At 31.2% G+C, this 72,089-nt stretch overlaps 5 protein-coding genes across 5 annotated transcripts; 1 reads left to right on the top strand and 4 right to left on the bottom strand.

Annotated features, from left to right (window-relative positions):
* Positions 1 to 15,091: 15,091 nt before the first annotated feature.
* On the bottom strand, positions 15,092 to 16,424 carry LOC121119918 (uncharacterized). Its single transcript, XM_040714747.2, has 3 exons — positions 15,992 to 16,424; positions 15,444 to 15,940; positions 15,092 to 15,378 (listed from the first exon to the last, which is right to left on the bottom strand). Exons 1-3 carry the CDS (start codon positions 16,160 to 16,162, stop codon positions 15,234 to 15,236), a joined length of 813 nt encoding a protein of 270 aa, XP_040570681.1. The 5' UTR covers positions 16,163 to 16,424; the 3' UTR covers positions 15,092 to 15,233.
* A 1,780-nt stretch (positions 16,425 to 18,204) lies between these two features.
* On the bottom strand, positions 18,205 to 19,584 carry LOC121120370 (uncharacterized). The gene is made up of 3 exons (XM_040715216.2): positions 19,167 to 19,584; positions 18,603 to 19,099; positions 18,205 to 18,534 (listed from the first exon to the last, which is right to left on the bottom strand). Exons 1-3 carry the CDS (start codon positions 19,527 to 19,529, stop codon positions 18,390 to 18,392), a joined length of 1,005 nt encoding a protein of 334 aa, XP_040571150.1. The 5' UTR covers positions 19,530 to 19,584; the 3' UTR covers positions 18,205 to 18,389.
* A 12,933-nt stretch (positions 19,585 to 32,517) lies between these two features.
* LOC121120371 (uncharacterized) lies at positions 32,518 to 33,819 on the bottom strand. Its single transcript, XM_040715217.2, has 3 exons — positions 33,391 to 33,819; positions 32,828 to 33,324; positions 32,518 to 32,759 (listed from the first exon to the last, which is right to left on the bottom strand). Exons 1-3 carry the CDS (start codon positions 33,526 to 33,528, stop codon positions 32,618 to 32,620), a joined length of 777 nt encoding a protein of 258 aa, XP_040571151.1. The 5' UTR covers positions 33,529 to 33,819; the 3' UTR covers positions 32,518 to 32,617.
* Positions 33,820 to 40,241: 6,422 nt separating this feature from the next.
* On the bottom strand, positions 40,242 to 41,543 carry LOC121120667 (uncharacterized). The gene is made up of 3 exons (XM_040715533.2): positions 41,124 to 41,543; positions 40,558 to 41,054; positions 40,242 to 40,505 (listed from the first exon to the last, which is right to left on the bottom strand). Exons 1-3 carry the CDS (start codon positions 41,247 to 41,249, stop codon positions 40,364 to 40,366), a joined length of 765 nt encoding a protein of 254 aa, XP_040571467.2. The 5' UTR covers positions 41,250 to 41,543; the 3' UTR covers positions 40,242 to 40,363.
* An 8,211-nt stretch (positions 41,544 to 49,754) lies between these two features.
* Positions 49,755 to 51,105, top strand: LOC121120752 (uncharacterized). The gene is made up of 3 exons (XM_040715606.2): positions 49,755 to 50,179; positions 50,246 to 50,742; positions 50,811 to 51,105. Exons 1-3 carry the CDS (start codon positions 49,817 to 49,819, stop codon positions 50,950 to 50,952), a joined length of 1,002 nt encoding a protein of 333 aa, XP_040571540.1. The 5' UTR covers positions 49,755 to 49,816; the 3' UTR covers positions 50,953 to 51,105.
* The last annotated feature ends 20,984 nt before the right edge of the window (positions 51,106 to 72,089 follow it).

Genomic DNA, 72,089 nt, shown 5'->3' with positions numbered 1-72,089 from the left:
ACTTATACAATTTACCCATAAACTACATTGAGCTAAGCTCAAAGTTTAAGTATCATACCAAGATTTTTTATTTAAGAAAAAGTATATGACCTCTATCCAGTATTATGAAATAAGATGAACATTTATTAGAAGTTTATATTAAAGCCATCCTGAAAAAGTTGGGCAAACCCTCCTTTAGATGGTCCAATATAAGCATAGAAACTAATAACAATTACATGTTTGTTATTTATATATTTTTAAAACAAAGATCTTTAGTTTAAACATTCCTTATATTTCACTCCGAATAAGGAGACTTCTATATGTATCTACCAATATATCTTCCAAGATATGTGATTCCATTAAGAGTTGAAATTGGATGAGTCATCACTGATCAGTCATCTTATATTTTTGATTCTTAAAATTGATTTTCATAGAATAAATAAAAGCTATTTAAAGATCTAAAAATATTTTATTTCATATATTATGAACATTAACATTCAGATACATTAACAAAAACAATAGTTCATAGTATCATCATTCCTCAGTCAAAAAAGTTTTAAATCATAGCACCGTTATTGTAAGATATTTTTACGAAACTTTCTTGGGGTTTTCTTTGTGTAGACACATACATATTTTTTTAACCTTGATACAGTTTTTCTTGGGAACAAAACCCAAATAAATTCATAGGGAAAAACATCAAAAAGTAAGATATACTATCCAAGATAAGTAAAATACCGTGGAAATATGGAAACCTTTATTCTACAATTCTTAATATTCTTCTAATTAGTCGAACGGAGTTGCACCGATTCAGTATAGGTAAGTAAATATTATAGCTTTACATTTACTCCATCTGACCTAGAAATTGTCTTTGAATTCCACATAGGTACATAAAATATATTTCCTTCTCTAGGAGCGACTGTGAATCGAACCTACGCAAATTGAATTCAAGAGAATCCTTTCTCCTGAGCACATTGTCCACTGAGTTATGTCACTCCATCCTTACAATTCTCCTGAGATATTTTGTACAACTTTCAATTTCATCCATGCGAACGACTTTGAAATGATTGTAAACATAACATTTCTTAAGGACTTTTCTTTGCGGCAGGTTTCCTTTTCAAGCATTTTGTATTCGAGTTTATCTAGTTCTAGTTGATACTTCTTAAATGTGGTTTCGTACTCAGTTTTAACTCCTATATATTAAAGGAAGTGGGGAATAGCTTAACCTTTTATTGATGGAGCTAAAAGAACATTTCAACGTAGCTGTGGAGTCGGATTCGGTGCCCTTTTGTGGCGGAGTTGGAGTTAGGAGTCAGGAAAATTTTACAGTCTCTGACTGCGGCTAAAAAAATTATAACAATTAATCATTTATAAGTTTACTTCATAAATTTCAAACCTGCTCAAGAGTTTATAAAAAGCACAAAGCACAATTCCCAAAAATGTCTAAAGTATAAATTATTATATTATGTAGAAGATAGTCATTTGCCATGCCCGACCATTACTTAGTCTTGTGATAGTCTATGTCATCCGTGTAAAGTGTAATCTTGCAATGAGAGGTTTTTTTGTATTGTTGTTCCCCGGTTACAAGTCCATAAATAATGTTCAGAATCTTATGAATACATTAGCAATAGATAGATTTTGATCCATTTCATTTGTTGTTCATTGTGTTATATATCTTATATTCTAAATATTTTCTTTATACCTATAATACTTTCTACATATAATTAACATCTACCTATTGCTATAAATTAAATCTATATTTATAGTCTCTAGACTCAATTTACTCAATAGTACTTATATAGGCTATCAAATTGGTTTATTATTAAAAAATTGTGTGTTGGAGTCGAAGTCGTTGAGTCGATGACATTCAAAATATTAAAGTAAGAGTTGGGAATTTCATGTACCAACTCTGCAGCCCCGCATTCTATAATGCTTCCCGTAAATTTTTATTACGTGTTGCTTAAGAATAAAGTCATAACTTTTTGGTGTTGGTTTTACAAGTATTTCTTATCTCTGGATGAAATGTAGTCAAATGTCATTATTTTTTAAAGGTGTGATTGCACTCCATTACTCGCTGATAAACAGTCGTTTCTTTTATAACTATTTCTTTATTTGTGCAATTTGCCTTCTCTCAAAAAGTATAAAAGTGATTTCGTATACACAAACACTTTGTATTTTGGGTTTTATTAATTCCTTTTATTTCCTAGATTTATTCAGAAGTTCTTCTCAACTTAAACAATGTCTTTGGACGAAATGACAGTCATCAAAAAGGTATATTCCGCCAATCATTTTAAGTAACATAATAAATATTGATTCCCTATACCCACTGTAGAAATGGTGAACTTCCATTCACTTGCAACTTTTTTTTGATATAGTGATTGAGATAAAGCTTATGTTTGTCTTGCATACATCAAAAAACATTTATGAATTAGTTAGTTTATTTTGAACAATTTTTCAAGAAATTATCTTGGAGATTTAATTAACCTACTTTCCATTCTTTTTTTTTTCTTATACACAGGTACTTATTAATTCACGCATGTATATATTGTGTATACATATATTAAAATTAAAGCAGATTCATCAACTTAATATTATTGAAATAGCGGATTTTTTTTCTAGAATATAGAATGCAATATATATTTATCAAAACAATAATAATAAGTATATATGTTCGAAAACAGCCCGGGGGACAATTTTAACAAGTGACAGATACAACGGATTCCTTTTCTTGAAGATCCAAAACGCTCCAGCCAAAATTTACATTACAATTGTATTATGTATTGCATACTATTGTAGAACAATATCAATAAATTTTGTGACTTTTTCTTCTAGGTATTGGATAAAAACTGTTTTTGAGGTGCCCTAATAATGTTTTGGAGGAGCAATATTTTTTTGTAATAATGGAGTTAGTTTTTTCATTGAAGTTACTGTAACTTTCATTATGAAGTCCTATCATTTGAATTATACAAAATATTTTGTTATCGGCTGTTATAATTTTATGGAAATCATTATAAAGTTACTCATTGAGGAGAAATTTGAGTTATATTAACGCTCAGTACAAAAAGAAGATTTGTAATAAGTCTTGCAATTTTCCTCATATGGTTTACGTTTTACAGCATGCCTGTTTATTAATGATTAATTAAGTGAAAATGTGTGCATTTTTAAGCGTGCGAGGATACAATTGTACAATCTGCTTGTACAAGTTGTAATTTTTCACTCATCTAATTATTTGTCGGGATGGGGTTCTGAAGAGGATTATGAGCAGGAATAACAAAAATTTCCAAGCGATGGCACGTTTAAAATCCACACCTGAGAGAATGTCATCTAGATTAATAAAGCAAAGTTTGTCGGTTTGAATGTCTGAATATAGGAAAATGAGTAACAAAGAGTACAGTGCTTCATGATCTATATCATAAAAATACTTTGTTATAAGAAAGAATGATCTAGTCGTAATAATGAAATATTGTTCTCTGTGTTGTTTTTTTTTGTTTTGTTAATGGTCTCTTATGAGTTATTTATAACTTAATTCATGTGCATTTTCAGTATATGCTACGATTTGAATGTTAAAATGAATTTTGTTTGTTTTTATTAGTGAGTGCTCTTAAACCTAAGTTATAATCACTGATGAGTCATCTGTCATCCGAATATGCTACTTTTTTTTTCTTAAACTCATATTATTATGAAGTTATTTTCGATATCATTAAAGAAAAATTTGTCGTTTAGCCGAAGCCTAAATACTCGGGCAATACCGAGTACTACCGCTAGTAGAAAAACTGATAAGTTTGAGACACGCCATCCCTAATAACCAGGCTTTTGAACTGACTGCAAAATTGATCAGCGTTCCATGGAACCGGTCCTAAGACTAGATTGGACTAGACCGAGTAAATAAGGACTGATTCAAAACTACCTACACGTCAGGGTTGATTTAAAAAAAAAAACTATTTACTTTTATGAAAAATACACGAATTATATATTCAAAGGTTCAATCATTTATATTTATAAAATGACAGGCAATATTTAAAAGAGATATTACTGTCAATTATAGGCTTTGAATTCAAATTTCTGAGATGAGTTGAGATACCCGAGAGTGTTTTATCTATCTGACTTAAATTGTCCCCAATATTATCTTAGAAAATAAATTAATAACTTCCTAATTCGATAAATGTGGCGGTAAATTTTGGCTACTTTAAGTACAATTTGCAGTGCCTCCAAAGGATTAATCAGAATCATTTGTTCATTAAAATGAACTATAATTTATTCGAAAATGTATTCCATGTTCAATTAAAAAAAAAATTATAGCTTCCTTTTGGGTTGACGTGCTACAATTATGCCATTTTATTACAATGACTCAGTACTACTAAGAATTGGTCATAAGTTACATAAAACAGATTTTAATAATTATTTATGACTTAATACATCTATATTTGCATATGGGATTAAGAGGAGATCGATATAAATAATAACGGACATAGCCATTCTTTGCGTGTATCTTACACGAACTTGGCAATATTTTCGAATAATTTTTGTCTAAATATTATGAAAATCGGGTAGGGATATATTGGTTGTTTGTTTTTCATATAGATCTTGCAGAATTTTGGTTATATTTCTTAAATCATTAAATTTTTGAGTTTTAATAAGGTTGTGAAAACGCTTCTCGGCTGTAATGAATATATCTTCGAAGACTTCCTTGATACAGCGCCATAAATATTGGCCGGTATAATCGTTTAGATCAAGATCACTAATGTCCACAATAAAAAACTAAACAGACTGATATATCTTAATTTGGCTTAAAATATAGCTAGTAATTTAATATAAAATATAATTGTTGTTCAGACAAACAGTACCTTCTGGTAGCTGAAGAGTGAGTTCTTCAAAAAAAGATGCATTATTCACTTCGTCAGATTATTTCTTCCTTCTTTTAAATCATTTAAAAATTGATTAGATATTCGCCATCGTCATATTAATAATTAGAAGATCCCATTTCCTCCAGTAACTGATTCAAAACAATTATTCTAACATAATCTAAGCCTCTAATGATGTTGGAGTTGGGCTCATGTACCAAATAAGGATGAATAAATTTTTTACGGCATCTTGAGTAACTCTTTTTGTAAAAATGAATGAAAAGCCATCATCAATTCAATTGATGTCTTTTGGAAAATTAAACACTTTTATGGGTTATAAGCCTAGATACTTTTTACACAAAGTTGATCTATTATTACTTTACACTGCACTACACATTACATTATGAAAAATATATTACAATTAATAAGTATTGGCTAATTATGATAAATAATTATATTAAGCCCACAAAGTAGTACATAAATTGCCTTCAAGGTCTTTAAAATAGATCTTATGGCCGCTGACAATTTTTTAGACCATTAGCAAAGGGAAGAAAAAAAGATGGTCTACTTCTACTAATTGTCAATTCTTTCCCTTGAGTCCTTTATGAAAAGCTATTTATGAATATAATTGTATAAAAACATTATCTAAAAATGAATGTAATCTTAGAGATATTTAAATTACTGATATTACTGATGACTAATGACAAACCCGCGTACACTGCTTGTTATTAATAAAACATTAATATCTTTTTAAATTTACACAGACCGCAATTTGAATATTTTTCTATCCCTAGTTGTGAGAGTAAATATCTTTTATCTATTATACTGATCCGTGGTTTCAGATATAAAAAAAATTATTTTTTAGTCTATTATAATACATTCAACACTTTGAAAGGTCTAGTTATGTATTCCTAACAAAATGTTATTTAGTCTAATATTCCTCATTGCTAACTCAAATTCGATTTTTTAAATTGTTGCAACTTACCTTTGCTTCGGGGACAGCGGCAACATTTGCCAAGTTGTATTGAAGTTCAATTTGTTTTGAATCAATGTCTTGTAGGGTTTGTAAATATTCAAATAATAGAAGACATATCCGATTCAAATACTTGAACAATATTGCTTTAGGGCTATTGAGCTTATTTATAAATAAGAGATAAGTACTAATAATTTTCACTTCTTTGTTTTTTCTGTTATCAATCATACTTCATTGATGGTTGGAGATTTCTGTTGAAAGGTCTCATTAAGGATTAGATTCAAGGGTAGTCCAGGCAGACCTTCGATGGGAATAACTTTATTCATTGTTTCCAAGATCTTATTTTTTATCTTATTTTAGGGATATTCTCATAGTAGTCTTATACCAAGTGTTGAAATGAGAGGAGACCATTGACCCCTTGATACCTGAGTGTTTGATACTCTTAGAGAAGATAGTGAGAAAATACTAGCGGAAGAAATTTATATGTAGATACGTTCGTGTCAGAAGAATTCGTCTTGAACATGTTTGCAATGTACGTTTTCGACTTGTAACGCTTTTGACTTTTACTGTTTTGTCTTGCAACGCTTTCGCCTTGAGACTTTTTGTCTTGGATAATAATAGAGGAAGTGTTTTTTATTCTTAGTCCTACAGGTTTGTGAGTGGAATTTTTACCGTTGTATTCATAATTCATCAAACCTTAATTATAAACGTAGGTTTCAGAGCATTGGGACGGAATCACAGAGTGCTACATATACGATAGAGTCATTGGCATTCATATGCAGTCTATTTCTTCATCAAAGTGCTATAAAGAATCTATACTTACATCAAAGATTATAGATGAAGATGGGGACGTCGTCCATGAAAGTCTACATGTATTTGTGAATATGATATGTTTAATATATCAACATGCTTCATTAACTTATCAGTTATAGATTTTGCTGTGCTAACTTCGACCCTTCACTTTTGCTTCCCTCTTGTGCCTCGGAAGTAAATGATCTTGCAATCTTGTGTATTAATATCTTATGCGTGTTTTGTGATTATATGTGGCATTTAACCATCTTGCTATTATTGTGAGGATTTTGGGTCCTAACGAATGGAAGGAACGCATACTTTCAAGACCCTTCCAAAATAAAGCATCCTTTTTAGGGGTTGATGAATAGTAAATACAAGAATTTATCTATGGTGGAGAGTATCATTACTGATAGGTTTGGTATAAGTCTCAAGACGTCAGATGGGCTCATTGCTCTTACAATGAGAGGAGAAAATAACTGTAAAGTGTAGGCGATAATAGCAAAGAATCTCAGAATTATTTATGCAGGCAGAACAAAAATGATTACTCTTCTAACAGGTCTGAACACAACAATCGTGAGATATATTGACTCAATGGACTTTTAAACTACATATAACTTTTAACAACTTTTAAAATTATCTCACGTTTTTAAATAACTTGAGAAAACTCCATTTTGTATTAACTTATTTCTTGAAATTTTACAACAATTTTTATAACAACTGTACAATTTTATTCATTTGGCGGATTATATTTTACTAATAAAAAAAAAGGTATGCAAACAGAAAAAGTTTGAGCGGATCCAAATTTGGGCCTATCAAGAAGTATTTTGAATTTAGCTTCAAACTTTTCTTGAGTGCATGTTTATAAATTGCATAGGCTCATTTCTGCATATATCTATGTACCTAACTGATAGAAACATTGAATCAGTTGAATGATTGCATGTTCAGTTCTCGTAGAACAAAGATAATATGTAGAAATAATTATTATATCTAATCTTTTTTTGTAATTACTTCCATGCATGTATTTCACAATTTAATCTTACAAATTTTTCTAAAAAAATTACAAATGTTTTGAATAATCATATTCATGCATTTGAACATGTAAAAAAAACTTTGTTATATGCTTTGGAATACATAATTATAGCTGTATATTAGGAATTTTTATATATGTATGTATTTTACAGAGCTGTAGTTCTTGAGTTCGGGTACGAGACATTTTTTATGGACTCGGACTTGACTTAAATTGGAACACTGGAGGCTCAAAATTGACCTAGACGGTAACATAGGGGACTCTGAACAATAAGAACTCTGACTTGGAACCATATGTATTCGGACTCGAAACCATATCAACAGTCGTTTTTTTGTTTGTTTTTTTGAACACTTCCATTTTAATAAGGATATTTTGCCTCTACAAGATTTCCGAATTTTTAACATACATATTATGTCATAGGTCCAACTATTGTAAATGCAATGAAAATAAATAACTATAAACTTACTACATTTGACATGTCCTCTTTTACTTCGTATCTGAGGCGATCAGGGCTAATTTATTAAGTATATGATGGTTTTTTTTTGGTTCACAGTAAATGATTGTGGTAAATAGATTGCAAACAAAATCGTTGGGAAGATGTTGTTCCCTGGTAAAATCCCCGTGTACAGTATCATTGTGAGACAAAATTGTTCTAGATAACATCATCGTAAAGCAATTTCATTGCAAGCAATATGATTGTGAGTAATTTCATCTCAGGACAATATTATGATATTCAATTTTGTTGCAATTATATTACAAAGGGGAACAATTAGGGATGAAATTTTGTACAAATGAATTGAAGATAATAATCAAATTTATTTGTGATCGCAAAATCCAAAACGGATTTCAGTTTTTCTCTCAGTCATCTGAATTCTGAAATATCTAGAATAAAATTAATACAGACTATTATCGTTCAGAGTCATGTTTTACCCTTAAAACAATCCCCAAATTAAAATTAGGATTAATTAACCTTATGTAAATGTGGTTTATGATTAAAAAATGTTTTTATTGATTCTTTAACTTATTTTGAACTCGATATATTTCCATTTTTTTTGGCTGAAAAATGATGGAAACCGACACTCTTTGTACAGAAACGTGTACTCAGTGTCCAAAACAAAAAGGAACCCCAAGTAACGAGTGATAGAGTGAACTACTTTTTCTAGCAAATCAGAAACTCATACCAGAGCTAAAATCCAAGGCTCTAGATCTACATTTTTGACGTAATCATAAGGTGAATGTATTTATATTGAACTAATGTTTCCTGTGGTTAAATCAATCGGACATTTTGATGTACGCAAAGCAAAGGAACTATCTTACAGATCAAAACATTATTCGTTATCCAAGCTAAAAATGGACACACACATACCAAGTTGTTTGTAATTCAATCCGAAATATTCTTGTTTTTCATTGCAACATCGTTTCTCTTTCCTAGAAAAAAATCTAACAAATTAATGAAAAAGGCAATAACAATAACATCTACATTGTACAAGCATAGGAATATTAGATTATTTCTCCCCATGGGATAAAGTACTGGGGGGGGGTATGGGGGGCTAATCATGTGACTGCTATTTCTACAAATTGTTTACTTCTACAACATTAAAATGTTTTTATGTAAGAAAACTATCAAAAGAAGGAGATTTTCGAAAAAAATAATCTCACTTATAAAATTAATTCTTTTTGATAGTTTTTCAAAGCAATAACAATTTAATGTGAGCAGGGCATGGAGTAAAGATAAATGTGCGGGGTTGTTATCTTTTATCCTTTCCGAAAATTTGAATGTAATTTCTTTTTTTCTAAAAATAAAATTTATCATTTTCTAATTTCTTCTAATCTACAATATTTTATATAATTAAAATCCTTCATTTTGATTCAACTCCAAAAATATCAATGGAAAAATATGAAAAAACTTATCTATTTCAATATTTTACTAATTTTTGTCATTACGGCACACTTTAATGTACATAAGGTTTTCTCATTCCCCTCAAAGTAATCTTTGAGTTTGATCCCGTTGTGAATAACACTATGCAACAAAATTCATACCTTGGAACCCCTGCCGGATAAAACTCACATTTATTAATGCTATTTAAGCCATAAAACACGAAAGAGATCTTTAAGATTTACAATAGCTGTAGATTTGGCCTTTAAAAACTCCGTTTTTAGAGTATAACTTCGATTTAATACTATCTGTGAAATGAAATTACTATAGAAATGAAAAATAAAGGTAACAAAAATTGATAAAAACATTCCAGCGTTAAAAAAATAGAATATTTGTAAAGTTATCTTGAATACATTTCCCACAAAATGTGTATAACCATACAAAAAACCTGTAAAATTAAGGGTCTTTTTTGGAAGCTAAAGCATGAAAATGTATCAAAATTAAATACAATGAAGTACATTATTTGATTAATTGTAAAAAGTAAGGAATATAAGTCGATAAGACTACTTACGTCTAATCAAAAAGTACTAATCAAATACATTGTATATAAAACCTATTTAAATTGAGATTAATCTTCTTGCCTCTGAAGTATTAATTATTTATTATAAATCTTAAAATTATCAATTTAGTTATATTTCATTTTGAAACATTTTTATGCAAAATTACCTTACTTATCAAGAAAACTAAAAGTTAAACGTTAAAAGTCTAACAAAATCGAACTTTTTTTGACAGCAAATCTTTTGAATTGTAATATAAGGTTAAATCTTTAGTTTTATCTATATATGACATGGCTGTAGATTAGACTCCGATTTCACAGCCAAAAGTGTTAAAAAATATTTCGGGTACAAAGTAAGAATTGAGAATTGTTTCATAAGTCTTTTCAAATGTAAATTATTTAAGTTACAATCCTGTATTTTGTGTGGTATAGCCAAAACAAAATTGAATTAATGACCAATTTTGTAAAAAAAATGTTTTTGTGTGACAAAAATTTTGAAATCCTAATTTTGTAGACCTATAGAAAATACAATGTACATTTAAAAACTATTAATTATGTTAAATTAATAGATTGTGGCCAGGCCATTAAAATAAAAATTCAGTTCTATCTTCTATAACTTTTGTTCTATGGCTGTTTAAAAATATGTATCAAGTGACAAACAGGAATCAAAAATTCACACTTTTTGATAAATACCTGGCTTTAAGTAGCTATATCTACTAATAGGAAAGGCCTACAGGCTTTATTTACCTATCATTTTATTGGCAATTTAATAAACTTAAAATTGATACCTAATTTATACTATTTCTTGTACAGGAACATTTAAAAAAATAAAAATGATATGGATGCTCCCTAATTTATTGACGTGTGAAAAAAATACCGTCCGTCATTAAAATAGATTGTACATTCAAACGTTAGACGCTATATACTTGAAAATTTAATCATTTTTACCTGAAATAGAATTCTTTAGACTGATGTGTTTATTTTTCTCTTAGCAGTCGTAATATTTCAGATTTTTTAATTTATTTTTGCGATTTAAAATTGTATGCAAAATTTGGCGTTTCGAGAGGCTATGACAAAAATACGGAATGAGTGATATTCGTATAAAAGTTAGTCAATTATGCCTAAGACATACTTCTTTATGAAAATGATACCCAATTTGAGTCAAAGTACTTAATATTTCTCACTTTTTTTTTTTTGCGAAGAAACAGACACTTGCTTTTTGAGCAAAATATTCATGTTTTCGAACGCTTCCCGTCTTTTTTTTTTCTTTCAATTTTTATCATTTCCTGTCTCTTCTTTTCTTTTTTTTTTTTCCATCAAACGTCAATTTACATTTTTAAGAAGAAATGCCACAAAATGATGCATTTTATAAATAAAATTTAGACTCTATTATTGCAAGTGTGTATTTTGAATTTCTGGTACATTTTATTTATAATTTCTGCAATATTTGGACAAATGAAACCTTTATCGTGGGTTATTTTTTCGAGAAAATTCTTCTCCGTAACTTTTTTGTTGTTTAGGAAAACATATGGGTAGTTTTTTGTTTCTCTTAACAATGCCAATATATGTTATAAACTACTTTTTTACAAAACTTAATGTGAAATAGTTTTTTTGCGATTTACTTTGCAAATTTCGATTTCGTAATTTTTTGACAAAAATAAAAAATTGACTTCTCATTTAGACAACTTCTTTGATGTATATAATATGTTGGTATGTTGTTGGAAGCTTATAAAAAAACATTTTCTCCCGTGCAATTTTATTAATTGTGAATTTTTTCCCAGTGCAATCTTCTGCAGGCAATTTTCCCCAGAGCAGTTTTCCGGCCACGGATCCTTCATTTGTAGGAACTGTATTCAAGATACTTAAATGGTTAGTTTATCTTTTTGAATGCAGGAATGTTTCTATCTATTATTATTATCTTAAATTTTTATTTATATTGTTAATTTAAATCAAAGATATGCCTCTGAATCGAAATTTTTTCAATACGGCTTTAAAGGACAAACCTACTGGGATTGAAAATTGTAGTGGTCATTTGCGTGTTTTATTGCCCTAATAACAATAATAAATGTGGATTTTAGCCGACAGGGGAAAATGCTGTTGCATGGATTAATAAATACTTATAATTTAAGATAAAGTAACAAATTTGAAGCTAACCCAACTCAATATACCTTGACACAAGGTAAATCAGAGTCTTTCTTGCTCTCGCCTTCTTCTCCTGCTCTCATAATTGTTCATTCATATCCAGGTTAATAGAAACACAAGGTCAAAATCCCTTAATATTAATAATGTTGAATTAGGTTTTTTTTTGTATACATCTAAAAAAATGTGTTTATATTTTGTTGTTCAGGCATTAAAAAACAATTTAATCAAGAGTAATGTTGATTTTTATAGTTTGATAGTATGTATATTATACGTATGATAATTTACTAATAATATACTACGATCCAGATCCAGTTTAAAGGCTATTTAGAACTTCCTACACAATTTTAAATAAAAATATGTCAATGCAATAGTTGAATCTAACTATTTGGCAATAATTTTTTGTAAGTTTTATATTTATTTTTCATATAAAAAAATATTTTTTTTGTTTTTAGAAAATTTTACTATTCTTATAGTTTAAATATATAAAGTTACATACCTAATGTTTTAGTATAGAAGAACAAGTGTGCAAAAAAAAGATTTAACGACGTTAGTTAGATACATCATTAATGAAGAGTAAAAACCTGCGCATATTTTTGCACTTTTCTAAAATAAGGATTTTGCTTGATAATGGACTGTAGGATTGAACAATCTAGAGGGTATCATCCAAAACAAAAATTGAGATAGCAAGGCTTTAACCGTGGCAAAACAAAATTTGGTTCTTAACAACAAAAATGAACGTAGATAAATGTATTTTGGGAGGATTCCCCCCCGACCACCCGCCGCTGCCCCTTTGGCGCTCCAAGGTTTCAATATGAAGTAATTTTTTTTGATTTGTTTCATTTAAAAAATATGTGTATTAACATATAATTAATATCTTATGCTTTTAAAATAAAATATGAAGGGATTTTCCAAGGGTTCAAGAAGCAATAAAGGCTTGCGCGTGCAATTTTGATATAAAAAGTAGGTACCCCAAAAATATATGTTCTATATTCTATTGTAAGACGCAACTTGACACAACTTTCGCCATAGTTAAATCTTTCCTATCTGAATTCTTATTTTGGGACGATACCCTCTATAATGAACATTTCCCCTTCTTCTTGTCAGTCAACCAATATTTCTATATACATTATCCCTTCATCTATGAAAAAAGTATTTATGTATGAAAAACAAGTAATTGAGTCATCTTTTACTTCCAATTGGGCTTTATTCTGAAGAAGCTGGAGAAGCATTTAATTAAAGCATTAGAAATGCCAAACTTAATGCTTCAAGAAAATCATCAAGAATTAACACCCTAACAGATCAGATTCATCATCTTCTGATAAGCAGTGCCCCCTTAATATATCACCTTCGAAATTCTAATTCTAAAGCAATAAACAAAAGCTATTGGCAGCTATTATATCAATACTTATATTGATATAGTAAACGATGAATCTAATGAGATAGATTAAATTCCTATTTTCGTTTATTTGCCCCAGGTAGCAAGAAATAAATTATATTTCAATTATTTCCATAAATATAAAGATCTTTAAAAATTTTATGAAATCAGTTGAAGTTAATATATTTTTGATAAATAAGTTCTATATAACATAAATTACAGCTGGAATTGTAAAAATAAATATATAATATCAATTTTCAGAGATTTGGTCACTTTTTTAGGGAAATAAAGCACTATGCAATGCTGTGGAGTCGGAATTGGTGCTTTTTTTTCTTTGTAGAGTTAGAGTCAGGAGTCGAAAAACTTGTACCGACTCCGGCTACAAAAATTATTATAATTTATGTAAATAAAATTATTTATAATCTAAGGCTTGTATTGAGAGTTCGTTCAGTTTCTTTTTCTTTTCTAAATGATTATAAATCATAGGTTTTAAGTACTATTAATTTATGAAACTTGAAATTTAATTCATTTATAAGTTTGCAAGACAAATTTGAAACCTCCTCCTTAGTCTATACAATTACAATTCCCGAACATCTCTAAAGTCGAAATTATTATTTTCTGTAAAATATAGTTACTATCCATGCTAGTTCATAAGACTAAAGAGTAACGTTTCAGTGAGAGGTTGTTTTTATTGTCTTTCCTTGGTTACAAGTCCATAAGTTATGTTCGGAAACTTAATCTTGTAATAGTTGTCTGCTGTGAATCTTTTTTTTTTTTTTTTTTCGTTACCCCATATCAGTGTTCTAACAGTTGATTGATTGAATTAGATTGAGCTCTGTGAATAATTTACAATGATTATTAAATAATAGTTCCGTATTTGTGAAGAATTGGATAATATATTATTATCCCGGGTTTGTTATCAAAATTATTATCGCAATTTCTGATATTTTTTTATTATAATAAAATGTACAACGAAAATTTCGATGAAGGGAATTCAAATGTACTTAATTGGCGTTGTCAAGATATTTTTTTTTTTTTTTTAGCTTAAAAATTTCATAATAAAAAAATATCATTCTGGCATTTTTATGAAGGACAATTTTTTTTTTTTTTTTTTGGGGGGGGGAACTGAAAAATATGAGGGGTGCGTCAGTACTCCGGAACCTTTATAGTACCGGTTTATTGAACAACACTGCTACAAAATGAGTTTGAACCTTTTTTCTTTTTCTTTTTAGAGGAAAGGTTGTGAGATCCGATAAAAGTAACTACGTACTACAAACCATATACTCCATTCTCACGTATATGAATTAATACTTGAATATCGGAAGTATATGGAAACGCTTTTTGGTCTCACCCTCCTTTAAAAGCCGTAACTAATATAACAAGAGTAGGCGCACGATTACTTCACGACATTATTGGAGCACTTAACAGAAAATTGAAGTCCGTCAACTAGCCTTTCTCTACCCTAATTACATTTAGGTGTGGCAATAAATTCGATTCTGTTATAAAATATATTAAAAAAATAAATTTCAAAAGTTATTTTGACTTTTTTTGCCTCTTTTAATTTTTTTAAATTAAAGATTTAATAGGTATAACTTTTAACAATTAAAATAAATCTAAATAATAACAATCAATATAACAACTTGGTCAAATGTAATCATAATAAAATAGTTGACATTTAATCTCCACGAAACATAGTAGATATTTCCTCCGGATCAAAGCACCACTCTTTAAGTATGGGTGTAGGAATTCTGACAGGATTTTTCTTTGTATTGACACATACTTCTTTGGGAACCTTAATGCAATTTTTCTTAGGCACAAGACTAGAAAAAAAGAACTAAAATTATTATACGATCCTCAACAAAAAAAAAATTTTTAAATCCTATACCGTGGAACAAGAGAGGACTCCATATTACAGTTTTCCTCAGGCTCAAGATCACATTCTTCTTCTGGGATATTTTGTACAACTGTTTTGAGTTGTTCATGACAGATTTCATCAGTGGGAACGACTTTGCAGTTGTTTGGAATGCAAACCTTCTTAGGAATTTTTTTGCAGGATGTTTCAGGATGAATTTTTGTGACGGTTCTGGTCTTCAACACGCATTGTTGAACAGGCCAGTTCTCACACTTTTTTTGGAGAATAGTTGGAGGTTTTCCCTCCCTTTCGTCCTTGTGTCCAAGGTGGAACAACTCAACGGGGACATCTTGGCATCGTTCTTTTTCAACCATTTTGCATTCGGGTTCATCTTGTTCTAATTGATATTTCTTAAAGGTAGTTTCGCACAAACTTTCGTACTCAGTGGTACAGATATTTGGACCAGGCTCATTATCATCACAGACATGCTTGAGAGGAGTATGACAGAGCTTCACCTTCTCTTGATGGGGCTAGAAGAAAAAATATATTATCTCGCAATGCTTATTGTAATGTTGTCTTACTTGTGCCTTGAAAACAATGTGGCAGCTCTTTCTGTAGTTGGTCTCGCATTTCTGATCTCTGGATGAAATGTAGTCCGTGATATAAGTCAAATGACATTCTTTTTTGAATGTGTGTTTACACTCCATTCCTCGATCGTAAACAGTTTCTTCTCTCATAACCATTTTAACCATGCAATATTCACCATTCTCGGTTACTACGCCCCTAAATTTTTCTTTATCAAAAAAACCTGTTCACCAGATCTTTCTGTAATGTTTTTTGCATTGTCTCTACTTAAATCTGAAAGTTTTTCCAAAACCTGATCTGTAGTTAAATTTTGTATTGAGATGGCATGGCAGACTTCAAAAAAGCAGATTGTGATAAGAATTTTAAGTAACATGACTGTATGTATTTAGTTCAAGTAAATTGTGTACGTCCTTCTGTTTGCTATTGCAATGAAACTCTGATGATATTTAAGCTGTAGGATTCTGTTTATATACTCGGTCTCACAATCTAAAAAACATTTATGAATTCATTAATGTATAATTTTCATTTGCACAATTTTTCAAGAAATTATCTTAGAGATTTGAGTAACCTACTTTTCATTTTTTCCCCATATACTTTAAGACACTTAATAACTCTTGAATAATTTCAAATTAAAGTATTTTCACTTAATAATTTGTGAACAATAATTTTGGCTCTCTATAATTGACGACGAAAGAAATGTCTTACAATAATAAAACAACAATTTTGTCCTTGAATGATTCCCTTGTCATTATTCAAAACCATATTTGTCTAAAAGTTGCATATCTAGAGTGCGTTAATTGGAGTTTAAGTATATAATTTTTCGAATAGTTATTAAACACCACATTAAAAATTGGTTTCAGTGACAACCCCCCTTCCCCCTGACAAAATCTTACAAGATACAAATACTGTATGACAAAAATCACCTTAAGATATACATGCCGATGGGTAAAAAAATACCCCACTTAGATAATTCCTAACTCTTTTGCTGTAATGACTCAATCATTTTTAATCTCTTGTACATAGAGTATATGTAAAGAAAAGTCTGACCTTTGAGTCCTCTCAACGATAGGTTAACTAGGAAAAAATTGAATCATAGTTACTGAAAATGGTTGAATTTTACATAATAAAGTTTGAGTTTGTATTTAAAGATTTAATTAGGATCAAACAATTGGTGAAATTGTACATAGTAAAACAATTTTATTAAAAAAACACAAAAACATATTCAAAAAAATTCATTTTTAACTATGAAACTTTGAGGCGAGGAGGGTGGGGAATGATTATATACACCATAATCCCACCTCTGTTAAAACCATTGGGGGGGGGATATATCCCTTCTGAAGCCAAATACGTTTATTTTATAGCAATTAAAAGTCTCCAGTGGTAAATATTATTCTTGAAGAATATAAAGCGATAAACTGTGGGCTTTTATACTCGTTAAGAGTAATTAATTATGTAAATAATGAAGTATAAATCGATATAGTATTTATATCTCAATTTTGATCTACCGTCTTAATCGTGTTCAAATTGTGGAACGATTTTTTCTAGTCAAACTATACTCCAATTTTCTCCCCATCCCAATTGTACGAGTCGCACACTCACCAAACCCCTCCAACTACAAATGAAGTTGTGGTATCGATGTTCTCAATTTGGAAAGGCCGATGATGTTATAAACAATTCAACTATACACTCGTTCTATATTATAAGAGAACTTTCAAAAACGATTTTTCCTGTGTGATTAATCCTGACAGAGCTTCTTAAATGGAACGAGCTAGTTCAATCTAACAAAAATTATAGGGGTCGTGGAGCAATCTATGTTTTGAAGACGGAAACCCAACAATTGTAAATACTCATAAACTTTGATTTAAAATGAAAACCTAAAAGTAGTCATTAGTGATAAAACATAAAATATACAAACTATTTTGGATGTATCATACGTTATTTTATGTAGCAAAAATGAACATTGTTATTTAGTGGAAATATTTATTAATCTTTAAATGACTCATTTTTTTACTTACGACATATGTAAGTATTGTTTTTCTTGTGTTGTATTTATGTATGTTCCTAAATCCAAGGATAATATTATTATTATAATAAATATTTTCATTCAAATAATTATTAATTGCTTACTATATTAAATTACTACAAATCCTGCCCTTAGCACTTGACATTATTACACTTGACATTTTTTTTTAAATAAAATAAAATACTCTTTAATCATAAAATCATTTATCATAATTAAATAGATATAACAACGAATACATGAAAAATTAAAATGTTTATGTATAATTAAAAATATATAGCTTTTTGCAAACATATGTATAAAGAAAGAACATGGCCAAGTTATAAATTTTTCAGTCAAATATTTAAAGAAAGGGCACATGGAAAAGAGATGTGTTAAATAAGATTTTTTTCATTTTCCAAATCCTTTGGATCAAAGCACCATTCCTTGTAAAAGGGAACATTAACTTGTTGTGGGTTTGTCCTTGTATTGACACAGACCTCCTTGGGAACATCCACACAGTTCTTCATGGGGACAAGACTGGAAAACGGTACAAGGTGTTAACACAAAAATTAGAGTATAAAATAATATAGAGACAAATCCTTTACCGTGGGACAAGAGAGGACTCAGATTGGCAGTTCTCATGAGGTTCAAGATTACATTCTTCCTCAGGGATGTTTTGAACAAGGGTTCTGGTTTCCTCATTACAGATTTCTTTGCCGGCAACAAGCTTACAGGTGTTGGGCATGCAAACGTTCTTCGCGATTTTTTTGCAGGAGGTCTCTGGATGAATTTTCTTGACGTTTTTGGAGATCAATGTGCATTCTTGAACGGGCCAGTTCTCACACCTTTGTTTGACAACAGTTGGACTGGTGCTCTCTTCTCCTTCCCTTTTGGGCAAGTTGAAGACTTCAACCTGAACATTTTCGCATCGCTTCTTCTCAACCATTTTGCAGACGGGTTCATCTTCCTTAAGTTCGTACTCCTTAAATGTGGTTTCACAAACAGTTTCATACTGAGTGGAACAGATTTCTTCTCCGGTTTCCTCGTCATCACAGATACGTTCGTTGGGAGTGTGACATATTTTAACCTTCTCTTGGTGAGACTAGAAGAAAAAGTATATTATTTTACAGACAAACTTGTCCGTTTTGCTTTAAAGATATATTACTTACTTGTGGCCTAAACACAATGTGACAACTCTTTCTGTAGTTGGTCTCACATTTCTTATCAGCAGAGGAAGTGTAGTCAGTGATGTAAGTCAAATGACATTTTTTAGTGACGGTGTGGTTACACTCCATTCCTCTGTCATATTCGGTCTTTTGAGTGTTAATTAATTTTTGGGTACAATTATACCCATTCTTTTCATATGTTTCCATTTGTGGTGAAGTTGATGATTGCCTTGACAATACATCGTTACTACTTTTCCTCTCCAAATTGTTGAGTTGTCTCAATAGGAATTCTCTATCGAAATCTTGAGCGGAGGCTTGGTAGCAAAGTCCGAGGACCAAGAAGGATACAAGGATGTTCATATTCATATTGTCAAATATTTTCCCTCTTACTTGAAGATTGGATCTTTTGCGTCTGATGCTAATTTCAAAAAACTGTAATGCTTATATAGTTCTCCGGCATAGATAAATTAACCAGAGATTTATTTCTGAATAACCCACTTTTGTTCTAATTAATAATACTTGCATAAATATACGTAGATAAGGAAATTATTTTTTCTTCTTCTATTTATTAATTGTCCCTTATCCATTAATTAAAGTTAATTCATAGAAATATGCATGATTTTTTTTTAAATTACCTTCGTTTTATGTATGCGAGTACCAGTTAGTTTTTTTTTTTTTTTCTGTAAAATGCTTTCAAAAATGTTATTGACAAAAATTAAGATACCTCATTGCATATTTTTTTCATACTAAAGGCACTTAAAAGATGAAAAAAGTGATCTGTTTTATTTCAAAAAAAAAAGGATATCTTCAGACGTCTTGAAGGATGGATTTATTGGAACAAAAAAAAAAAAGGATATTTTTGATATCAAGGTGCACGGCAGTTGTTGTTTTGTAAGATTCAAATATACACAATTAAAGGTATTACAATTCAGTATTTTTATTAAAATGATCCCGGACGTCTGAAATTTGCCAATTTCGATCCAGAAATGAACATTTTTTCATCTTTAATGTTTTAATAATATTATTATATCAATAGTGTCATAAGGAACCGAAAATTTTGAAAATACCGTTTTCTTGATACGCTCTAGTAGACCTAAGGACTTGAGTTTCATTTCAATACTTATTACTTCACTTGAATTAAACTTGTTTTTCTTAATCCCGACTAGGACTTGAGATTTAAAGCAAACAAAGAAAAATACCTTCTTTAAAGGTGTAAGAAAATAAGAAGTTTATTTTCAAAAAAATAATGTCTGCAAAGTAATATATTTAAAAACACTTGGATTTTGAAGTTCATCCCTTAAGAATTACTGAGTCCCATGTCTACCCTCGACTGGAAATAACCATGTGAAAGTAATAAAAAATACAACAAAACGTGACTCCATAATCAAATGTTTGTTAACTGATCTTGCACTAGTGATAACCTCATCGTCATTTACCTGCAACCCATTTATCTTGTCTTTCAATCCAAGATAATTACTTTCAGTCAACTGCAGCATCGGATATGTTATGTATATAAACCTCATCCAATAATTTTTTTACATAATTATTGTGATCGTAAATAGTGAATCCCTATTATTTATTTATGTTTTTTTCTCTCTAATCAAGGTTACAATAATAATTAAGGGAGGTAAAAATTTAAGACTTTCAACATTTTTGATAAACTCTCCTTAACCCACCGGCCAAGAGACATTTTTTGATACTCAGCTTATTTTAAACACCTTAAGAATTAGAATCTTCATATATTGGTTACCCATGATTTTTTATGTAAATTATACAGGGTGCTCAGAAAAAACATTGCAGTGGGGGTTTCAGGTCACTCTGCAAATGAAGTGTGAGATTGGTGTATATACCATTTAAGCACTCTTGAATCCATCTTCAACCTGATTAACCGATCACGTAGGGCATGGTCAGGGAGGAGGCCCATCCATTTTTCAAGCTCTGCAAGGACTCTCTGAATTCCAAAAAAAAAAAAGTTGTGCGTACCATCGGCATGTCACAGGGTTTTTTTTTTAGCTAGGCTGTTCAGAGCGAGAGCAAATCCATTTAACGATATATGTAGGTCAATTATAGGACAACCTCCAAAGTTGTAAAAAAAAGTGTTAATACATATTATTTCAATGCCAACCGTATTCTGCGAGTTTGATGGGACTCTAATTCAGGACATCCTGTTTTAGTGTTTTTATAGATAGGTATAATAAATTATAGCTCATAGGTATTTTGTCATTTTTTAAACACTCACTTATCATAAAGTAAGAAATGAAGAATGAAAAAGTCAAAAATATGGAAAACATTTTAAGCAATTGTTTATTCAAATTTCATTTAAATTGTCCCTTGTTTTATTTGAAGCTCGGATTAATTCAATCAAATGTTAATTGTCATAAATTGCGATTAAATTCAAAATATTATAAATGAAATAACTGTTCTTCTAGCAACTACTTAAACTCCTAAAATAACATAATATCATTTAAGTAGAACACTGTTTATCAACGTGTCCACATTCATAAAACCGATAAGTTGGACTACAGGGGCCCCTCCCAAATTAAATGATTTTTGTGTTTTTCTAGAAAATTTAATATTTGGGATTTCATTTAATTTATCAAATATTTTTTTCCAAAAAAAATTTAACTTTTCAATTATTTTTTTCAAAAAAAAATAATTTTCTGTGAATAACTATCAATTTTTTTTTGAAATTTTTTTGTAAACAGCAGTGAATTTTAGAAGTTTTTTTCAAAAAAGATTAATTTTTTGTGAATAGATGTGGATTTGGGATTTCTTACAAAGATTAAATATTTGACATTTATTTCCAAATATTTTTGTTTTTGGGAATACCTATAGATTTTGAATTGTTTTTTCAAAAAAATTCCAAAACCCAAGCCCTCCTAAAAAAAAGCAGTTTTTTCTTCCTATTAGTTTGAAAAGATTTCCTTAGCTAGGAGAAAACTTTATCCCTCGCAAGGTGCCGCTTTTGGCATATCACAGATGACGCTACTTTATCATTTTTCCCCATGTGAGTCTATCTTAAAACAGAGTGAGCCCTTTAAATATTTTTATTGTTTTACATATTCATTGTAGAATAATAATTTATTACCATAATTATATCAATTTAGAGATGTCAAAAGGTTGGTTAAATATTTTTGAACAAATCATTTTATTCCAATTTTTAAATTTAAATATAATTCTATTTAGCCTTTCAAAATATATGTATATAATGGATTTGAGAGATTATTATCACTCTAATACCAATTCAAGAATCAATAATTATTGATTCTTAAATTGAATAAGATTCCTGAGTACACTCCGAGCTTTAGTACCTTGAGTCATCTTACATTTTCCCAAATGATATATAATTTATACGCTTATATTAAAATATGAGAATTGTATAGTAAACTTAGTTCATGTCTACTATCTTTATAAGACTATTATTCAAATTAATTATCCTTAATAAGGATTATTCAAAAAAGTATTAAAGGTACTCTAGATCTATTATAAAAAATAAATAATAAATTAATACCCATATTAAAATACTTAAGCGAAACATGTTGGGGCATTCCTCACTCTCCTTAATTTAATCACCAGCTTCTTGAATCCTTTATTGCTCGGTGTTACAATCTTCATTCATTATAGGCCACAAAAGTCGGCATGTTCTACCTATATATATGGTTGTAGGGATCTTACCCCCTGTTCTTTAACTCTCCACCAATTACCTCTTTTTATCGCCCAGCAACTCTCCCCCGAGCCATCTACCCCCTGAACCATCTACCCTCCCAGTATTTTACCCCTAATACAACAAATAGCAACCATACGACCTAACATTCGATCTTTTATCAACCATACAAAACGTTGTTATTAATTTAATTCATTAATTTAACCAAGGAGTACTATAGAGATGGAGAACGTACTGTTTTTTGTTTACTACCTTAGGAGATCCACGTTGTTTTTCCTTTTTATTTAGTTATTAAAAGTATCTTGAGGTTTTCACTTGAGATGATTCGATTATAATTGAAGGAGAGGGGTAAGCTTTTAATTATTATGTCAAGTTCTTTCTGGATCTGACAATTGGTCAACTCCAAGCTCCAGGGCCGGATCATCGGCTTCCGGGATCCCCATAGTGTAGGGGGAGAAGAATGCTGGAGGTTTTCAGCAATTCCTCCGCGGAGGTTGGGGGGACGTTGGACCTATTCAGCACTTTTTGTAGTAAGTGCAGCGTGGGGCTCTAGGGATTCAGCCCCTTCAGTCATTATGATAAATCAGGCCCTGTCATGGTGTCCTTTTATTTACTACTAAACTTACAAAGTATTATCGAAGGTTTGCAATGATAACTATTTTTCATGATTGAGTCACACTTCACTAGTTATTTCATGGCTGTGGAGCCTTATAATGTTTTTATAACACCGACTATAGAACCCTAAATGTATTATATTTATTCATGATATTTATTAGTTATTACCATCAATTTTTACTTTTAGATCTTGCAAAATCTATTGCTACTGTCCTGGTTGCAATTCAAGCACCAAAGTCAAACGAGGATCTCTTGCTCATGAAATTGAACCTGAGGATCAAAATGTGTCTTTTCATTCTTTCCAAGAGATGCTAACCTTGCGACCAAATGGTTGAGCCTTATTCCAAGAAATGACTGAAACCCCAGCCAACATTTAAAAATATGCAGCAAGTATTTGGCCGATTCATGCTTCAAAGAAGAAAAATGTGACATAAATATTTATATAGAAGCAATAAAAATTCCAAAATTAAAAAACGATACTCTACCAACTTTATATCCAGGTCTTCCTTCCTATTATTCGAAAGTGTTATCTAATCCAAGACTTACGGTGAGTTCATCTTCGGAGCAAAGGTAAGATTTTTGTTCTCTTGCCTTCAAATTAAATACAAACCAATTTTAATTTTTAGATTAAGGAACGAACAAATCAAACTAGATGATCTACTGCAAAGGTCCGTTGAGAGGGAAAAAGTTTAAATTAACAAAGGTTTGAGTAAAAAATATGACCGTTCTTAGAAGCCAACGGATATACAGGAAATTTGGAAATATAATGTGGCCCTCTTTTATAAAATATTGATTACTGATAACCATCCCAGAATTGCATTTAGTTTGACAATGAATGAAGATATGTATTTTTTCTTGAAAATTGGGAAACTGTCTATATCACCCAAAAAAGTTTTTAATATTTGTCCTGAACAAAAAATAACTCTGGTTTCAAATGTGAAGAATATTTTGTCCTATTTGATTATTTATAAAGAAGAAACGGAACAATCCTTTATTTTAGAGGATATCATAGATGCTCTCGATAACTTCAAGGAAAAAAGTTATCATCTTAAGTTAATACAAAAACAGCTATTCCTCCATTCAAATACCCCATATGTCAGGAGATATTCTCCACTAATTCTAGGGATGTCCGTGTTATGGCTAACAACAAGTCCGACTTTATATCGACAAATAATTTCGTCCGCCTGAATTTTTTTCCCTTCAGAAAAACACATCAAAAGACTCACCAGCATTTTATCAATGGAAGCAGGAATAGATAACTCATTATTTGAGTAATACTAAGGACATAAATGTATCTATCATCATAGACGAGGTGTTTTCTGCTCAAACAGTTGAATTCTCGGGCGGAAAGCTCTAAGGATATGAGGAGAATGGATCGACCAAAACAATCTTGTGTTATATGATTAAAAGTGTCCTAGGCAGGTACAACGACGTAGTTCCAATGGTTCCTTTATCGAGAATTGATTCAAAAGTCATGAAAAAATGGTTTTTTAAAGTTCTCAAGCTTGTTACATCATGGTAAGTTACAGGAGTCTGAGTCTATAAAATAACCTTGATCTCAGGAAAAATGGACTCTACAAAAGCACAGGATATTACATTCAAATGAAGGAGTGTTTTATTAAAAGTGTTTTGATCATCAAAGGATTTACGTGTATTATATCAAGAAGAACATGAATATATTCTCCAATTTTGTTGTATTTTAACAACGACTTTAGTATGTATATAAGTTAATGAATAACACAAGTTTGAGTTAGAAAGGTGATATCATGAGACAAATATTTCATGAAATAACAAAAAGAGAACTGAAATTATCAACCAAATAACTATAGTGAAATGTTTATATATTTATTCATCATATATTTTAATAATAAAAATTTAACATTTTGAAGATATAAGGCACTAACTATTTATTTAAGTGTTGATTCGGACAATTTTGTTATTCGTCTTTCGGGAGGTTGATTGATGTCTGATCCGTATTTCTTTAGGAAACTCAATACGCTATCATGCTATAAAATATTTTTGCAATTCAAGTATTTATTTCCCAACAAAATTGAACGAGAAGTATTCGTAGAACAGTAAAAATTTCTTCTAAATTGGAATTTTTTTTTAAGAAATCATCATCCCACTACGAGAGTCATGACATTAGGATTGATGTCTCTTTCTTAGTGATTTTATATTTACTATTTGTTTCGGTCACCTTGTCTTGCAACAATTTGATTTATTTGACTTCCAAATTGCTAAATCTTATGAGAGATTAAATTAAATTTGCTAAGAACAGGTATCTATTTTTATTTCTATAAAATTTGCATTGTATTCCTTGCTGTTTAAATGGTCCTCCAGCAAAGTGATCAGAGCATAATCCAGGATGAAAGGACGACGTCAAGTTCTTTCAACAAAGAGCTTTTATCCATTAATCCCAAATCTCTATAAGAAAACGAAACTTAAATTTTGAATTGGGCGTTATGATTCAATCTAAGCTTTACCTAGATCTCTAGGAAATCTATGGAAACTACGTCCAGGTGAAGAGCCATTGGTCAAATTCGATCAAACGTAAGAAGCACAATATTTTACCATTTTAGTAAATGTATAAAGCTATCATTTATGAACATATACACAATAGGAACTTAATTGATTGACAATCTGTAATCCCAACCGGGGAAAGTATATTACTATCTGATCACATATTAAAAAATTAGTTGCTTGGTTGATTAATCAAATAGTATCTAACTTAATAGCAATACATGGAGACGGTTCTATCACTTTACAGACAAAATAAAACATATTTCCCTTTACCATATAGTCATATCCTCAATTTCAAACAAAAAAACGGACTGAAATGTCTGTTATAACGCTCTGAGGCAATAATTATATCCTTATTTACTTAATATACATACAAATATCTATTCACATATGAATTGACTTCTTCAAATGCATGTATTATATCACAGAGATCCTTAGATTCAATAGCACATACTTTTTTGAGCCCAAGTTATCGTGCTTCTGAGTCCAATTCCTCATGCTCCGAAATGAGTCCAAGTCATGATGTCTCTAACCCAAGACGTCACCGATATGTAAAGGATTGATCCTTTACACATACAGCCAGTAAATCAAAAAAAAAGAATTATATAAAAAAATATTCGATAAATATAACTACAAATTTTTATTTTAAAAATGGCACCTTGATTTTTTTTTCTTAGGAAAAAAAGGGATAAAAATAATTCATTTTCTAAGAAATTTTAATATTTTTTTTTTAAATTATATATATATATAAAATAAAATAAAGTGTGCTCACAACCTGCTCTGTTGATTTCGTATCTATAGTGCACTATTCATTATTTACCTTAATGTTTAGTGATGAAAATAGTGTATATTTTGGGTTAAAAAGAAAGACAGTGAAAGGGAACATCTTAGCCCTTATAATTAGAAGAATATTTTGGAGGAGAACAACAAAGCTACAATCAGCTGTGACAAAGGTGGAGATGAAGAAGGAAATACAAGTGATGGGACGATTCTACTAAAAATTTCCAATTCCAATGCAATTCGAGCGATAGCGTCTGGTGTACTGTGGTGTCCAATTTTTAGCTTGACCTATAAATTCGATCTTCTGTTGTATTTTAACAAAAAAAATCATGTTTCTAAAGTTTGAGTCTTCAAAAGGCGTTGTTTTACTTCGTTAGCAAATCAAATGACTTTTTTTAACGACATTCTAAATTCGTAAAGGGATTCAGAAGTTTTAATTTTAAAGTTATGTTGCTGAATTTCAAAAGTTTCATTTTTAAAGTTATGCTGTTGAATTTCAAAAGTTTCATTACAGTTCAATTTCTCAAATGATAAATCAGAATATAATCCTTATTTTTCATTTTGAATAAAAACAAATTGTAGTCCAATCGAAATGCTCCGGATACTCAAACGATCAAAACCGCTTTACTGATCTCCAAATCGAATCAAATAAGTATTAGAGCTCACTACTAAATGTTATTGTAAATGCCTAAAGTAATAGAAATTACTGTTACGAGGAGTGCCAAGAACAAATGTACACATAGTTGGACAAGGGATAATAAGGGAAACTGTTTATGAAGTAAGAGAATAAATAAAAATAATGTCGTAGAAAATAATTGAATATTGCTGAAGAGTATCAAATTTCCATGCAAATACCACAGCGAGTATTTGTAATACTCTTAATGTATATTATGGATATTTCATGATTGATGCAGCTACACATAAGTTCATTTTTCGGATTGCATTCCGATTAATTATGAGTGAAGATGTATAATTTATGTACATATCGTATATACGGTCAAAAATCCCATTTCATAGTACAATAAAATGAATTCTGACTATTAAGTCTTTACTTTTCTTTTAAAAGAAGGCAAATTTACCTTTGGAAGTAAATCGCTTAATATTAACAATTTAATCAATATAACACTTGGGGCATGATTCAGAATGATTGATTGGATCCAGTTGATTTTTATTCCTCTTTCGATATTCTGGAAAAAGATAATAATATCAAACAAAAGTTGTCATTTCATCATAGTTTCAACTTAGTAAGACGATCGCAGATCATTGAAATTTGATACTCTCGTTACTTTGTCTAAGAAATCATTTAATACATTTCTGAACTTTTTTTGGTTAGATATGATCAATCTTCTGATCATATCAAAATCTTCCAAAGACATATTTTCTCTGTCGATGGAATCATTGGGTATGTTTGAAAAGACAAATGACTTATACAACTATGTATCAATTAATTGAAAGACTGGCTGGCTCGCAGGGAAATATTTAGGATATCTCAAGGATTAGTTGTTTTCAAATCAAGATAAAGTTACTTCCTTTAAAGTAATAAGTTTTTGTATCAAACATTTATGGATGTCACTAATCGGAGGAAAGTACAATGGTTCTAATCCTTTGAGTATCCAAAGTATTTTGTTGGGCTACAATTTGCTTTTCTTCAAAATGAAAAAAAAAAGGATTATATCCTTATGTATCACTTAAGAAAAAACACTTTAATGAAGCTTTTGAAATTCAACAAAATTTCATTAAAATACACCAGAATATTGAATTAACAGGTCCCCTAAAAATTGGAAATCCAAGTACAACAAGATAAAATAAATTTCTTTGTGACGGTTGACCTTTTTATGAGCTTAAAACTGTGCTTTATAAACTTAAAATGTTATATAGCTATTGCTTTAAGCATAAAAAGCCTCTAATGGTCACGACATTCTTCTTACTAGTTTGAAAAATATTAAAAAAATACGCATTCATGGGTGAAAAAGTAAGGGGTTTTTTCCCAGAGTGCTTAAAAAATCATTATGTATCCGAAAAGTTGGGCTAAAATTTGATTTATTTTTAACACCCCCCTCCATTTTAATATTTTGAAATCGTAGTTAAAAGTTCATATTGCTATAAATTTCTAACAATTACAATAGATAAAATAAATAGATTTCTATTAATTAATGTAAATAATATACATATATAGTGATGTGCAGCAAGATCAATTTTGCTGCTTGAGTATTTTTGAGTTTAAAAAAAACACACTCGAAGAATGACAAACTTTACTCGTTACTTGCTTGAATACTTTTTACTCCCATAAATACTCGTTACTCACCTTAACATTAAAGAATACTTAAAACTTGTAATTTAAAAATTGTTTTCTGTATATATTTTCCAAGATTACCTTAAAAATTTGTTTAACTTTAACTTATTTGAATCATATATTTAAATCTTACAACAAATATGTTTTAGTAGTACTTCAGCTTATTAATATGAATATATATGATAGTATAAAATAAAAGTTTTCAGACGGCTAATATTTATTTTTTACATATTCATCCTTTCAAGAAGAAAAATTGATTTAAAAATATATATTTATCGAATACTAATACATTTTAAAATTTTAGCCAGTAAATTAACTTCAAGTCGTAACTATTATTTAAACAAAGACGCTAATTATTTATTACTAAGATAATACTCCGATTCCGATTAATCGTCCTATGACTAGGAAATACACAAGGACAAAGGGAGGTCAAGTTGATTATTTGTAATTTTGCGTTTAAAAATAATCTTCTCCCCAAGAATTATAGATTAAATTACATTTTGTAACTGTTGGTCAAAAGGAGAAAACATTAAGTGCATATATTGTAACTGAATTCCATCGTATCTGATGTAAGTTCAGAAGCATCTTTCATTTGATTTTAGGAGAAGTTCTTTTATAATTACGGTAAGCCTAGCATAATTCATTTTTTGTACTTGAAATCATCTCGCCACCCAGGGTTTTCACGTCTGTTAACACCATTTATTTTAACTTGATTATAATCTTAACAAAGGGACTCGTAGTTCATTAATATATTTTCAATAAATGAGTGACTTCAATTTAGGTCTAGTGGATGGCTCGTGAATAAGAATATTTATGGTATATTTCAAAAGCTTATTAAGAAAGTGGTGATAACAGCCAATATATTGAGGCCTCTGAAAGACTTTGGATATTCCAATGGCTTGTACACGCTTAACAATTTCATTTATATGCTCAGTATTTACTGCTGTCTTGTCGCAGATTATCATGCAAATATTTTTCCAGGAATCGTAATCATCAATTAACTTATGGAATTCATTATATATGGCCTAGACAAAACCAGTTACTCATTTTAAGACCCCAAGTTTGATTTTCACGGGTCGTATGGTCGAAATATTGTTTCTGCATGTCGGAAAACTTGCTGTCGCGATTTTTTTATTTGGCTTATATTGTGGAAATGAAGACAATAAGAAATAAATTGATTCTGACTCTGGCAAAGAATAATCGCCAGTCTCAAAGATAGTTAGTTGTGGAGACTGAGCTCAGATTATTGGACTGGGTGTTTCTCTTTGTTACATTGATTAAAAAGATGCCTATTTGACCGAAAAAAAAACTAACTTACCTCAACTATGATTCCTTATCTTCCTAGCATTTCCATTCTCCATTTACATTGGTGACATGGAATAATTGAAATAGGGAAGTATTTAATATATTTAATCTTATGACTGAGACAAATGAAAAAATTGTTTGGTATTTTATTTGTTTTGATTTTTGAGCTCTCTGGAGTGAGGGAAATGAAGAATTTAATTCCAAAGAAATTTTTTATATTTATTATAATTTTGATCCCATCCTGTCGTCACTTTTCATTGCTGCTGAATAGAAAAATGAAGTCTACCTCAGTATGATGATTTATTGCCATTCGACCAAGATTTACAAGTCAATCAACCATTGGAATATTAAGGTTTCTTTTTGACTTAAAACAATTAGGAAAAATTTTCTTCAAAAACAAAAATTGGTCGTTGTACTTCTATAAGAATTTTGAAACATTCGTTATTGTTTGCACAAAAACAATGATATTTTTAATACGTATTCACTAGCTTATTAAAATGGTAAAAATGACTTTGGTTTAAGGTTAGTGTTGTTTATTTAGTCTAGATAAAATTTTAGCTCATACAAATACCGTCATGGCAAACATTACATATGTTACGTAAAATGAATTTTAAAATCTTCAGAGATGTGGAAAGTTTTCTCATAATTATATCTTTTATGACATCTAAATACAATCGTTCTTCAAAGTAAAGGGTTTCATTTGCTTTAAAAAAATAGTATCCACTTATTTGGGCACACTTTTTTGGTGTGCTTTTTTAGGGTTCCTTTCGGTGCAGAATCATTTTAGAGTTATTTGAATATATGTCCAATGGGCATCTTTAATGGTAGTAATTCCAGTCAAATTTATATATCATAACAGAGCTAAATTTTCTTTTATAAACAATTCCAAACAGACCAAATATTCTTGTATAAATATTATTTGAACATACAAAAACTGGAAAAAAAAAATCATTAATCGATACAAATTGACTCATTTGTTTTTAATTTATAAAAGCTGTCGTCATTATACTTTCATTCTTGTAGAGAGAAGAATAAATGCTTACGATCTACAACTCTATTTATAATGTAAACAATGTAATGTTTACAAGAATAAAAAGCTCTAAAAGTTAATGCAGACATAATTGCAATGGAAAAAAACACAAGCGGTAAACCATTTAGGTATATATTTATAGTATTCAGCACTATAATGAAGTATATGCATACACTAACGGGTGGTTCATTAAAATTTGAATACTCTGAATTTTAAAACTTGAACAATATTTAAGTTATTCATTTACAATAGAATTTCAATAATATTAATACCATAAATAGATGTGTATTTGAGTATTTGAGCTTCTAGGCGGTGGCAAAAGTGCTGGCTGACAGTGGCTTTGAGGGCCTCAGTGTTTGGATGACCGACACCACTCCAAGCCTTCCCCTTGACATGCATCCATGAATTTTAGTCAAGGAGGGTTGGCATCACAGTTGATGGGGAGGGGGGGGGGGACAAAGGTTTCAGAAAAGAGTTGAAAGGACTCATTCAAAAGAGTCTTGTAATACGGAGGAGGAGATGGGTAACCTTCTTGCTGGTTTCAAAAATGGTGGCTTCTCTACCCTGACAAGGCTCCTTGCACCAACTTTTTTTATAATTCTCTGGATCATCCCGTGAAAACCCCCAAGATCTCTTGCATGGGCCCACATGAAATTGAGGGGATTAGCTTGAGCTGTTTTCTTTAACTCATCTGGGTTAAGTTTGGCCATCTTGACTGAGCCTTTTTTCTTCTCTAAAGTTTTGGACTTACTGATGGCGTAGATCCCAAACTGATTGCAGTTCCGGAATGGAAATTCGTTCAAGTATCATTTTTTTAACTTGTACGTAAGCTAAAGAGCCCAGGTTTTTTTTTTGTAATTAATTGTTTATACTTTAATATATATATAAAAAAATGAATTAATTTCAATCACTCAACCGTCATTAATTATTGAATAAGTAAATGTTCATATTTTAATGGATCATAGGGTACATATAATCGTATGCAACATAAAGTAGAAAAACTTCCTTAAAGTTGATATTAATAATACTCATATAACAAGACTTGGATTTCCTTCAAAATATAGTTATTTTTATATTAATAGATACAAAATATAAAATTTTGAATATATTTAAAATAATATTTAAATCATGGACCACTAACTTAATATCGGGTTCAATATAAATATATTTACTAATTCAACATAATAAATAAAAAAAAATCAGTTATTCAGTCAAATGAAAAAGAGATGCATTAAATTAGCTTCTTTTTAATCAGTTTGTGCATTATCCAAATCCTTTGGATCAAAGCACCATTCCTTGTAAAAGGGAACATTAACTCGTTGTGGGTTTGTCCTTGTGTTGACACAGACCTCCTTGGGAACATCGACACAGTTCTTCATGGGAACAAGACTGGAAAAGGGTAAGAGGTGTTAACACAAAAATTAGAGTATAAAATAATATAGAGGCAAATCCTTTACCGTGGGACAAGAGAGGGCTCAGATTGGCAGTTCTCATGAGGTTCAAGATTACATTCTTCCTCAGGGATGTTTTGAACAAGGGTTCTGGTTTCCTCATTACAGATTTCTTTGCCGGCAACAAGTTTACAGGTGTTGGGCATGCAAACGTTCTTCGCGATTTTTTTGCAGGAGGTCTCTGGATGAATTTTCTTGACGTTTTTGGAGATCAATGTGCATTCTTGGACGGGCCAGTTCTCACACCTTTGTTTGACAACAGTTGGACTGGTGCTCTCTTCTCCTTCCCTTTTGGGCAAGTTGAAGACCTCAACCTGAACATTTTCGCATCGCTTCTTCTCAACCATTTTGCAGACGGGTTCATCTTCCTTAAGTTCGTACTCCTTAAATGTGGTTTCACAAACAGTTTCATACTGAGTGGAACAGATTTCTTCTCCGGTTTCCTCGTCACCACAGATACGTTCGTTGGGAGTGTGACATATTTTAACCTTCTCTTGGTGAGACTAGAAGAAAAATATATTATTTTACAGACAAACTTGTCCCTTTTGCTATAAAGATATATTACTTACTTGTGGCCTAAACACAATGTGACAACTCTTTCTGTAGTTGGTCTCACATTTCTTATCAGCAGAGGAAGTGTAGTCAGTGATGTAAGTCAGATGACATTTTTTTAGTGACGGTGTGGTTACACTCCATTCCTCTGTCATATTCGGTCTTTTGAGTGTTAATTAATTTTTGGGTACAATTATACCCATTCTTTTCATATGTTTCCATTTGTGGTGAAGTTGATGATTGCCTTGACAATACATCGTTACTACTTTTCCTCTCCAAATTGTTGAGTTGTCTCAATAGGAATTCTCTATCGAAATCTTGAGCGGAGGCTTGGTAGCAAAGTCCGAGGACCAAGAAGGATACAAGGATGTTCATATTCATATTGTCAGATATTTTTCCTCTTACTTGAAGATTGGATCTTTTGTGTCTGATGCTAATTTCAAAAAACTGTAATGCTTATATAGTTCTCCGTCATAGATGAATTAACCAGAGATTTATTTCTGAATAACCCACTTTTGTTCTAATGTTTAATCAAAGCATTTGCATTATTTAATATTATACATACATATTTGGGTATGTATTTTTTTTTAGAAATTTTGTGCCTTGAATTTTCATTAACTTTAGTGTCCTATAAATACTCATGTTGCAAACAAATTTAATTTTGTTATTTTATTTTTATTTCTTAAACGAATAAAGGTGGGTTACTACATATATCCTGTGTGTACACGTTTAAGTATATTTATATATATAAACGATATCGGGAGAAGAGTTGATCTTACAAAAAAATTCCTTTAATCATATATGCACAATAGAGGTTGTAACCTGCCTTAAGGCCTATATTAATTAATTACGTATAATCGATATATTTTTTATCAATTCAACTTTTTCTTTTCTGTATAGAATGGAATCATTTTGCAAAATTGGCCCAAAAAAGTTAGGAGTAGAATTGTAATTATTTATTTTAGAACTGATTGGTTGTGGCTAATTTTACAACTAGTTAATTATGTTTATGTGATCTCTTGTTTGAATATTATGATATAAGTTAAAATTAGGAAAAAACGTGATTTCCACACTATGCATACAATTTTAATAATAATTTAGGACGATGAAGTGCATCAGGAAAGTGATGATGAGGATTTCAACAGTTCTTCAAATATTTGATTAAAAATGGATTTGACCATTGTTGATTATTAGCAAAGTTCTGGATCAATATCATAGGTGGAAGGATGTCTTTTTTGGTAGTTTGAACATAGTGATAATTTGTGATCAACGGATCTGATTGCTCATCTCTGTCAATTATTGTACTTTAATTATCACCCTTTATGTTCTCAGTCTGTACTTCCTCCACTAACAAATAACTAGATACAAATACAGTTTATAAAATAAAATAGTTTCGTAGGAAGATTTAAATACCTTAAACTTGCCCCATCTTCAATATTGATCAAACGATGACTTCCCTCAATTAGATTTTTATTTGATTGTGACCAAAGAAAAAGGGATGGGCTCCATATCGTTTCAAATGTCGATATACTTTTCCTCCCACGGAAGCCAGAGTTTCCCTTGCCACTCAGAAATCTTCTGCCTGGATGTGTTGTTCACATGACACAGAGTATAGTGATGACCTCCAGAGTAAACCATTAACGTCTTCTCATCTTGGAACAATCCATCACTTAAGACATTTACTTTAATTTGAAGGGAATCGCAATGATCTTCCCCTGGTGCACCCAGGGACAACAACAGTATTCACAAATATTGAAATTTGCAATAATTTTATATAAGTATAATTATATATCTTATAAGTTATAATAATTAATTAAAGTAATAACTCAAGCAAACATATAGCGGGGCACACAACAGTTGACGTAAAGCCTCAAGTAATCAATACTAAATATTAGCCAAAGGGACAGTGAGTCACACCACCATGCGGATAATATATATATTTTAGTTTGTTCCTGCCTATTGAACTGAAACGTAGTCATCAGTTCTAGATAAGGGCCAATACAACACTATTAATAGGTGAGCATATTTATATACAGGGAGCGGGGATCAAATTGTCGCCTACTTTAAACCTTGATAACTTGAAGACGACATTATCAAATAAAAATCAGGTTACCAAATAGGAAAGCTATTCTCATCAGCTGACGATACGTCGTTCAGTTAGCATCATGTCGTCATCATATGAGGAGATAAAGAGCTATAAGTGGAACGAGGAGCTTTCGAGGTCCGCCGTAGTCATGGCATTGGTTAATAATGGAGGTGAAATCTCCAATTCAACGATTGCTTCAACCTTAGGAGTGAATTTACGGACTGTTCAGCGTATCTGTAAGACGCTAGAGGACACCTGGGATGTTGATGCCACCATAAAGAGGGCACCCAAGGAGGAGGGCACCGACAGGAAGGTCAGGGACACCGACTTTGTCGACAAGGTGAAAAAGATTGTTGAGGATGACCCTACTAGGTCCATGAAGGCCAGAGACAGGCCCTGGGTGTGGCAACAGGACTCAGCACCCTGCCATGTGTCCAAAATCTCCATGCAGTGGTTAACCGAGAACTGTTATGACGTCGTAACCAAGGATTTGTGACCTCTTAACTCTCCCGACCTTAATCCTTTGGACTATTTTGTCTGGGGCTATGTCGAGAGACATAGCCCCAGAAATCCGCATAGCACCAATGCCAGCCTGATGGGCTCCATCAAGGAGGTATTCGGCAACATGGACAATGAGATGGTCAGAAGAGTCTGCGGCCGTTTCAGAGGCCATATTGAGGCTGTTATTGATGCCAACGATGATTATATCGAAGGAATGGCTACCCTATACCTATATACTCGTCATAGTTTTGATTTTCAATAAATAAGTTTAAAAATGTATATTTTGTGTTGTTTTTTGTATAAAAATACTTTGGCGACAACTTGATCCCCGCTTCTTTACAGTACAAAAGTGTTGTGTTTTTTTTTCAAATACAAAAAAACTCATTATAATATTTTGAAATAGATTTAACAGGATTTATGCTAAATGATAGAATAAACTATTTTGTAAAAAATAATAATTGAAATTTAATTTATTCCTGAAAATTTTTTAATATATTTTGACGTGAAAAATCTGGAATATATCGAAAATTTAGTTTTTTCATGCTTTTACTTTAAAGTTTTAGAGTTGAATCGAGATACAAGATTTTTATTAAACTTAAGATCCTATTTTTAAAGTATATCTTGCAACAATATTTTAACGACATTCTTCAATTTACTATCAAATATACTTCCGTGGTTAATTTATCTCAAATAAAAACCCTATTACACTTAGTAATCATTTTGTACTACAATAGCTGTCGTTGAAATTTTTTTAAATACAACATTCCAATTCATATAATTTGAGTCCATCATAATTTTTAGTTAAAATCAATACTAAAATATTGCTGATGTTTCAATTTTAGGCTTGTGCCTATCGTCAGGAAGTTGATATTTGTTTTGTTTTTATGTTGGTTTTTTAGTCTATGTCTGAGCTAAAATATTAGCTATTAAAAAAAAAATTGTCATTATTATATAAATTGCAATGCCCCACTGAGACTGGTTGTGTGAGGCCTGTAGTACTAATTACTTCTTGATAATACAAAATATATAATTTATTATCGACATAATTAATATTGATAAATATGCCAAAAAAAAAAAAAAGAAAATCACATTAAAATTTGATAGAATGAGCATTTATAAGAAAACTTAAATGTGTTTTGTTTTTTCTAGAATCCTCAGAATATGCTATTGTATCCAAAAAAAAAAACAATACTAAAATTGAATTTGATTTCAAAACCTCGCCTTTTTATTAAAATATATTGCTTTATAACCTTTAAATGTTAATTTCTCAACATTGGATGACTGCATATCAAATATCTGCACATATTGGAGATCAGCATAAAAACTTTCAAAAAGAAAAAACAACTGACTTTTATGTGAATCATTAATTTTGTACTACACTCATAAATTGGTTAAAACTTATAGGAAGGGTAAAATCCGAAAATTCCAACAACAAAATTTGATTTAAAAATAATAATTACTGTTTTTGAACCAACTCGGTCACTACTACTTGAATTTAATGTGGAATTAAAAAGATTTTCAAAAAATTAAAATTTTGCTGACTCTTGTAATTAATTATTATTTGTAAGCTTTGTTTTATTTAAAAAAATGTGTTAAGAAGAAGCATTAGGTAAGGGAAACTGAAAAAGTCTCTGCTTAGTGCTGGTGACCTCTTAAACAAGGTTTACAATTTTATAACAATTTTAAATTTGAAAACTGGATATTGCAGATTGAAACGGGTGGCCGTTAAACCAGGTTTCACTATATTGAATTTCATTGATTCTAAGCGAACTTTACAGTCGTCAATATTGCTCTGCCTATCATTAGGAACAGTTTCAGTGACATAAAGACTCCATTTCTTTCGAGGATGTGGTGAACTCGTATTGAGTCAAAGACTGCTATTGAAGATGATGAAATTGAATATGTGTTTAATTTTAGGCCTACAATAAATATGGTTAGTTATCTTTTTATTGAACTATTTGCTCTACGTGTTGTTTTAAATACAAGTCTAAAATAGTCTGTATATATCAAATCGACCATGTACAAATAGTATCATACAGTACATCCCGGAACTCTAAACATATGGAATACTCAGGATTTTTTTCATAGTCTTAGATGATACATTTACCATAAATAAATCAACACCATCCTATGGAATTTTATAGACATATAAATATTGTTTGATAGGAGAATTGATGAAATATATTATTTAGGAGGATTAAACACCCATATGACCTTCTCTTTTTTAGAGGGGAACCACCCAATAGATGAGTTATATATAATTGAACACTTTTGAGGAAATTCTAAGATTTTAGCTTTAAAAAAAGTTAGATTTGATATTTTCTGTCTTCATGATGAGGCTGTATACTTGATATATTTGAACTACCAGAGAAGAAGCTGAGTGGCTTGGGGTATAGAGTAATCCTCAGTTTATTTACTCAAGTAGTTTAGTTTTATCACTATTCTCCATTGATTAATCCAAAGTAACATAAGGAAACCCCATTGAATCCATAAGCTGGTCATAATTGTAGGTGCACTTATGTCTAGAGGACTGCAATTTTAATATATCTCCTGAAACAAACAATAAAATAGAATTCTCACTTAAATCCAAATCCATATGCAACAATTCTTTTTTGTAAGTTAGATAGTATTTCGCTTATGACAGCAATCTCTTTTGGGTTAATTCTATGATTATTATACATATAATTGATGGATAATTAATTAAAACGGTATTATTCAAAATATCCTCCTTCAGTACTGATGAATTTTTTTAGACAAGACCCCAAGCTTCGACAGACTCTCGGAAATTAATCAGGGGGGATTTTGCCCATTTTTCTGAAATGGGGACATTGAAGATATTGATATTTGGATGACAGAATGTCCCAAAACTCTTGTCGATTTAGCCCTAAAGATAAAAATAAAGGGGATTGAGATTGGGAGAGGATGGAAGCCAGTCTCAGAAGTATTAAAAATTCTCGAGACACCATTGTTTACTTTGGCAGCTAGTATGGCATGGGGATCCCTCCTGCCACGACAAATTTCCCCTATTGTAATATTTTGTCAATACAGGGCTTCAAGACGTCCCAGAGCACCCGGATAGATCCATCCATGTTAGCTTTCGAACCATTTACAGGATGTATGGGGAGGCATTGTACTTACATCGCTGGAAATGACAGCAAGGGCAATTATTGAAGCTGAGAATATTGACTGGGATGACATCATTCTTCTTTTGGGCAAGAAAAAAACGTTTAGACTGTTAGGACAAGGGTAAACCCTAAAAAGTTTATTTTCAGAGAAGATTTTTACAATCGATCCCTTTCCTTTCAATCAATTCAAAAGTCATTGGGATCTTTATAGACTTGTGTATATCATTGCTTGAGAGAAAAGCAGTTTATAGCGCCTGAAAAATAAATGGTCGTATCCGAAACCCCAAGTTCTTATACAATGGATCCCATCGATCTAAATGGATAATTTCGAAAATAATTTATTCTAAATTGTCCCATTTAGGACGTCTTGTACCTTCCTTATGCTTGATGATCGTATCTTCGTTACCCTCTTCCCGTAATCGCTTCTGTAATTTGCAAAAAGAAGTCTAACTGACGTCAATCATGCAACAAATTTCCCGAATTAAAATTTGCGCGTTTAACAAATCGATTACCCTTCTTTATTTACGTCTTGCTCTGACATTTTGATTTGAAATTAGTCCAAAATTGATTAGAGAGACCTTTATGTACGTCAGTTGAAAATTACATTATGAAAATTAATATTAGCCGTAATAATTAAAAAGACGTAACGATAGGTAATACAGGGTCGTTCAGGTAAATCCGGGCCATCTATAACTACAATAAGGGAAACACTGGAGTGTGAAAAAAAATTTGATTACATTTTTTAGAAAATATATTTCCATTTTTTTTCAATAACAATATAAGTTGTCCGATTTTTGGAGCGACATGTCATTTTTCCCGACTGAAATAATCCAATCCAGGAGTGTATAAAGAAATACAAGATGTACAACAAAGAATAGGGAATCTTCACGGGGTTATTTAGGGGGTCATAGTTTATTATTTATAATGTATAAAATAACAATAAAATAGTCAAAAATTCCTTATTTTCCATATAAAAGAGCTTTAGATTTTTTTTCAACAATGGACTGTCAAAAATCCTATTATTTGACTTAACATATTTAAGATAAAACAATTTTCAAATTCAACATTTAAATACAAATAACTATAACTTATTTAGTCATGTATTAGGCAAATGTAAAGAAACAGACTAAAAATAATTTGATTTTCATTATGAAGATTTCCAATTTCCTATAGGTATTTTAATAAAAATTACATAAAAAAAGACATACAAAAAAGCAATAAAAAACTATAAATTATCCAGTCAAATGGTGATAAGAAAAAGGGGAGATACACTTTTTTTTATTCAGCTACAGCTGTTTGCAATTCCTTTACATTATAGCACCATTTCTTTGATACTGGAACATTAACTTGCTCTGGGTTCTTCTTTGTATTGACACAGACCTCCTTGGGAACATCGACACAGTTCTTCATGGGAACCAGGCTGGAAAACGATAAATGTAGAATATAAAATAATATAGAGGCAAATCCTTTACCGTGGGACAAGAGAGGACTCAGATTGGCAGTTCTCATGAGGTTCAAGATTACATTCTTCCTCAGGGATGTTTTGAACAAGGGTTCTGGTTTCCTCATTACAGATTTCTTTGCCGGCAACAAGTTTACAGGTGTTGGGCATGCAAACGTTCTTCGCGATTTTTTTGCAGGAGGTCTCAGGATGAATTTTCTTGACGTTTTTGGAGATCAATGTGCATTCTTGGACGGGCCAGTTCTCACACCTTTGTTTGACAACAGTTGGACTGGTACTCTCTTCTCCTTCCCTTTTGGGCAAGTTGAAGACCTCAACCTGAACATTTTCGCATCGCTTCTTCTCAACCATTTTGCAGACGGGTTCATCTTCCTTAAGTTCGTACTCCTTAAATGTGGTTTCACAAACAGTTTCATACTGAGTGGAACAGATTTCTTCTCCGGTTTCCTCATCACCACAGATACGTTCGTTGGGAGTGTGACATATTTTAACCTTCTCTTGGTGAGACTACAAGAAAAAATATATTATTTTTTCTAGACAAACTTGTCCCTTTTGCTATAAATATATATTACTTACTTGTGGCCTAAACACAATGTGACAACTCTTTCTGTAGTTGGTCTCACATTTCTTATCAGCAGAGGAAGTGTAGTCAGTGATGTAAGTCAGATGACATTTTTTAGTGACGGTGTGGTTACACTCCATTCCTCGTTCATATTCTGTTTGCTTGATGAATACCCTTAATGTTTTGCAAATGTTACCGTCTTTATCGGGTGGAATTAAGCCTCCATTATCAATTATTGTTTTTTTTTTCTGGCAAATAACTTGTCTTTGTTGTCCAATTTATCTAATTGTCTCAGTAAATATTCTCTATCCAATCCTTGGGTAGATACTTGAGTAAAAACTCCGAGAAAAACAAGGATTAGTATCATCTTTTTATGCATATTGTTCAAATGTTCCTTTCGTATGTGTCAGTTGTAATTATCTCAAACATCTGATGTTTCTATCAAAAAGTTATATGTTTATATATGAACATAGTTCCCTTACGCAAATGAGTACATCATTGAATATACATTGAGTGGCCTACTTTTTATTCACGTATTCATAAGTAACTATATACTTTTATGAGCACATTACAAGTATTGAATTAAAACAAAGTTCTCTATAGCCGCGTTTCCTATACTTTTTTGAGTTCGACCGTAAAAATATATTGCTAGACAATGTGTGACAATGTTTGCATTGAACAAAGCATTTTTATTTTAGGCTTTATTTTGGACATAGCATCTTGAAGCTCATCCTCCACATTAAACTGCAATCTGAATTTATTTTTTTATCCAAGTAAATTAATACGTCAAATGTAGTCTCACATAAATAAGTTAAACACAATGGTATGAATAAACATAATCAGCTTTAGCAAGCAGTGGGTACTCATGTATCAGAGAAATCTAGAATTTGTTATGTGTTTTAGAACCAAAATCTGTTTTTAGTGTTTGGTTCTATTAAGGCTTGATACGCGCATTTGCCATATCAAATGACTGTGGCAGTAAAGGGCGTAACCAGATATGTTTTTGTGGAGCACTATCTTCTGGAAAATACTATTTAAAATGATCCAAAAGAGATTTATGCAAAATATGCTCATTCATCATTATAATAGTTTGATACCACTCAAAGTAATGTTAATTTAAATTATATATATTTATTTTTTTAATAATCTCGCTACCCTACGTTGTGCCCCACAACCTCAACATGCTTCACGACCACAACTTTGGGAACCACCACTGGTCTATATTATTTAGTATATAGACAACTTATACAAATGGTGATTCGTATAAAATCTTAGCTTAAAAGAAGATTTTTACTTTTTGGCAATTAAAAGAATTACCCCCCCAAAAAAAAAAAAAAAAAAAAAACAATTATCATTAGTGTTGTACCGGTCCTTATTTATTTGGTCCATTCCAGTTCTAGTCGTTAGGAATTTCATTCCTTGAAATTGGTCCTGAACTGTCGGTCATTAGAATTTTTCATACAAATCTGCATGGTGTATTAAGCCAAATAAGAAATATGAGATAAGGTATCATGATGCTTGCACCTATCCTGCACAAATTATTCTAATTTTTATTATAATTTTATATAATAGGAACTTATTATATTTTCTTTAGTTATATAATGTATTTTATTATAAAACAGAATTATTAAAAAAAGGAAAAACACCGACAATGACGTCACGAGGGATATATTTCACCTTCTTTAAGGACCAAAAAGTGGGACTGTACTGGACCACGAGCATCAGTCCTAATTAACACCTATCACAACACTAATTATCATTATTCAGGGCTATGTCTACAGGGCAGGAGTGTTACACCCTCTCCCGACTAAAAGTTATTTTAATAGAAAGGAAAAGTTATATTCAGCTGTCATTTTCCCTTGTTTTCTTTACTATATTATGTTTTTATTAATCTAATATAATAAAAATGTCATGACAGCTAAGCTGATCCTTTTCCAACATTTTTCAAATTGTCACAGCTAACATCTTGGGTTCAAGTTTTTTTACATACCCGTAGAAATCTACACTAATCTATGATTTTTGAGTTTCGGTCTAGAAGTAATAAAATGTGAGACTGAAATAATATTTGTCGGGTATATCTAATTCGGTTCCCTTATCCAAGTGTGATCTGAATCCGACACATGGTGTCTAGATGGATCTCACAAAAAGATAAATGGGTTTGATTGATGACGTAATGTTGTTTTTCCAAATTGTGAACATGAGTAAAATGATGTTCACATTAAATTTAAAATACTTTATATCTAAGTATACAACATTTAAAGGAGAAAATCCGTTCATAGGGCAGGGTCAAAAAAATATACTTATGTATGAAGTGATCAAAATAATTTGTCCACGATTTGAAAGATCTTCACCAAAATATCGGATCCAAATCGGTAAAGACAAAATTACTTAAGATGGTATTGGATCGAGTCTTTACATTAATAATAGTAGTAATATATAATTGTAAACTATATATTTTACTAAACGGATATTCTAAGGTGTCACTTTTTGATCGTGAGAGTCTAAGAGATATTAGGAGCTAGGATTATTGAAATTAAAAAAAAAAAAAAATGTTTTGTTTTTAGAATTCATCGAAGCACTTTTTGAATGTGCTCAGAGAGCAAGCAACATTTAAAAAGTTGTTTTATCTCTTTAAATATTTAATTATTTTAAATATAAAAACATAGACAGCTAAACAGTTGGTGCCAAAATTAGTTAAATTGTTTTTTTCTAAAATAACTACTTGTATTGGCATCGGTAAACCTTCTTTCGAAGGTTTTGATCAGGGGTGTCCGCAGGGGTGAGGTACGAAGATTTTGCTCCTTTTGGCGTCTCAGACTGATGTTTACATCTATTATCGATACCGTATCAAAGACTAAAATAGACTGCAAATACCGGCTTGATATTTTGAGAATCAGTTACTTGCATTCATCGTAGTTAGAACCCTCGGATATTACAGAAAGTAGAATTAAAGTACATTAAATATGCATCATAATTCAAGTTACTCAAAATAAAAGATGAATCAACCCGGGAGTACTTTAGTCTCTAGAACGCTACTTGGGAGAGCTATTGAATACTCAAACCAATACAAATGACGGTTTCCCTCCTCTAGAATAAATAAATAATAATAAGAATTTGAGAAAAAAAATAATGTAATTAGTTATTAGTACATATTTTAGCTTCTAGAGCCATCAATAACAAAAACATGATCCTACAAACAAAACGCTTGGGAGAGCGAATTCATATAAAAAGTTTTTGCATATTCGATACTACATACACATGCCAGTAATGTTTCAAAATCCACGGAAAGTCCTGTGAAATGAACTTTATATAATATGTAAGATTGCAATATATTATGTTTAAGCTCTAGTTGGATCGAAAATAGATGAAAACAAGAAGTTTTGAATAAAATAACACTTTTGTTAACCACAATGGAAGCCAAGAGAGAGGTCATACTCAAGGAGTACTTGAAGGGGAAGTCTTGGCCCAGTCATCTTGAGGAACCTGAAGAGCCTGGAGGTCATAGGTATCTGTTGATATCAGTAGGAATGGGACTACAGGGAGTACGTGGAAAAGACAGTAACGAGGCTTACGCTGTGTAATACTAATTGGGAGTGTTTTTGGTGAATTAAAAGAGAAGCATGGTAGTAACCCTCACCATTTGAAGAATCTTTTGTAAGAGATGAGCTAAAATCAGTTGTAACAAGGGAGGGGTGGAGAATGAAGTAAAGAAGGACATTGGCAAGTATTATTCCAATGTCGACCCTCAATTCATCTCTTAGTCAATCAAGGACTTACAATTATAACTCCCCCACAAATTCCCAGTATCACTCTCCGTCTGTTATGAGCACATTACACAAGTATTCACAAGGAATGTTGTAGATAAAGTTCACTCCTCAGGAGTTAAGTAATAATGACAGGAGCTTTGGGGGAAAAAATCCCTCTTCAGTTTGCCAACTAAAAAAACTCACTTTTTAATTAACTTTAATGTTTTTTTTCAATTATAGTAGATTTGAAATAATTTCAAATTTTTAAGCAATTGTACAATTTCCTTGAACAGGTAGATTGTACAATTGTATCCACACGCCCTTAAAATTCATCTATACAAATCTGTAGAATTCAGAGAGTTATATAATCATTTTAAAATTCAACATAAAAAATCAATTTCATACAATCAGCTGTAAAAGGAATGAAAGAAAATGGAGGAGAACTGGAAATGTCCACATGGAAAAATTTAATTCGAAAATAATAGAGCGGAGGAATACACCAATGTGAGAAAATCATATAAAAATAAAAATGTATAGCTCCGCTTTTAATAAAATATTAAAGATCAATATTACGATATAGTATCGAATAAAAACTATGTAGGATTTTAATATTATGAATTATACCAATATATGAATGTAATTCATTTTAAAAATTCGAGAGGTGCAAAAAAATCTTCACATGGATCAAGGCAAATGCATCATCAATTGTTCTCGAACAAGAAGATTTTCAAAGTTGATCAATTCCACAACCACTGGAACGACCGCTGTCTTGCAGAAACAAAAGAAGAGGTCCAAGGGGTTTACCCCAAATATCCGGCACAAACAATCGTCCTCAGCGTCGTGGCCTCTGATGGAAAGATGACGCATCTGTTCTTATTCAAGGCTGGAAAGAAAATCGGCCAGCAGCCCTACTATAAGGTGCTTAGGTAAAATATCTTGCCATGGATGATGCCCAACTACCCAAAAAATTACTACGTGCCGACTCAGTACGGTTCCCCCTCTCAAATTCCAAAAGTTGAACGTAGATAACATGGCTCGATTCTGGTACAAAGAAATATGGCCCCCTTCCTCGCCAGATTTGAAGCCAATGGACTTTACTGTATGGGGTAATTTGGCGAAGAAAACCAAAAGGACCTCACCCAAGTTTGGACTCACTGTAGTCCTCTATAGTGGCTGCCTGGTACAACTTATCTAAGGAGCTTTTCATTAACTCATCCATGGCCTTCAGGCGACGTGTCAAGGCTATGATTGATAATAAAGGTGGCCATATTGAGTGAATAAAGTTTTGTAAATAATCTTGTCTATATGTTTTGTTTACATTATTTTTTTGCATATTTTTGAAAAAATTAAACTATTGATGTATTTCTAAATCCATCTCTCGACTTCACATTTCACTGGCCTACCCTACCACCGGCACTACCGTGGTTGAATGGAAGTAAAGTCTCCTCAGCAATTTCTGGCATATTTGGAAACATACTCTGATATATAGAGCGTTTTCACGTAACGTCCCAATTTTGTGGACCTAAATACCCTAAATTTAAACAATGAAAGCTCTTTTTTTATTAATAATAGGCTGGGAAAAAGTAATTTCGTATTTTTCGTATATTTTAATGCTGTATAAGAATTGTTACAATCATCCAATTTAAGCCCAGTATGTCTGTCCTGTTCTGTTCAATAACTTGTTGCCAACGAGAATTCAATTTCATAATTCATTTGACTATTGGGTGTCAAAATGGAACCAACAAATAGAAAGACTTAAGCTTTAATACTTTTAAAAAATATATCATCTATTGCCTAGTTTTACTATACATCTGACCCTAAAACGTATTAAAAATGTGTTATTAAATTGTTGTACAATCTTATTTTTGTGATGTATTACAATAATGAAACATAGGATCCACAAAAACTGGAACTATGTTCCATTTTTTTTTTAATGAACTTAATTATGAACAATGACTCTGTTCTAAAAAAATTATTTATCATATAATGTTAGATTTTGCTTCAATGAAACCGTCATTAATCTGTTCTACTATAGCTACTAAAAATAGATCTTATTCTATGAATCTGTTATTATAACTCTTTGCACAAGAATGTACAATAATGATTAAAATAAATATTAAAACATTCTCATGAGATAAAAAATAGTGCAGTGTGAACTAGAAGGTTATTGATTCAACACAAATTATAAGTCATATTTTAACTTAGTTTTGTGTCGGCTTAATTTTTATCTCTCAAACTCTATTGAGTTTCATAGAACATTCTCCATGTCGTTAACTGTATGTATCACACAACTTCTAACCCAAAAAGAAACTGAAAAAAAGCCGAAACCATAGAGAAGTTAGTAGTGATGGGAAATCCGGCTCTTTAGGTTGGGCTCTTTGGACTCCCAAACGGCTCTTGAGATTTTTTTGTCGTTGTAATAGATATATTACAATTACAGAGGCGTCCACACAGGGATGTCCGCTGTAGTGGCTGTACCCTCGCCCAAATGTGCAAAAAAAAAAAAAAATTCTTCAAAACAAAAAAAAAAGATTGGGACATGGGGTAGAAAAAAAAAAGAACGGATGAATTGGTCTATCCGTGGAGGTATAATTTAAAAAACTATTATGTGTATTTATATTATTATACTGCAATTCCTCTAGGTATTTTATTTAATTATTAATAATAGTAAAAAGTTAATTGTTAATAAAAAAAGACCACATAAAAAAATATTATTTTCTCTGAACAGCTATAAATATTTTTTCTAGCAAAATTTTATTTTTTGAGTATAGTTGAGAATTTTGAAATTTTTTTCGAAAAATTTAATATTTGCCATTTTTTTGTGAATTTTTTTGTAAATAACGTAGCTGTTAATTTTTGAATTTTTTTTTTTTTTTTAAATTTGATATTTCAAATTTTTTCAAAAATAAATTCTATTTCAAATTTCTAGATTTGTAGATTTTTTTTTTTTTCCTAAAAAAGATATCTTTTTGTGAACATGTATAGATTTTTTAAATGTTTTTCCAAAAAGAGTTAGGAGGCCACCAATCCTTGGTTACGACGTCATAACAGTTCTCGGTTAACCACTGCATGGAGATTTTGGACACATGGCAGGGTGCTGAGTCCTATTGCCACACCCAGGGCCTGTCTCCGGCCACCCCTTGGATCCAGGGCAGAACAACCTTCTCCATAACATCCAGGTAGACCTCTGTATTGACCTTTAGACCCGTTTCAAACATGTGGGGAGGCATAACATGACCTTCACTGCTGACCACCCCGAACACTATGACCGTTGCAGGGAACTTGGTCTTCATTACCTTCCTCACATGGCTGGTTCAGGTGGCTATCCACCTGTTGTTCTGCTTGTTGACCTTCTGATGTTGACAGAAACTCTTTTCATCAGAGAAAAACCACAGCATCTGGGCTGCTTTGGGTGCTTGAGCTTGTTGAGCAATTTTGTTGACTTCATCAGCCTGTTGTCCTTTGTCTTCTGGGTCAAGATCTGGGCCACCTGCATCTTGTAGCTCCTGCAACTTAAATCATCAGATACACAGTCCCTTATTGTTTTCTCATGGCAGCCCAGATCCCTCACCATGGCCTTCATGGACCTGGCAGGTTCATCCTCAACCATCATCTTCACCTTGTGGACAAAGTCGGTGTCCCTGACCTTCCTGTCGGCGCCCTCCTCCTTGAGTGCCCTCTTTATGGTGGCATCAACATCCCAGGTGTCCTCTAGCTTCTTACAGATACGCTGAACAGTCCGTAAATTCACTCCTAAGGTTGAAGCAATCGTTGAATTGGAGATTTCACCTCCATTATTAACCAATGCCATGACTACGGCGGACCTCGAAAGCTCCTCGTTCCACTTATAGCTCTTTATCTCCTCATATGATGACGACATGATGCTAACTGAACGACGTATCGTCAGCTGACGAGAATAGCTGTCCTATTTGTTAACCGGTTTTTTATCTGATAATGTCATCTTCAAGTTATCAAGGTTTAAAGTAGGCGACAATTTGATCCCCGCTCTTGTAGTTCTTTTATAAACGACTCAAGTCCACCCAAAAACCATAAAAGTCAACTTTACATATAAAAGAATATGACAGAGTTTATCTGAAACTTAACTTTACAATGATAACATTTAAGTATTTTACACGACATAAAAATACCCTATGTATTTTGTTGCCACCTGTCGATAATAAGTTATTCTATACATATGATGGGTTTTCAAAAGAACAGGTATACAATTTTTTGTAGATCCCTCGTCCTTTATAGGATATTATTTTTATCGAAAAGTTTTGGCTATTTTTTCATAGAAATAATATATTAACTTATCATAACTACTCTTTTAATCAAATATTACTAAGCAATATATAATACAGTATCGAATAAAATACTATGTAGATTTTAATATTTAATTTATTTTATAAATGGTGAAGAAATAGTATGACCGTGATAGTCTGCGAGTATATATGATATAAATAGTGATTGGTATGATTGACTTATTTGGCTAACTACTAGAGGGTTCCCGGCCTTTTTTATTGCATGATACAGTAAAGATAACGACGTGTTTAAAGTCTCTAATATCCCTGATAGCATACTTCAATCCTTCATATTGTCTATTTCGAAATACAATTATTAGTTTGTATCAAACTAAATATGTACGATTATTGAACTAGAATCCTTTTTTCTTTTTCAAGAGTAAAAAATAAATTTATATACGACGACGATGTTTAGTTATAAAGAATTAAGTCTAATTAAGTAGTTAAACAGCACATATTATAAAAAAAGAAATATAATATTTTTTCCTCCTAAATTTGCAGTGTCTGTTGATATTAATTAAAAGAAAAGTGGGTCATTCAGAGATAGATCCCTAGTTAACTCATCTATTTCTGAAAACTATATAAGCATTACAGTTTTTTGAAATTAGCATCAGACGCAAAAGATCCAATCTTCAAGTAAGAGGGAAAATATCTGACAATATGAATATGAACATCCTTGTATCCTTCTTGGTCCTCGGACTTTGCTACCAAGCCTCCGCTCAAGATTTCGATAGAGAATTTCTATTGAGACAACTCAACAATTTGGAGAGGAAAAGTAGTAACGATGTATTGTCAAGGCAATCATCAACTTCACCACAAATGGAAACATATGAAAAGAATGGGTATAATTGTACCCAAAAATTAATTAACACTCAAAAGACCGAATATGACAGAGGAATGGAGTGTAACCACACCGTCACTAAAAAATGTCATCTGACTTACATCACTGACTACACTTCCTCTGCTGATAAGAAATGTGAGACCAACTACAGAAAGAGTTGTCACATTGTGTTTAGGCCACAAGTAAGTAATATATCTTTATAGCAAAAGGGACAAGTTTGTCTGTAAAATAATATATTTTTCTTCTAGTCTCACCAAGAGAAGGTTAAAATATGTCACACTCCCAACGAACGTATCTGTGATGACGAGGAAACCGGAGAAGAAATCTGTTCCCTCCAGTATGAAACTGTTTGTGAAACCACATTTAAGGAGTACGAACTTAAGGAAGATGAACCCGTCTGCAAAATGGTTGAGAAGAAGCGATGCGAAAATGTTCAGGTTGAGGTCTTCAACTTGCCTAAAAGGGAAGGAGAAGAGAGCACCAGTCCAACTGTTATCAAACAAAGGTGTGAGAACTGGCCCGTCCAAGAATGCACATTGATCTCCAAAAACGTCAAGAAAATTCATCCAGAGACCTCCTGCAAAAAAATTGCGAAGAACGTTTGCATGCCCAACACCTGTAAACTTGTTGCCGGCAAAGAAATCTGTAATGAGGAAACCAGAACCCTTGTTCAAAACATCCCTGAGGAAGAATGTAATCTTGAACCTCATGAGAACTGCCAATCTGAGCCCTCTCTTGTCCCACGGTAAAGGATTTGTCTCTATATTATTTTATACTCTAATTTTTGTGTTAACACCTCTTACCCTTTTCCAGTCTTGTTCCCATGAAGAACTGTGTCGATGTTCCCAAGGAGGTCTGTGTCAACACAAGGACAAACCCACAACGAGTTAATGTTCCCTTTTACAAGGAATGGTGCTTTGATCCAAAGGATTTGGATAATGCACAATCTGATTAGAAAAAATATATTTAACCTTTTTCTTGCCTTTAATTTGACTGAATAATTTATAATTTATCATCTTCTAACCAAATATATATTTGTTTACAATTTTATTTATAATAGCACAACGAAATAAAAGTGTATATATAATACTAACAGTAGTATCCAGAATTGCTCGGAGTTATTTTTTTTATCTATAACACAATTTTTTTCAACGACTTTGTAATCCATATTCTCATTCAGTAAATTGGAAAAAAAACAATTCTTTCATATCTATGAATAACTATCCCGAAGTTTAAATTCAAGCATGTATTTAAGACTTAAAATTATTTTACAGAAAGGTAAAAAAATATAGCATGTAAAATTATAAATTGCAAATTATTGTTAGTACATTTATCTTGCATTCAGATATATAAACTCGGTATGTAGCTATGCATCGGAATTGGGTCAATAATGCCGATTCCATCAATAGCTACGATTATTTATCCATATACATTATTAAACAAAAAAAACATTATAATTTAACTATTTCAAATGGTCAACATAACAGAGGAAGTGAGGATCTTAGTTTAGTCTAACCTAGGTTTAAGACTAGGGTCCCTGGATAAAATTATTTTTTCATTAATTTTTATTTTGACATACAATAAAGTCAATAATAATAGACCTACATAACAAAATTCAGGGCCATCCATTGAAAATGAAAGTGTATTCAGTATTATGAGCAATATATATTAGCCAATCAGGAATAAAATGACTCATGAGTACGGGAAAAAGACTAATTTTTTAAATAATTTGGATTTCAAATAATTTAGAACGTATTATAATCATAATTAAGATGGATATATTTATGTCTTTTCTTGTCTAGCCCTAATTAATAAAAAGTTATACATTAAAAAAAAGTAAATCATTTTTTATTTCTTTATGCATTTCCTTTATACTTAATATTAATAAGTAATTGGAATTGTTCGTAAAGATGGTATTTAAATCGGATCATCTGAAATTTTGGGATTGGCACATCTCTAATATAAACCCTTATTACCCTCAACTATTACGCATCCAACTAATAACTGACCATTAAACGAGTGTTCGTAATTATTCGATATTTTAACCAATATAAGGAAATATTAAACCCTACATTCCGGATACACATATTGGATTGGATTTTAATTACAATCGTTCGATTTTTCGCTCAATTAACAGTCAAAAGTGTTTCTTATCGTTTTCTGTCATAATTAATTCTCGAATTGTTTTGTTCTTCGTTCCTTTCACGTAATTAAAAACACTGTCTCTCGGGCCAAATGTCCTCTTATTAAAATATATTTTTGTCAAAATCTGCCTCTTTTCTAATTCTTCATTGAACGTAAAAAACTGTTTTTATGAATAAATTCTCCAATAAAGTCTAGTCTCCTTCTAATTGATGAATTACTTTAGGTAGTATTAATGTGTTCTAGATAAAAATTCTGGATGGGAATTTTCTCATGGTAAAGTACTTAGACATTATGTTGACCAAATTGTTTGCAATTTTTTTCCGATTTTCATGTGCATCCCTTTTTTCTAGTGCAACAAACGATCCCAGTATTTTAATGACTTCTACAGTTTCTAATTTTTGAAAGTCTAGTCTATTCGAGCAGTTTTTCATAAGTTTTGACTTCTGAAAATTGACTTCTAATCCAGATATATATTTGTACTTTTCAAGGATATTGTCGGTACAGTTAAGTGGTTTAATAACTTTTTTTGCGTCTCCTGAGTATAAAGTAGTCAGGTCGTCTGCAAACGCTTCTACTTTCTTTTCTAAGCTACCTACTTTAATTCCTTTGATAACAGAACTATTTTCAATTTCCATTATTATAGGGTTCAAAACGATTACGAAAAAAAAACAAGGTGAAGTTGGGTTGCTTTGTGACACCCTTTACAAACAAAGAATCTATTATTACTCTTTTCATAGAATGTGTGGAGGTCATTTAGACAAATGTCTGCCATCTCCAAAAAAGATCTCCAAAACCATTATTCCTGTGACATACTTTTATCCATTGATGTGATATTGCACCAAAGGCTTTTTTTTAAATCTATGGCCATAACTGCTAAATCTAGGCCACCTTTCTCCGCAGTTTGTATTGAATCTTTTATTCCTCGTGGAATATCTTCCATATATCGACCCTTTATAAAACCTTTTGGGAAGGATGTATGATTGATTTCAAAACTTTTTGAATCCTTTTAGCCAGAATTCCACTATATATTTTATAGGTAGTGTTCAGCATAGTGAGGGACCTTCGATTCTCGACCTAAGATCTTTTCATTGCTTAGGTATCAAGATTAATCGTCAGTTAGTGATATTGTTTACGAATTTCCCTACTTGTAATGCACTCTATATACTATTTCTAATAGTACAATATTTCTTAAAGTATTTAAAGTACTCCATCGGAAGACCATCTGCTCTCGGGAATTTATTCTTCTTGTTATATGTAGTTTTCTATGTCTTACTGGGATATAAAATGGTCCAGAGAATCTTTAATAACTTTAGGAATCTGTGGCATGTTTTTTTTAAAGAAATGAAAGGCCGATTAATATTTCGATTGAGTATTATGTTTCTCGCAGATTTCTTCCCCTCTACAATCGATAGACTTCTTTATATTTTGAAAATGTTTTACCAGAGCAGAAGAAATTTCCTTGGAATTAATATAAGTTTTCCATTTGCATCAAACACAGAATTTACTTGCTTTCTGGCCATTTGATTACTTTACATTTTCTTAAGTCGCTCAAAAATTGCGTTTTCTTTTGATAGAGACTTATTGCCACTCCTTATTTGACATCCTTGCTGTTCAAACATTTTCACCCTAAATTTTGCTTCCTCAATAGTACCACCATCTCCTTCCACACAATGTTCTATTTATTTCCTTTCCTTACTGAGCCTGACCTTCACACTGATTTGCAGTACACACAGAGTCTTCTGGAATTTTGCCCTCACTATCTCAACTGAGCTTTAAAGCTGACCCCTTTTCGATCATACTTTGCAAAGCAAAGTCAAGGGAGTTATGATCGGGTGAAGGAGGAGACCAAAAATGCTTAAAACTGTTTTTTGCACCATTCTCGCGCTTTTTTACAGTTTGAGCTGCAATATTTTTTCTAACTAAACAATGTAACAAATAGTTTATACTTAGGTTACAAAATATCTACTACACACAATCTATATTCATATGTATGAATCTCTGAACTAAATGACGTCATTTTTATCTAACACATAACAATGTTGTCAATATAGAAAGAAAAAACTGAAGTAATTTATAATTATCATATATAACATTTAAAAAAAGTGAATATTACTTAAGATGAGGCTTAGCAACGTGTAAAGTACTCACTTGCTCATCAAAATGTATTAATACACTTTTCTAAAGCTGTTTTTTTACTTTATTTTCTTGAGAAGAGAACGTCAAAGTATTAGGTGAGTTGCTGCACCTGAGCGTGCTCTTGAAAAACTTGAAATAACACCGAGAATCTGTTCAAGAATTATCTTCTATACTATTAAAGCAAAATGGGTATGCTTGTCCAGGCCTAATACCTCCAGGAAATGCCGGGTACTACTGCAAGTAGTCTATGTACATATCTCTAGCACAAAAATTAGTTCATGTTACATGGTTTTCCTTTTTGGTGTAGACATCGAGTACCCGTTTGCGAAATGTTACGGAAATTAAAAATAATACATTTGAGATTAATAATTTTTTGTTCAAAATGCATCTTTTTGTAGCAGTTCTTCATACAAATTGAAATTTGACGTTTGAAGAAAAAAAGAGTAAATAATGAAAAATTATTCGGAAAATGACATATATTTTTGTGAAACATTCATTTTTAATTGTCAAATTTCTACAAACTTAATTTGATATATACCAACCCAATATTCCATAGAAAATCCATTTTGGTACACCTGAAAACAAAACAAAAAACCAATTTATATTTATGTACCTTAACTTTTTTGATTTTGATTTATTTTTTGACTTATAACTCAACCCCGTATTTAGTCTCCTTGAGTTCCTAAAAACAAATTTTGTATTTAGTGTTAAGAGCCGCCAATTTACAGTTTCAGCTTCCTAGCCAAATGGTGGGGGAACGCATAACTTCAGTTATACTTAATCAGGGCAACTCCATCTGATCAATAAGAGGCACATGAAAAATAAATGAGGAATGAAGTCATCTCTAGTTTGTTCCACGGTATGTTACTTATTTTAGATAGAACATCTGTAATAATTTTGAATTTGTACCCCTACGTCGTAATTTTATCAAATTTGACTGTAATTTTCTTTTGTTTTGTTTTTTTCAATATATTTATCGAACATTTATAATGTCGAAAATAAATTATAGATATTCCAGGAATCAATAAGTAATCTGTGCGACAGGGTTCATGCAACCTGTGGGGCATAACCTTAAATAATTATAGATTGCTTAAGGACGCTGTCGTCGCAGCATTTCATGTCAGCTATTGTCATGGGCAGTAAATCAATCAAATGTATTATTAAGAGAAAAGAAAATAATATTTTATACTTTTATCACATTTTTATACTCTAACTTAAATGTATGATGTACATATCAGTTATGACGTATTATAATTTTGAAAGAAGAGGTCGTGGCGGCAATTATCATTTATGTTACAATTATTATCTATTCATTTATACAATTTTTTATTACCCATATATTATAAAAGAAGTCTTTTATCCATCCGTGATTGAATGAAATGATTTAAATTAGTGTCCAAAATGGTTCATAGTGGTGCTGCTTTTGGCTTTTTTCCAAACTAAGGGTTATATTTTTTTAATTTTAAAATAATTAATTAGCGTAAAATTCACTTTTTTTTAATACTTAATTTTAAAAATAAATTACTAAACCAAAATATTTCATCTAATTCTATCATTTGACGAAATTGTATAAAGCCGCATTAACCATCTATGTGATCTTTAATACTTTATTTCTATGAAAATAATAATAGCATATTTTTTCATGCAAACAAATCATAAATTTGTTTCTAGGACTGGCTAAAAATATTTTAGTTTATTCTAAATGTATGTACTATAACTTCTACTAATTATTTTGTATAATTTTTTTTTTTTTTTTTTTTTTTGTTTGCTACGTATTTTTTGAAATATAAAAATAAATAACATTAAGTATGTATTATTAAATTCTCGAATAACCATATTCATTCTCGAAAAGGTACTTTTGGCGCTAGTGTGAAACGTAAATCATTCAAGGAAAATATTTCATATATCATCTGAATTTGGTATTAACCATCCAGGGGATATTTAAATATTTTAGTTGTTATTGATAACTATTAAGGGCTAACAACATTCAATTCATAACATAACTATACCCCCGTCAACAGCTAAATCATAATCTACAACTGCAGCACCATCAACTAAAACTTCGTCATTCTATATATTCTCTATGGGCATAATACACTTCATGACCATTTATATCTTTGTATCCCTACGGTTAGCAACATCCACAAATGTTTGAATTTATAAATTATTACTTAAAATGAAAAAATGTTATCTTATTTTGAAACAAAAAAATCCTAGAGATATCATGGATATTTCTCAGCCACCCAGTCTTTCAATTAATTCAAACAGAATTGTAAAAGTCATTATTCTTACCAAACTAACGGAAGGATATATGACTAAATTCAATAATAAACTTTTGAATCTTCCTCCTCCTGCTGTTGTGCCGTTTTTTCATTTAGTAACATTTTTTTACAACACTCTACTATTAAGAATTAGAAGTAAAGGAAATCAGATAATTCGTCGGGGATTGCTATAACTCACATGAACACTTATAAGAATTCAATCTGTTCAATAAAGTCAAATAGGGATATTACATAACTAATTTGACAAAGTGTATTAATACTTTGGTAATATTTTTAAGTACCTATGGCCCATAAGCATTCTATTGAAGCATTGGATCGACCACTTTAAGATATTACGCAGGGTACTAAGACATTTGGCGGTAAAGTAATTTTATTTAGTGATGACAAATACTTTCATTCGTAGAAAGAGGCACAAAAGAAGATGTAGTTAAGCAATCTTCACTCTGGTCTAAATTTGTGACAAGGCAAGTTAGGAGTAGGTTAGTCAAGTGGCATTGGACTGAACATAGTTTACTTAACATAACATTAGTACACAAAGTGAATTATAATAAATTGTGATAAAATAAACATCAACAAAAAATTTAAAAAAATATGAATTATTAAACATAGTTATTTAAAGTTATTTAAAAAAGCATCAAAGATTCCAAGGTTATTAAAAGGATGGGGTAAAAATCCCCTTTATAAACTAAAATATAAAATTTGTCCGGGTTAAAAGTCCATTGTTTCAATATATATTATGATTGTTTTGTTTAAACCTGCAGAAAGAGGGGCATCATGGGTGTCTTTGCAACTATTGATTTGACTTTAAAGTCATTCTCTTTTCTCAATTTAAGGGCAATGAGGCAGTCTGACCCCTTTGTAGTTATGTTAAACCTGTCGGTAATTATATTCTCCACCATCAACAATAGAGGTCTCACTCGATCACAGAAATAAAATAGGTGAAAGGAAGATTCTACCACCTCTTTACAGAAAAAACATTCACGTTCTGTTTTATTTGACATACTGGTAAACATCGAGGATGTCGCTAGCCTGTACCAAAACCACTTCCGTGACCATATTGTAAAGGGGTTTGAGGGCATTATTTTCGGATTGATTACTTCTTCTTCCATGTTAAGTTTCTTCCAGCGTTTTGCCACCAACAAGCTTGGTTGTAGTTGTTGGTTTTTTGTTTTGGTCATGATTTTTTTTTTTTTTTTTTTTTTTTCCTTCCCACTGAACAAATTCCTAAAAAAGAGGGATTGGCAGGCCTTGTTGTAAGAAATTAGCAGAAAGAGTCATGGAAGTGACCCCAGGGTGAAGAATCCAGTTTGCAATATTTCCTGAAAATCTTTTCAGCTCGCCTGTTGAAGCTAGGGCATGTTCTTTATAGTACTGATCAATAGTTTATAAGGCGTGGGTTAAAGTTGAGTGGCCCATCAGGGCCTAAGGCAATGAGAGTACCAACGACTGAACTTTACCGAGAAACTACCATTCTATACCAGTAATTACCCAAGGTCTTTACTATTTTAAAACTTCGTTCGGTCAGAAAATATTATGTATGAGAATTCAATTCCAGTTGCTCTTTCGAAAACCTACTTGATTCTTTTTATCCAAACGTCTTCACTTTTCATAAGTCTTTTTAACCAGCTAAGGTTTAGATTTTTCCAAAATACTTCTATATTGACTGAGACCAAGCCCAAGCTATTGAGTGAGGTAATAAGGCTGTCGTTAGAGATATACTGTCGTTTGTATCCCAGACTAGGTATTTCTTGGAATAGTCTATTATCTTGCATGTTTTTTTTTTGGGGGGGAAGTGTTTTGTATATCAGGATATGGACAATTTTGGGAACCACCAATTTGTCCAAGATTCGGAGTTTTCTAATTTTCTAATATTCAGTTAAATATATCCGTTGACTTTCCTTTACCTCTGTCTCCACAATTTTTTCGTAATGCATGTTCTTGGGAAATCGACGAGACCACAACGCCAAGGACAGTACTTAAGGGTGCGTGCCGAAAGTTGGGAAACTACGTTTCAAGCTTGTTTTTAGAGAGGTGACTAATTTTGTTTTAATTATATTTAATTTCAATCCTGATGTTCCTTCAAAGTCAGCAAGTTCATCCATAACATTTATTAACAAGATTCGTATGTCACTTTGTGATCCTGTTGTAAAAATTGTATATAAAAGAGTCTTAAATGATATATCGTTAATTTTTAGGGCTTTCACGAGATGATTCGAATCGATTCTACAATAGAGATCGTTAAAGGCAATCAGAAACAACGAAGAAGCGAGAGGATCGCCTTGTTTGCATCCCCTTTCTATTAAAAACTCTACGAGTTTATTCTCTATGAGAGATACATTCTATTTCCAACTTGATTTTTAAGAACTATTGAAGCAAAGGAAAGAGGCATAGAGTGGAGAGTGGTCCGAAATGTATTCCAGTAGTACATTGTACTGCGAGAGTTAAAGCGATAGATGGAGAAACCAGAATAAAGTCAAGACGTCCTTTAATTCGCATTGTGGACTTTGTTTTGTATGGAAAAGTCATTTTTGGGGTGAACTGATTGAACCGTAGGCCCAGATCTTTTAGATAATAATCTTTTATCACTTTTTCCAGGTTTGCTGCGTTTTTTTATTACATGATGCATCGTAGTTGCTGGCGTCCCTTCTATCATGACATTTAAGTCGCCCATGACGACAATCCGTCTCTTGATAGATGTATGGGCAGTCAATATATCTGATAAATAATTATTCGTATCTTTGTTGAGACCATATGTGACAAACAGATCCGTGCAATGAGAAAGAAAGTCAATTTTGATTACCACGTAGTTCCCAGGTGGGTCTGAGGCCCTGATAATAGGTTAAGTTTTTCCCTTACAAGCACGATGACACCTCTTGACGGGTGTGAACCTGGTTTAGAAGCTTCGTAAATTAATAGAACATGATAACTTGGAAACATATTTTCAATGGATTTTATATTTGTCAGACTGGTATCTGCTAAAGAAATTATGTCTGGACTCTGAAGTTGTACGTTTTGTATTTTTTTTTTTTTTTTTTTTTGCCCTTTTTGGGCACGCCACAGAAATGACGTTGTAGAATAAAATTGATGACAGCATGTTTATTTTTCAGGGGTAGTGTTTTCTTTGGATTTTTTGTCTAACGAGTTTTCCCGAGGAAATGAATAGGATCTCTTTCCATGTTTCTTTGTAATTTGAGGTTTCTTGGTTAAGACTTCTGGTTTCTTCCGTAATACCCTTTTCCATTCGTCCCTGAGTGGAACATTTTTAGTTGTTTCGTTTTCAGTCTTTTAGTCGGCAGTGGGTGATATTGGTCTAGTAGACTTTCAGTTCCTCTATTTGTGACCTGTTGTTGAGTCGAGTCATAATTATCATCTTCTCCTTTTTGATTTTCATTCGGTGACAATCCTCTTCCAGATAGGGAATCAACTTCTTCTTCTTTTTGGAATTCGTTACTTTCGTCCAGACAGACCGTTTCCTCTCTTGCTTCGTCAATGTCTTCTTCTTCCTTTAAAGGATCACAATCCATTACACTTTCAATTCTCCTGTCTAAATTCGGTTTCATATTTTTTAAATGTTGTTTTGTTAAGGGCAGAGCATTTACTTCTTATGTGGTCATAATTTAGACATTTACAGTATTGTATTGTTCTGGAATTTGGCAAACAACTCTACTTTACCCCCCAAAAAAAAAAAAAAAGGTAAAATTGATGGGAGCATCCTAGAAGGTTTTATTTTAAAGTTTAGTCTCCCAGAAAGAATTTTATTGAATTTTGTAGTAAGCTCCACATCTTTTTTTGCATTTGGGTATCAGACAATGTGACACAAGTTCGATTTTTCCATCTAGAGTTCCAAATTTTTCCATAATTTCTTTCAATATACGTAGGTTGGTTACTGCTCCGTTTTTGATTATTACTTCGATTGAATCTTGAATTGCACGTAGTTTATTGAGACCTCTTATATTAAAGAATATATCTTCTTCAATTTTAGTCGGTTCTTTAATGTGCTCGGATCTAGATAAGACGTTTATTGTCTCTTTCATGGTGATGATAATGAACCCTGCGCCGCTCTTAGAGTCGTTGATTATTCTTAATATTTCGTCTTCTTTTAGATGTAGTCCTACCTTTATGTATTGTCGAATATCCGGAGTAAACTCCTTAAGAGTTGTTTCTTTTATGTCCTTCCAGTCGATCACAATATTGTTCTAGGAAGGTTAAGTATTTATCTTTTTTTATCTAACCTTAGACTTATTTGATATGAATAAGACATCTTAACTTTTTTGTTATTGTATTTTTGGTCATCTTCAATACAGGCGTAAGTATGGGAGTATCGCTGTGCACAATACCCGCTCAAGAGTAATTCTGATGAACTTAAACTATTTTTTTATCAAACCCAGGAAGCCACCACACAAAATTTTTAGCTTGTTTTTTGCTTATTTCCTGGGTTTTATTGATAAACATATTCGGTTTTATAGATTGTTTAATTATTGTTCTGGAATATATTAGGTACTTTTACATTTTATTTAAATAAAAATCATAAATTATAAATGAAAATGTTTATTTGAATTTATAAATTCATAGACAAAAACATGGACCATACACCACCACCATTTTAGCTCCAAATGCATCTACCCATGCGTCCATGGAACGGACAGACTCATACTATTTTTATTTTTTTTTTCACTAGTGATGGGATGATTCCTAAAAAAATCGCGATAACTATCCGATGCGATTTTTAGTTAAAATTCCCGTGGACGATTCTGATTGTATGATATTTTAAATAATAGTTAAGAAATACCATTTTACCGTCCCCGGGATTATATCCTTTTGGGGGAGGGGGACTTGGTTTTTTCGAATATTTTTGAAAAAAAAAAATCAAAAAATGAGAACTTTTTTTCGGAAAAAAATTTCAAATATTAAATTTCTTAATTAAATTTTTTTTAAAGATTCCACAACTATTTGCAAGAAAATTAAATTATTTGGAGAAAAATTTCGAAAATCTACAACTGTTCTCAAACAAATAAATTTTTAGAAAAAAACCTTGAATCTGTTAAATTTCTAATAAAATAAAAAACCAAATATTAAATTTTTTCGAGAAAACTTTACAAAAATTCATAGTTATTCACAGAAAATTTAATTTTTTGGAAAATAAAAACCCAAATATCAAATGATGCCGATCCCGATTCCAGAATAAACACGAAATTTACCAATTTTGATTAATCGTGCCATCAGTATTTTTCACCAAAACGCCCACTGCTAAAGATTTGTGGTCATTAGAAAAGTTGAGCTAAAATTCAATTTCCTCATTTTCATAAATTTAATTTTTTTTTTTTTTTTAAAGAATCCGGAAATTAACAAATTTTACAATTTATAAGAATGTTTGAGAGGAAAGCAGCTTAAGCTGCCATGAAGTTTTTTTAGATTAGCTGTAAGCAGTTTTGAAACGAAGGAAATAAACACTAACCCCACTACGTATCAAGCAGGGATAAGGCAGGAATTACTCCAATTTGGATTCCCTATTATCTCCGAGTCCAAAAAGTACTCTGTAACAATTCTTCCGAGTTACTCTTCGTCTTTGATATACTAGTGATTACTATTTACTTAGATGCTCTGTCTTCAAGAATAAAAGAAATATTAGCGTTGGAAAATAAAAAACACTGTTCAGTTTGAAACTACAAAAAGTTGTGCGCTCTTCCAATCTCATATCTTTACAAATATATATGTATATCTAATGTGCCCCTAAACCTATGACTAAAGAGGAAGAAAATGTTTTTACTCGAGAGAGAGAGACCCCCAGAGCCAAGTGTATCCCGATAGCTAGATTTGACATGTCTGTAATAAAAAAAATATGTTTTAAAATTAGAAAAGGAAAAAAGATGTTTGAGTATGGTCTTTCTTCTTCTTTTTTGTTCAGTATTCAATAGGTCGTCATGGTGCTAACTTCTCCCACTGAAGTAAGCATTCTCTCCTATTTATTGTGTAAATTATTTATCATATGCTTAATAAATAAATATATATGAATTTAAATATAGTAATAACATTTTCAATGCACTAATGCTATTTTAAATGTCGAAGGTTCTCCTCCTTCTAACAATAATTATGTTTCTCTTCCCAAAATACCTAGTTCATTAGAGAGCTGATATTAGTGTACAATATATCTCCCTCCGCCTTCTCTTTGCACTCTCTTATTCCTTACAAAAATATCATTTGTACCTAAAGCAAAGTAGAGTGGTGCCACCTTGCTCTTCATAACATTTTTAATGGGTTTTTATGTAATCATCATACCATGTTCCGTGATGCTATGGTATAACTACATAGTTCGTTGTTGTTTTGTTATAGAATATAAAAAATAGATATCATATAATAAATATGCAGCTACAATGGCATCTGCAGGGTGCACAAGAGGTTTGTAGCACCCCCCAACAAAAAATGCTCTTGGTAGATTTTTTTCGTTCAGAATGAAAAATATAAACAAAAGTAGTTGTAATTTTTTTCTTTTTTTGAGAGATTACTTATCTTAAAAAAATGTAATTCGGGGAAACTATACAACAGATTAAAAAATTTAATTTTATGGATTTAAAAAAAAAATTGCAAAAGTTTTAATATTTGAAATTTAATTTTTAAAATTTGTTGTAAACAGCGAAGGATTTTGAAATTTTTTTTCTAAAAATATAATTTTTCATTTTTTTTTCCAAAAAAAATCCATTTTCTCTGACTATCTATGGATTTTGAATTTTTTTTCCCCGAAAATTTTTATGTATGAAATTTAATTTTTAAATATTTTTACCGAAAAAAAATGATTTTTTGTGAATAGCCAAGGATTTTAGAAATTTTTTCCTAAAAATGTAACTTTTCATATTTTTTTTTACAAAAAATTGCATTTTCTCCGACTATCTTTGGATTTTGAATACTTTTACCAAAAATCCAAAAACCCAAGCTCCCCCCTCCCTACCCTCCCCGGAAGAATTTATATATATATAATCCTGCAGAAGGCACTGAGCTATAGGTATATAAAAGTCCCTGCTAAGCAGGTTTTCATTGCATGATGATCTCATCTTCCACACATTGTGTATATTATTACTAGTCATAAGAGATGTGTTTAATGATAGGGAAAAAATTGCATCCCTTGGAGAAAAGTGTGTGTGTGATAAAGAGAGAGAGAGAGATGAATGATTCATCTTTACCAGGGTTCTTGTTTTTCCTCTCTTCTTAATATGTACTTATGAAGAAGTTGTGCACTGTGCTATGTTTTTCAAACAATTTGAATATTGATGGTAACAAAATATTAGAATAATAATACTATGGATGTAAAAAAACAAACAACCATCTTGGATGTATTGTGGGTATGTGCGTGGGAGTTACTTGATTGGTTCTTGGTTAATTGTTTATTTGTACATACATAAAATAGTGTTGAAACTCCAGGGGCGTCTGTAGGGGATGGGCTGAAGGGGTACCCCGAAATCCAGGAATTTTTGCATTTCACTAGAAAATTTAATGTTTGAAATTTAATTTAATTTGTGAAATCATTTTACAAAAAATTAAAATTTCCCAAATTTTTGTTCTAAAAAAATTAATTTCTCAAATTTTTTTCCAAAAAATATAATTTTCTGTAAATAACTATAGATTTTTAAAAAATTTCTCCAAAAATTTAATATTTGATTTTTTTTTTAAATAAATTTAATTAGCTGTGAACAGCTGTGAATTTTCGGGAAAAAAATCGAAAACTTTAATTTTTTTAAATAGCTTTGGATTTTGAATTGTTTGTCAAAAGCTGTGGATTTTGGAATTTTATTAAAAAATTTTATATTCCAATTTTTTTCAATAAATTGAACTTTTTGTGAACAACTGTGGATTTTTGAAGAAAAAAAATCGAAAAATTTAATTTTTGAGAATAGCTATGGATTTATGATTTTTTTTTCCAAAAACCAACCCCCGAACGTCCTTGAACTCAGTATGAGGCCGATTTATTTGCAAAAATTTCGTACTCATGTAGGAGGTGAAGGAAGAGTTTTGCAATTGCTAGCTTAATTTACTTTTTCTATATATGTATGTTTTTACATGTTGCAACTTGTAAAATAATTTTGTAGAAGTTACAAACAAAAAATGAGTTGAATAATTTTAAATGATGGATTTAAATTAATTGGAATGAGGATATTGCAATTATTGATATGTAAATGCTGTAATTTTTGTCTTTTTGAATACAACTTACAAATATATATATTTATATAAAATATAATATATTTGAAGTTTATAACACTTTTTTTTATTCATTGTTTATATGATTGATTATAATGCTCGTCCGCACCGAAGGGGTCTAAACATTAAGAAGAAATCACATTGTCCATTGTCAATGTAATTTCCCGCTTTCTCCTTGGCCCGAACAATACCGGGTAACCCTTTGCTAGTATTATATATATCTTTCATAATTACATAATAACCATAAAATTTTAATAGATCAGAATGAAATGATTGTAACAATTACTAGTTAGTAGTTAGAACGACCAGAATTGTAATTAAATAATGTATTTTTAGACGTAGAAGTTGCAAGTTGTACAAATTGCTTATACAAGTTGTAACTTGTACAAACATCGAAGCATGTACACAGGATATATAAGGAAAATAAGTTAAAAAAGGTGTACCAAATGCAAATATGGGGCACGTTGCTATCCTTATTGCATCTCACAAACTTTTCTCCTAAAAGAAACAGATAAGAGTCCCAGAATCCGTTTGTAGCAATGAAACCATTCTTCCCGACTATGGCACTATTATTTATATTTGTGGGGTTATATTTTGAGTGGAGCTTCTAATTTAATCAATGAACAACGTTCGAAATCCCGATCAGTGGGAAAGAAGGATCTGCATTGACAGCTGACATCAAATTGTACAAATTGTGTTAGTGAGATAATCCCTTGGGAGAAACAAAACACAAAATCCCAAAAAATTTGTATATATACATTGTACACAGCCACTAAAATGATTTCTTAACCGATATTTCGGTCGATATCGGTAATTTATTTTTTTTTCTTTAAAAAAACGTCATTTTCAGATATCGGGACCGATAACAACCTATTTTTTTGTGTAGACCAAATTTAATACGAGACCGGTCTAGACCGAACTTGAGCCAAATTAGCCGGGTTTACAAAAATTATAGGAGTCTAGGATTTTCATACTGGAACCCAGCACTATATAATATTATACATATATAAGGAACAATCTTGAATTCTTTTGTTCTTCTTATTTTTTATTTATTTTTTAGATAGGAAAAAAATGAATACAAAAATTCTAAGTAGAACTTGAAAACACTGATTTACTTCCCTCAAGGAAATCAATATAAAGAACCTATTTGTGTAGGTAAGATTTTTCTTCGCCTTCTTGAAGGACACCGGGTTCGTTAAGACTATGTTTGCCCACAATTTTTTATTACAACCATCCTCATTCCATACGAATATTATCATTTCCGGAGTAATTTATACAAGGATTTCTCATTTCCCGTTCAATTGTCTTTAAACTGGATCCTGGGGGAAAAGTTTAAATTACGAAATTCCGGGAAATATAAAGATCCCATTATTAAATGATTAGTAGTATAAAATTTAAGTAGAAAGAATAAATGTTAAGCTAGTCATTTTCACATTATCACTAGACTAAGGATTAGTGTGCGATCACTCAATCGCTCAAAAAACTGTTCATGTTGATCTACTTGAGAAAAACTGTTCATTTTTGCACTTTCGAGGGAAAATTCCTCCTTTTTCTAAACTGGTATCAAATAAATAGAAAAAATTTGGGTTCTAATTAGATTGCACAACAGCTATTAATTATTCTTTGATGATATTTTTTTAGGGAAAATCTACTTGCAAAAACCCTCCTTCATTAGGCTCTTATTTTGGAGGTAAAAATATGTAACGATTCAATCAAGGTTATGATTACATTCTCGGATATGCAAGGGAGCCAGATTCCGACAACAGCCAATTAGCGGAATGATAAGTTTGGTGCAAAATTGACTGTTGAATAATCCCCCTTGAATCTTGCAACAAAGGAGAAATACTTTTACGCTCAATTATGAAATCCTGGTCTTCCATTTATGCTTTAGGTTTGACGTATAATTACACTATCCAATAAAATCACACATTTTTTTATGCACAAGAATAGCATATGGTGAACTTAGAACAGTTAAATACCCTAATTCCAAATATGGCCTTATTTTTTCTCTCATTGCCTCGTGGCCTTCAGAAAAAGGACATACATTTTTTGTTATTTTTGGCTATTTTTAAGGTTCAAAGCTGTTTTAAGCCCTCGGTGTTGAAGATAGGGATAAATTATGCGAATATATTTTAAAGCCGAATGTTAAAAAATTCTAAATCCATTTTTAAAATTTATGCATCATACTTATAACTCAAGTCATCTTTGTTTAAAGTGGAAAATAGGTGCTTTTTATTTAGAGGCTCATAGCTTCAAGACGAATACATTCAAAAAGTTTAAAAGGATTGCATTGGATGGTTAAAAGTATTAACTTTAATTTTTTTAAAAGAGCCTCTCCAAAAACGCTCTATATCGTTGTCAATTTGAGATAAGGCCACGACAATATTTCTAGGAAAAAACTCATTTTTTAATTGATCTCATAATAAAAGTGCATAAGTATTTGTATGCCCATGCTAGAAGAGATTTCTTTCATTTTGGGGCCCTGAACAATCACATAAGAAGGATATTAGAATAAAAAATGTTTTTTTATAAAGATGAAGGGATTTTGTGAATCACTGCCGTATTTTTGGATATCAAAAAAGATTAACAAATAAAAGGACTAAAACCAATATTGTCTATCTCACTCATAAAATGTTTCTTATCTGGAGCTCTTCAAAGCCCTTGTACTCCTTCGATATCTCCGCGAGAGATTACTTAAATAATGAATAAAATATAATAAGACTTTAAATGTCCTCGTTGTATGGGCTGAATGGGCAATAGTCCCTCCCCAACCCCAATTAAGGAATTTACTTTTACTCGAATAAGCGGACTGGCCACTTCCTGGTTGGGCTTGAGATGTCAATCAAAGCAAATCCGTACATTTCAATAGCTGTTCACTCTCGGAGGAGATCTATCAGTAAGAAGACGGTGACCAGGGCCATCAAGGACGACCTTGGCTTGAAGTCCTATATTCGATGAAGGTGCCACCTTCTTAACACGAAGATGAAGGATATCAGGTTGTAAATCAAATCCAGACATCATAAAGCTATTCAGTAATTAGTCAAGCTTAACCTTGGACGCTACCTATAATCCCGAATGGTATATGACGAGATATCTCACATCTTTTCCTGGTCCAAGGGGCTCATGAACAAGATTAAAAAACCGAAGGACGACAGCAAGAGGGTTTAGAAGAAGTATTTTCCGATCGTCAAAATTGAAAAGGACAGAAGGCTTCCTGGTCTTTTTAGTTACCAAAGGGCCTCAAGATCTGTGAAGACGTGTACATGGAGGTAAGGTAGACAATAGATTTTCCATTTTTGAGGACCAAATACCCTTAGGGCACCTTTTCCCCTGCAAAACTACTCCCCCAGCCACGTTTGAAGACTTGGCGTACATCTAACCCTAGTCAATGTGGCCTCCATCCTCGACAGACTGCAACTCTTTAGACTGTGGGATCTAGGGCTAACTCTAGTAGAAGGCCTGTGCTACTTCCCACGTGAATGTAGAGGCCCTAAAGACTGCTATGGAGAAAGAGTGGTCTAACATGTCGGAGGAATATGTGAAGAAGACCTGGATCTAGGATAGAGGCCACGGTTGGCCATTTTGAAATTTAATTATGAATATAAAGTAAATTAAATATATAAAGTCTACTACTTCTGCATTTTGAGAATCTTGACAAAGTTGAGCTTCGGAAAATTCGTTTACGATTCGCAGGGACACACTGTACATTACAAGAATGAAGAATTGATAACATTGACATGTCTCGCATTAACTGTCAGTTTTTGGATGGAATAATCTACAAATAAACAAATAAGTGGTGTGTTCCATGTTTTATTCTATTATTGTACATACTGGTGTTTTCTATTAGGAATATCGTGCTTCTAAATCAATGGAAGAAGTCATGATGAATTCACTCTTTATTTATATACAATATATATAAATGTTCATAATATTCTACTTCCTGCAATTATAATAAGGATTTGGAGTGTGCTCATAATAAATATACTTAGGGAAGACTGGGGACGTAACTAGGACACAGAGTCGATAGACAAAACGTTGAATATATGGATAATACAAGACCCTACACTTCAAATTTGAGCAACAATGTCATTAAAGTCCAGAAGCCATCATGCTATTCACATATTAGATCAAATTGTCGAATAATAACAGTTACAACAGTTAATAAATCGAAGAAATTAAGAAAAATAAACAAAATGATATTGTTTTATGAATAGCTAACTTGACCTTTCAAAGTTTTGAATTATAAACATTTAATGTAATTTAAACAGACACATTAAGATTCATATTATTGATGACTGATCATCAAAATTATTTTAAATCTGCAAAACTATCTGACAAAAAACACTCAGGACCTTGATTTGTCTAATAAACTGTTGTGAAATATAAATGTATATCTTCAACTAATTAATAAAACGATTTTGACACGTGGCTATGTATAATAACATCAACTCTTGCTTACTTAAATTTAAAAGAATGTCCCATTAAGAGAATTAGGGCATTCATTATGTGACTATTAGATACAATTTGAGTATTTAGTGAGTTAACAATTAGGCTGAATTCATTGAAACATCTGGTCTTAAGTATACAGTCTTGATAATTGTTGTGAAAAAATATTTAAAAAGAAAATTGATTCAACTTAAGAACCATCTCTTATACATCACTTTGTTAGCTCTCTAATACAAAATACCCAATGCCTTTCGTTGTCCGCTTGATTCGCCACGGATAAAACATTAAAAGCACAAAGCACTAAAGGTAATCTTTATGGTTATTTCATAATTTATTCTTTTTGATAAATAAACGAAGTAATGATGTTATTCTTTAATTATGCTCCGTTCCCAGAAGGACAATAATTCAATAATCTCTTATTCATCCCTCGTCGTATTTATATTGGCAATAATATTTTAACAACTGGTTTAAGTATTCCTTGATATTAGTCATATTGTTATTTCTATGAATAAATTTTGGCTAACATACACGGTGTCCGGTAAAATGATTGTGATAAAAAGGTTGCAGACTAGATTGTTGTGGTAATATCATTACACGGTAAAACCGTTGTGTACATTATCATTTTGAGACAAAATCGTTGTCATTAATATCCCCGTGAAGCAACATCATAGTAAGCGATATGATAGTGAGTAATTTCATTGCAATACAATAGTATCGTGTGCAATACACGATACTATTGTATTCGGACAATGAAACTAAAGGGACTAAAAAGAAATGAGAAGAAAAGATGATTGAAATAAAAAGTAAACAAAAACTACGTATATGAATCATGTTCAGGATTCACATAACCTCGATTAAAAAATATAGAATATAAATATAATTCTTAGATGATTAGGCTTATGTATTTTTGTTGTAAAATAGAGCATAATTATTATTCAGATACTATGAGCTTTGGTTTTTATTAATAACTTATGCTTCCGGCCTTATCCGAAACGTTGACTTCTATAAAATTGCATTAGATGAATCATAGTCAAAAGACGTGAATGAACTGCCCAAGAAATGAAAAAGCGCATATACAATTTTAGACGAATCAGAATTAGAGATAAGAAAAAACGTTCTTGATAGATATATATAGATCTTTCCCTAATAATATATTGATACAAAACTATTGATCGAATGATGAAAAAATATTGGGCAACACAATCTGTAATAACAAAGTCTGTATGAATATATGAAAAAAATCACCGAGAGCACTATTATGGGTATCTTATCCAGCATATCATGGCTCATATGCATTTAAAGTATATGTTAAGTTTTGAATAACATATAAACGCTTGTAATTGAATTGAATTTTGTATTTGTTTTTATTAGTGAGTACTCTTAAGACTAAAGTACTTATCAGTCATCTCAACCAATGAATACTTACACCATAGTAATTAAGATACTTCTTCCAAAAATATTATTTTTTTTTCTTAAGCTCTTATTATTTATTAGTATTTCCAACGACGCCTAAATACTACTACAAATACTTTATGTATGGTCGTAGCTTTTTGAGTTTCGAGAAATAAAGGCATGCCCATTGCAACATTCTCCGGTCTCCCCTACTTATAATATATTAATGTATGAATGTACTTATTATTCAAAATAGGTAAGTTGTAACTTGGTGACAGTTTAATAACATGTATGAAAAAGACTGACAATTGCTTCATAAACATTACATAATAATAGGAACGGAATTCAACCCCATTGAATTGGTTAGATTTTTGGAAATGTATGTACGACGTACTTAAGTATTCAAACTTAATTGTTGCTCTCTTTTTATTTATGGAGTCAGTCTTGTTTTTTATATTTTGCATGCTATCTGAGTTTATGACTCATACATAATATGTTATATTTACATACGTAGTAGGCACCTATGTAATATATATTAATACCTGCACAAGAAATGATAATTGATTTGCAAGAACGAGGAGGCTCAAGAGTAAAAAGATATTTCCATAAGACTTTACACCACCTTTGATTAATGTAATACAAATCCGGAATTGTGTTTTTATTCCAGGGCTGAAAGAATAGAGGGAGGGGCCGAAGGACATTTTATCCTCCAATGAATCTCAAGATTAGAGTTGGGATTTTCGTAAGGAAAAAACTTAGTTTAGAAATTGGAAAAGGAAAAAAGCTTGTTGCACGTGTTCTTTCCTTCTTTTTTGCTCACTATTTAATTAATGTTATGGTGATGTTAACTTCTTCCTCTGGTGTGTGTATCACTGCCTATCTTTGGTGTAAATTGTTTTAAAACTGCATAATAAATAAATATATATTTATTTGAATAAAGTTATAAAGTACTCCCGGCACTAATGCTATTTTAAATGTAGAAGGTCCTTCTCTTTAATGCGGTAATTTATTTTAGTCATATTTATTAAAAACTTTAATAAAATAAGTTAGTTCGTTTGCGTAAATATATATTACAATAATATTCTGTATAAAAAATTTAATCGTTTATATCTATCAATTCGCCAATTATTTTGAATATGAAGCGTATTTAAACTTGTTTTAAGCGCCTTACAACTAAATTATTTTTCATATTAGTATATATTATTACTTAAAAATTCGTGAAGAGTTACAAAAAAAATCCCACAATATTATTGTAATCTGAATCCAACTCAACATAGCCAGCTTATTTTTTGAAAATTCTTTAATAAATATTAAAAACTAAATTGACCAAAAATCAATCAAAATTGACCTTTTTAAAGGTTTTTTTTTAAATTGAATTTTAAGTTCTATTCTATAACTTCAGCTAGAATATGAAGCACTGGAAAAAAAATAATTCGCTTCTAAGTCAGGTCCTTCATTTTACTTTATTTTTTAGTGGTAATCTACATTTTTTATTAATTGTAAT

This window comes from Lepeophtheirus salmonis, chromosome 6, assembly GCF_016086655.4.
Source record: "Lepeophtheirus salmonis chromosome 6, UVic_Lsal_1.4, whole genome shotgun sequence".
Classification (NCBI taxonomy): Eukaryota; Metazoa; Arthropoda; class Copepoda; order Siphonostomatoida; family Caligidae; genus Lepeophtheirus; species Lepeophtheirus salmonis.
The sequence above is the reverse complement of the archived record's forward strand: the minus strand, read 5'-3'. Positions and strand labels throughout refer to the sequence as shown.

Excerpts from the sequence above, each read along its gene's own strand:
- LOC121119918 (XM_040714747.2), bottom strand. The coding sequence starts at position 16,162 with ATGGTTAAAATGGTTATGAGAGAAGAAACTGTTTACGATCGAGGAATG. Across the intron at positions 15,941-15,991 it reads ACATTGTTTTCAAGGCACAA|CCCCATCAAGAGAAGGTGAA; the intron begins GTAAGACAACAT and ends TTTTTCTTCTAG. Across the intron at positions 15,379-15,443 it reads GAGTCCTCTCTTGTTCCACG|TCTTGTGCCTAAGAAAAATT; the intron begins GTATAGGATTTA and ends CTTTTTTTCTAG.
- LOC121120370 (XM_040715216.2), bottom strand. The coding sequence starts at position 19,529 with ATGAATATGAACATCCTTGTATCCTTCTTGGTCCTCGGACTTTGCTAC. Across the intron at positions 19,100-19,166 it reads ACATTGTGTTTAGGCCACAA|TCTCACCAAGAGAAGGTTAA; the intron begins GTAAGTAATATA and ends TTTTTCTTCTAG. Across the intron at positions 18,535-18,602 it reads GAGTCCTCTCTTGTCCCACG|TCTTGTCCCCATGAAGAACT; the intron begins GTAAAGGATTTG and ends ACCGTTTTCCAG.
- LOC121120371 (XM_040715217.2), bottom strand. The coding sequence starts at position 33,528 with ATGACAGAGGAATGGAGTGTAACCACACCGTCACTAAAAAAATGTCAT. Across the intron at positions 33,325-33,390 it reads ACATTGTGTTTAGGCCACAA|TCTCACCAAGAGAAGGTTAA; the intron begins GTAAGTAATATA and ends TTTTTCTTCTAG. Across the intron at positions 32,760-32,827 it reads GAGCCCTCTCTTGTCCCACG|TCTTGTTCCCATGAAGAACT; the intron begins GTAAAGGATTTG and ends ACCCTTTTCCAG.
- LOC121120667 (XM_040715533.2), bottom strand. The coding sequence starts at position 41,249 with ATGGAGTGTAACCACACCGTCACTAAAAAATGTCATCTGACTTACATC. Across the intron at positions 41,055-41,123 it reads ACATTGTGTTTAGGCCACAA|TCTCACCAAGAGAAGGTTAA; the intron begins GTAAGTAATATA and ends TTTTTCTTGTAG. Across the intron at positions 40,506-40,557 it reads GAGTCCTCTCTTGTCCCACG|CCTGGTTCCCATGAAGAACT; the intron begins GTAAAGGATTTG and ends ATCGTTTTCCAG.
- LOC121120752 (XM_040715606.2), top strand. The coding sequence starts at position 49,817 with ATGAATATGAACATCCTTGTATCCTTCTTGGTCCTCGGACTTTGCTAC. Across the intron at positions 50,180-50,245 it reads ACATTGTGTTTAGGCCACAA|TCTCACCAAGAGAAGGTTAA; the intron begins GTAAGTAATATA and ends TTTTTCTTCTAG. Across the intron at positions 50,743-50,810 it reads GAGCCCTCTCTTGTCCCACG|TCTTGTTCCCATGAAGAACT; the intron begins GTAAAGGATTTG and ends ACCCTTTTCCAG.